Source organism: Barbus barbus (genome assembly GCF_936440315.1).
Source record: "Barbus barbus genome assembly, chromosome: 21".
Classification (NCBI taxonomy): Eukaryota; Metazoa; Chordata; class Actinopteri; order Cypriniformes; family Cyprinidae; genus Barbus; species Barbus barbus.
The window spans coordinates 9,249,002-9,321,090 of NC_136749.1; the positions used below are offsets into that span (position 1 = coordinate 9,249,002).

Here is a 72,089-nt window from a genome sequence, read left to right on the forward strand (position 1 = left end):
CCCCCGCTCAGTTAGTAGATCTTTTGATTTGATTTAATTGATTGTGATTTTTCTTTCTGTATTGTTGCGGTTCTGGGTCACTTGTCGTCATTTTGTGTTCTTCGCCCTGGTTTAAATTTTATTTCTGATTTAATAAAATTTCATTGCTCTGTATCCACGCCTCTTCGTATTTGGTCATTTGTGGGAGTGAACAAGCTTGCGTGCTTTTCTTTGCTTAGTATTTCCCCAGGTGTTTCGCCAGGGGTGGCGTAGTCGCTATTAATGATAACTCTGTAATCTGAACACTTACACCCTTTGTATGCCACATATAAATAGGCTTGTTAGCTGAGAGGAAGGGAGTTTTTGTTTCGCGTTTTGTCTTAGGTTCTGACTGCGGACTGAGCAATGTTACCTACTTTTTGGTGCAGCCAAATTAAGCACATTGTTGCTGTTTTGTTTCTTTTTGGTACAGTTTCATTTATTTTTTTGTTTCTTATGCACTGTAAATATTTTTGTTTGCTCTCCACCTGCAATAAATCACCAATATTTGATGATTGCACCAACGTTTTGTACAGGATGTCATTTCTTTTACCACTCCAACTGGTTGGCCTCCCACAGATGGATTAATGAAGCAGAGCAGGATTTAAAAGCCTGTTTCGACCTTACTGATTGGAGTGTTTTTGAAGCTGCTGCCAATGATCTGGTGAGCTCACAGAGACTGTAACATCTTATATCAGTTTCTGTGAAGATATGTGCATTCCTACCAGGACTCATCTAACTTACAACAATGACAAACAGTGGTTTCACTGCAAAACTCGGACAGCTCTGTCAGGCCAAAGAAGATGCTTACAGGAAGGGGGACAAAGTCTTGTATAAATGGGCCAAATACATCTGAAAAAGGAGATCAGTGGCAAAGAGGAATTATTCTGAAAAACTAAGGATTCAGTTCACTGTCTGCAACTCCGCGTCAGTGTGGAAAGGTCTGAAAGATATCACAAACTACAAGACACCAACACTGTGGAGAATCAAAAACTGGCAGACGACCTGAATGAGCTCTAATGCAGGTTTGAAAAAAACACCCCACACCCACTCTTAACACCTCTCCACACAACCATTAACACCTCCAGCAAACCCCCTCTCCCCCACACCTGCACTTCAGATCAGCGAAGACGTTGTGAGCCAGGTCTTCCGGACAAAGAAAAGGGAAAAAAAACCCACCAGGCCCAGATTGTGTTACACCAGTCTGTCTGAAATCCTTTGCTGACCAGCTGGCCCCCATCTTCACACTGATCTTCAACAATCACTGGAACTGTGCAAAGTCCCTTTATGCTTCAAACGCTCCTTTAACTAAATCACAAACGCATAACTAAACAAATACACACACACAAATCACCCATATGTGGCACATGGGAAGGGTAAGTGAGATTGGATGAATGAAACCGGACAGAAACGGGGAATGAGGCTGAGTTGACCATCTGAAAGAACCATCAGTCTCTAATTCAAAGCACAGTATTCAATAGCTTACAACAAACCTCTGTGTGGTGAAAGGAACGAGAGTCTCGTGAAACCTCTGTACAAAGTCTGGATGGTTCCATTCGATGGCCGAAGTTGCAATTTCTTGAAACTCTGAGGTTGTTCTTGATTCTGTTGTGGTTGAGAGAGTCCTCTCTCCTAGATAAGCACATGGCTGGGTATAAAATGGCCGCAATATGGAGATGAAGATGCAGAGACTGCCAGGAGCGGGGAGAGTATGTATGTTCGAGGGCATTTCCATGATGGTGAATTCCAGGGATGAGTAAGGAGGAACTCCAGTGGTATTAGTCTGACTCTTTGTGGTCAAGAGCCATCTCCCCAGGATAGGGAGATCGCACACGGCCCTAGATGTAGGGGCCTGCTCGGCTGTCAGGTATGCAGTAAAACTGTTTAATGCACAGGTAGTTCCAAGTCAGGTTAATCACCGTTCCATATTAATGCACTGCTTTAATTGATGCACACAAACACACACTTCACGCGCATACAGACACACAGAGACAGAGGATGTAGATCAGTTTACACTTGCAATCTTTGATCCTTGATACTGTGTTGAACTTGGGTTTGTGTTGCTCTAGAGCAATATTAAGATTGTTGAATTTTTACATTTGTTGACAAAATGAAATCATTAGTTATTACAATGTGGAACATATAAGGTATTAACCAAACCCAAACCTCAGATTTCAGAAAAAACATATCAGATATGGACATAATAATACTACAGGAAACATGGCGCAAAACTGATGAAGTCACTCTTTATCCCCCAGGATACTATGAAATATTTATATCCTCTAGAAAACATCACACGTGGAAGAGATTCAGGGGGGATCATAATCTGGCACAAACAAGAAATTGACAAATACATCTATACAATTAAAAAAGAAGAATCACATATCTGGCTCAAAGTCAACAAGCACCATACCCAAACCACTAAATGTTTTCTTATATGCTTTCTATATTCCTCCCTCTGAATCTCCATACTATAATGAGGACATCTTTGAATCTCTCCACAGTGAAATTAACCACGTCCAGGCCCAGGGAAGTGTGATTGAACTAAATGCCAGGACAGGATCTCTTCCCAATTACACCACAGATAACAGGAGTAACTATATTTTTGTTAATTATATAATTATCACATCCTATAAGAAAATCCATAAAAGAAAATGAAAAATGGTTTGACAGGCTGTAAATCCATAAGGAAAAAATTAAGACAATTATCAAATCAAAAACATAGGCAACCAAACAATGCAGATTTACGCCATCAATATTGTGAAGAACTTAAACAGTATAAAAGTACACTCAGAAAAAAAGAGAGAACGGTATATCCAAAATCAACTAAAAACTATTGAAGAATCCATAAATTCTAACAATTTCTGGGACAACGGAAATTACCTGCATAAAAGTCATTACAGGAAATTAACTGATTGATAAAATCCAGACCATAAAAAACAAAAAAGCAAGTGGACCAGATGGCATTCTCAACGAAATGCTCAAGAACACAGGGCACAAATTAAGATTGGCCCTACTAAAACTGTTCAACTTAGTTCTGAGTGTTGGTCATTTCCCTGAAACCTGGAACATAGGACTCATTACGCCCATATTGAAGAGTGGAGACAAATCAGACCCAAACAAATTAGAGGCATCTGTTTGAGCAGTAATCTGGGGAAGCTGTTCTTCAATATCATCAACACGACTTGTACACTTCCTTACAGAGTGCAATGTCCTCAGCAAAAGTCAAATTGGATTCTTACCAAATTATAGAACAACAGACCACATCTTCACCCTACACACCCTGATCAACAAATATATTAACCAAAAACAAAACCAAAATATTTGCTTGCTTTGTAGATTTCCTAAAGGCCTTTGATTCAATTTGGCATGAAGGTCTTTTTCTAGAATCAGGTATTGGGGGTAAAACATACAATATTATAAAAACAATGTATTCAAACAATCAATGCACAATTAACATCTGAAATAAACGAACCAAATTCTTCACTCAAGGGTGGGGTGTGAGGCAGGGCTGCCCACTATCACCGACCCTCTTCAATATTTACGTTAATGAATTGGCAAAAGTCCTGGAACAATCAACAGCACCTGGCCTCACACTACATGACTCCAACATAAAGTTCTTGCTGTTTGCAGATGATCTGGTTATGCTGTCTCCAACAAAAGAGGGTCTACAGAAGAACCTAGACATATTACACAAGTTATTTCAGACCTGGGCCCTGACTATTAATCCTAACAAAACTAAAGCAATAACATTCCAGAAAAGACCCAGACGTCAGAGAAAGAGACAAGTTCACCCTTGGTACGACCTAAATTGAATATGCCACAAACTACACATACCTCGGGCTGAAGATAAATGCAATTGGTAAGCTAAATTTGGCTGTGAATGAACTGAAAGAGAAAGCAAGAAGGGCCTTTTACGCCATCAAAAAAAAAATCTATCCAAATTGAAATACCAATTAGAATCTGGCTCAAAATATTCCAATCAGTCATAGAACCTATTGCATTATTTGGCTGTGAAGTGTGGGGTCCTCTCCTAAAACACGAATTTGAAAAATGGGACAAAAATCCTGCATGCTGGGTTCTGTAAGAGTATCCTCAGAGTAAAGAGGAACACAGAATTAGGCCAATACCCTCTACTAATGCACATTGAGAAAATCAAATTTTGGAAACACTTAAAAATGAGCGACCCCCAACTCTTATCATTTTAAAGCCCTTAAAAACCACGAAGTGAGCCCTGAAAAAAGTCCCCTGATTCAGATGGTCATGAAGCTGCAAACACAAACTAACATGACTAACAACATCCAGCATCAGGACACTGAAACATCCATCCAGAAAATTCAGCCCAACCGAATTATAGAAACACTAAAAGAAAATTATATAACCTATTGGAATGAAACAACAGAAAAACAAAAGTAAATTTGAATGTCTTTTGGCCCTAAATAGAGATTACACAACTGCAGAATATCTGAGTATAGTGAAAGACTGTAAATTAAGAAGACAAATGACGAGGTACAGACTGAGCAGTCATACTCTGACTACAGGAACTTGTCAACGCTGCCCCGCGACTTTTATTAATAAACTAGCCTCGGTGGTTCTTTGCCTCCACATCATGCATTTAAAATCCTTTAATGCATGGTTAGCCATTGATTATCTTTTACTTAATGCTTACAAGAATATCCTATAATATAATTAGTGGTAAATTAGCATCAAGGTACACTTGAAAATGTATGTAGTTATTGTTTATAAATCACTTTAAACCATTATCGAATGCTTCTAATAACGTCTGACTTTGATCTATAGTTGATTTTGATTATAATAGGCAGACTCTTTGAATAAACATACTTTATTGTTATAAAAATACTGTGAGCTGTGTACAAAACAAATACAAAAAATATATTGGTATAGTCATATGTAGAAAAATGTTTCACTTGATCTTTTAGAACGGTCAAAAATGTATCTATGTTCAGACAACCAATGACAACAACATCTCGGCATCCATTTTCTTTGTATGTTGTGTAAGGCTCGTTTATTGGTCCAATGGAGGTTTCCAATAAAACGAGGAAGGTCTCTCTGCGTATTGCTTGTCTTTCCTTTTAGCAACACAACAAGATTAAATGCAATATATTTCTTTCACATATAATAACTCGTTGTTTCATCTGACTCCATAAATGAAAGGTTTTAATGATATCTGTGCATCATTAAAGTGAACGAATGTTTGATTGTTCTGTTAAGCTCTGATTATACTTTACCCGCTTAGATCAGGAAACTATATCGCTTCGAGTTCCTCATCAGGTCTCCGGCACAATTTTGTCAGTTCCAATTACCCAAAACAGAGGTATTTGGCTAAATATCTGAGATTTGCCGTATTCCCACGTGCAGAATCAAAGATATGTAATACTTAGCCTCCTTGGCTGCCCCTCAGGAACTTAATTCAATCGTTTACTTTAGTAGAGTCTTCCTTTTTGACCACCATTTAAGAACATTAGTCGATCAACTTTACCTTTCTTCAAAATGGCTTTGTCCGGCCAAGCTCGTGGCTTTTCCCACGTAAACTTATCTAAAGTAACATTAAATTAGAACAGAGGTCATCGACGCATTCAGATCTAGGCTGATCAAACAGCATCTGCTGATTCTAGACAGAAACTTACTCGTCTCCTCATCCAAGCACACGTGAATTTAGGTATTGGGTATTAGTCGTCACTAATCCCTGACGCAAACTTGTGGAAATATACGAATCCGACAATCTACTTGGGGAAAACAATTCTCAGAGTCGGTCAGAATACAATCAAACGTTTACAATTTATTGATCAGGTAATGAAGCAATAATTCAAAATCCAATTCATAAGAATAAAATCATCAGTTGAACATGTCATAACAACAATTCAGAAATAGAGGAATTTGTAGAAATTATTACCTGTCAACACAACTACACACAGCATTTGTGTGGGAAGTCAGCTTACAGACTCCGCGAACTTTTCTGCACCTTTTCCTTATATACCCAGCTAATTCAATATTCTTACCAAAAGGTGGCGTTTGTCATTATAATTACAATTTGGTTCCCTGTTGAGGGATTCACGCTGTGAGATCAGAATTTGTACTTGAATGGGTTCTTGTTTTACATGCAGGAGGTATCTGAATGGGGGATCTGGGGAGGGAAACACCTTTTTAAGAGACACATGACTTTTCTCATATTTTATAACTTCTTTTAGCTTTTCATTATGGTTGGGAGAATGAGACCATTTTACCAGGCGCACAGAGACACTTTAAATGATATCAAAAACGTATAGTTACTTATTGTGCATACATAGCATTGCATAGGTTTTCAGTGTATTTTTGGTGAGGAGGAGGAGGGGGTGAAGGGGAGATAGTGTGTGAAGTGTGAGTTGCACTGTGGGCTGCATCTCCGAAGTTCCTTTTACATATGCAGGAGATAGTTCAAGTGTTAATTTTCAGGAGAGCCTTTTGTTTCGTCGAGGGGTAAATCAGACATATTGGCACCAGCCTTACAGCTGGTTGAAAGTTCTCTACTTCTGTGTTTTTACAGTCATGCTCAATACAGTCTTCTGAGCTTTTAGCACCACCACGTCGACCTTTTGGGTAACAGCAGTTGCTCTGACCACGTGATGTAATGCTCAAATCTTATTGGATGGCCTGTTTTTTTGCTTTGCGAAACTGAAAAGATTCGTCGGACTGGTTAGAAAAAAATATTTGCATGTGCGAATGTTCGTGGTCTATGTGGAAGCATCCTGTCAGTCCTCTGTCGTGTGTGTCATGTGTTCCTTCCTCTTGTATCCATATTTGGTTTGTTTCCTGTCCTTGTTAAATGTAATCATTAGTTAATTCTTGTCCAGCCGTGTTCGTCTCATTATCCCTTGTATATTAGTCCTGTCTGTTCAGTTAGATTTCGGCTGGTCTACTCGTTACCCCCGGTGTTTCCTGTCTGTAAGCCTTGTCTTGTCCTGCCATGTCTTGTCCTGATGTCGTCATTAAAGACTATAATTTGAGTTACATCCTCGTCTGCGTGTTCCTGTGTCCTCCTTGTGTGTGCACCGTGACCCATCCATAGGAATCTGTTGTTTTATTACAGCACGTCATTGCGTCCGATATTTGTTTCGCTTTATTGCGCTCCGTGTGGAAAGGCCTTTAGACTAGGTTACAGTTATATAGCTATCGGCATTCCAGCGACAAGTGCTAACAATACTCTGACCAGAGAAAGGAAGTGTGCTGCTTAAATAACAGTCTGGATTGAAATCAGGTGTGAAAGAGTGATTAGTTCCTGGGTGGGGAATCATGGGAAATTGAGTCCAGTCCAAAAGTTGCAGTGTGAGAGTACGTAGACCGGATTCGTGACAGAGCCACCCCTCAAAGAGCGGCTTCCAGATGCTCCAACACTGTCTGGTCTAGGAGGGTGGTGGAGAGGAGGCAGAACAGGGGGCAGGACCGAAGGCCAAGAGCATGCAGTGCTGGCGGACCTGGAAACTGAGGCAGGATCGGTGCAATAGGAAACCAGGACAGAGCAGAAAACCACCACAGAGGAGCAGATGGAGCAGAGAACCACCAGAGCAGAGCAGAAGGCCACCATGGCGGAGCAGACGGCCAGGTAGAAGATGCCAGAAGAGCTGAAACATAGGGCACAAACAAAGCATTCACAGCTCCAAGGACCAAGACAGGCAACACAAAGAGTTCATTAATAGTTTCCTTGGCTGTGACTGACAGGGTTGAAAGTTTATTGTTGGTCTACTTGAGACTGGACGGATAAACGGTTCAAAATCACATATTTAACAGTTAAAAATCACATAATTACATACAGTGCCCTCCATAAGTATTGGAACAGTAAAGACAAAATTGCTCTGTTGGCTGTGGAGTCAAGACATTTGCAAATATGATTAAAATATTAATATTAGACAAAACTACAGAATGTCACATTTTATTATTAGCCGTTTCAACACCTATGTTTTACCAAATAAAAAGAACAGCACTGTTAGAGTTCATCCCACTTATTGATGTGAGCATAAGTATTGGGACAGTTGAACATAAGGCAGATATAAAAGATTAAAAGCTATTATTTAGTTACAGATCCCTTGCGCACAATCACAGCAGTGAGTCTGCGACCCATAGACATCACCAGACTCTTGGTCTCATCCTACTTTTCCCAGCCTTTTATGCAGCCAATTCCAGTTGTTGCTTGTTTTGGGGAGTTTCTGCCTTTACTCTCCTCTTTAGCTGCTGAAATTCATGTTCATTTGGATTTAAATCTGGAGTTTGACTTGGGCAATCGAAGACTTTCCATTTCTTTGCCCTTATAAATTCCTTGACTGAACTGGCAGGGTGTTTGGGGTCATTGTCCTGATGCAATATGAAGCAATTCCCAATGAATCTGGTGGCATTTTCTTGAATATTGGTAGGCAAGATGTTTTGGTACCCTTCCAAATTCATTCTGCTACTGTCATCATACATTAAGGCATCAGTAAAGTTGAGAGGGCCTGCTCCAGAGGCAGCCATGCATACCCATGCCACGTCACCACCTCCACCATGCTTTACAGATGAGGCTGTAGGCTTGGGATCATTTGCAGTTCCCTTTTTTCTCCACATTTTTGCTTTCAGATTCAGATTTTCAGATCACTTAAATAAAGGTTAATATTTGTCTCATCGGTCTATAAACACAGTTCCAAAACTCTTCTGGCTCACCTTTGTGCTTTTTTACAAACTCTAATCTTGCCTTTCTATTTTTGGTATTTTTGGTGCTGGTGGCATCTTGCTGTGTAGCATCTGTAATTCTGTGTCAAAGTCTCCTGAGGACAGTAGATTGTCAGAGCATCACCCCAGCTTTCTGGAAGTTGTTGGTGATTTTACAGACACGTATTTTAGGGTTAATTTCACAGCTTTTATGACTTGTCCAAATTGCATCCAAATTGCTTGCTTTTCTCTCAAAGTCAGCTCCCTCATCTTCATCCTGTTTTGTGTGTGTCATCGTGGAATGCAAGATTCAGAATACAGAAGTAATGGATATAACTGATGACACATTCTCTGCTTTTAATATCTGAAGAATTAATGCATTAGGACACAGCTGATCACTTGGACCTGTGAGGCAACTGTTCTGAGTGGGATGAAACTCTAAAAGTGCTGAACTTCTTAGCTTGTAAGACATCTGTGTTGAATTACCCAATAATAAAATGAGACATTCTGTAGTTTTGTCTCATTTATCTTTTAATCATATTTGTAAATGTCTTGACTCCACAGCCAACAGAGCATTTTTGTTTTTACTGTTCCAATACTTTTGGAGGGCACTGTATTTTCATTCTGTATTTTCACTTGAAACTAGACAGGCATGTAGTTCAAAATCAAAAGCATTGACTGAAATGGGACAGGCAGATAGCTCCTGATAACAAAAGCCCCTTTCACACTGCACGTTGGTCCCGGAACATTGCCGGAAAATTGCCAGAGTGCCTTCTGTGTGAACGCAACCATGACCCGGGATTGATTCCGGGACCAATCCCGGGTTGGGGACCTAGTAACATTGCCGGGTTCAGTCCCGGAACGAGCGCTGTGTGAACAAAAGCCGGATAAATGCCGTAAAGGCTGATGACGTGCCTTATCATGCGACTCTTTCACCAGGTGTTTTGAAGGCAGATCAACATTCACACTACGAAAAATGTGTAAACTGGAATGAAGCAGCGATCGAAGCTCCTCACTATCCGCGCTGAAGCTGAAATCGTTCGCCAATTTAGTTTTTTTTTTCTTCTTGTTTTTCATTCGCCAGTTTAGTGAAATGGTGCGCGGCGCATTATATACGTCACATGATGACGTCACGTGTCATTCCGGAACATTTACGGGTTGTGTGTGAACGCGCGCACAGATTCCGGAAAATCACTGGCAGTGTGAATGTAGCAAATCTAACGACCCAGGAACAATTGCCGGAACACATTACCTGTGTATTTTCCGGAATCTCTGTGTGAAAGGGGCTAAAATCAGATAAGTTAACTGAAACTGGATTGGCAGACAGTTAAACATTGGTAGAGACTCAGCAAGCCGATCTAAATCAGATTCAACAGCAGAATTTAGATAGACCGTTCAAGATTGGGTGCATTAGCATTACTGACTGTGTTAATAGTTCACAATTAGATTCAAGAGCACATTGTCTCTGATGGAGTTTTGGTTCCTTGCCACTGTCGCCTCTGGCTTGCTTAGTTGGGGACAATTCATTTCCAGCGACATCGTCGACCTGATTGCTTTTTTTTTTTTTTTTTTTTTTTTTTTTTTTCATTTTACACTGACACACTATTTCCTTTTTTTTTTTTTTTTGTATATTGTGCAGTTGCTTTGACACAATCTACATTGTTAAAAGCGCTATATAAATAAAGGTGACTTGACTTGACATTTAAGACAGTTCATACTCATGCTCATTGGGTGAAACTGGACAGACTGATAGCTGAGAATTGAACTCATTGACTGAAACTGGATAAACAAACTGCTCACACTCAGACTAAATGACTGAAACTGGACAGACAGACAGTTCAGAATCAAACTCAAAGGCTAAAACTGGATATACAGATGGTTCAACTTGTGGCCTCTTTGGCAATGACAGGGTTAACCGAGTATACAGAAAGTTTATTTACGGCTTTCATGGCCGTAACGGGCACGGTTGAGTTCACGAACGGCCTTTATAGCCTCAACAGAATAATCAGGAAATTCACAAACAGCTTCCTCGGCTGTGACAGATAAGGGTGAGAGTTCAAAGTAGAGACCTGCAACCGATTGCAGCGTGGGACAAAATTTGATGGGTGAATGCGGGTGCGAGCGGTAAGGTCCTCATGTGTGCGGGTTGCGGGAGAATAAAAATATTCACGGGACTCCCACAAAATGGAAATATCTTAATTAGATTACTAAAAAACAAAAACTATTATTTATCTACGGCACAAAGGCAACAAGAACGAATAAAATAAAAGTGATTTACAGGCACAAGGTCGGAAGCTTACTCTCGCATGGTTCATGCGCTAGCCCCACAACGAGGCAAGATGACTGAAGTGCATGGCACATATGGATCGCTTAGTGCTACAGATATTAGTTCATTATTAAAGAAAGGAACGTACAAAACTACAAAGCCAAGCAAAGGAAAATCTGATATTTGGAAATGTTTTTTGATAGTATGCAACAGAGATGGAAAGCACCTTCCCTTTGCGAGCTGCGACAAATGCAGCAAAGTACTCACATACAGCAGGCACAAGTCTGAAACTTCAGGTCTGAAGCGTCATGTGTGCACAGTTTTGAAAGGCCAAACTTCCATGTCGTTTATGGAAAGTCAGTCAAAAGTGTCAAGCGCACTAAAAGACTTTTGTTTTGTTGTGCAGACCTAAGACCTTATGACACCGTCTCTGGCAGCACCTCGTTGACACAGCAGCCAAGATTGGAAAATTCGGTGTGAAGGAAATTTTGCCCCATCCAACAACATTGTTACGAAATCTGAGTGAAGGGGCACAAACAGTAAGAAGAGCTGTAGTCACTGACATGACCGATACAGTTGTGAAATACGGTTGCGCACACAGTAAAATTGTCAGTCATAATTAAGCAGTGTTACTCTGTTTACTCTTAAGGAGTTAACTTAACAACAAATAGTGAAAAATGCCCTCTAGTGTTGGTGAAAATGATCAGAGTTGAATTATTTTGTTAAAACATAAGTTAATATTCGAGGTTAATAATTGTGTTACTATTAATGCATAAGTTGTAGTTATTTTTAACTTTGGTTTAAACTCGGAAATATCGAATAAGTATTGAATAGGCAAGTCAGTATGTTGGAGAAATGTGCTTTTTCTTCTCAATGTGGTAATGATAAAGTTTAAATGATGTCAGTAATCTTAATTAGATTTTCAGCTGTATTTAGCTTTGATGTTAGAATGTAAGTATAATGAATAGCACGTTATGTTGTTGTGGAATGAAATGTCTTCTAGCATGTCCTACGACGTTAGATACATAACTCTGAATAAATTATATGATGTTATGTAAACCGTTGGAATGTTATATAAACTCTATATTTGCTACTGTTCAGCTCGCGAAAGACTAAATGTGTCCAACGGCATTAAGTTCTGTGAAGACAAATTAGTCGAACGCCGCCATTGCATCTTTACTGAAGCCACATTGATGGCAATAAGTTTTTATTACTTATGCATTTGGGGGACTATTAAACTCATAAATCTACTTAAAAACACAACATTACTTTGATCTTTATATGGTAAAAGCGTTTAAAATTTAAGTATTGTTTGAAGTAGTATTTTTATTGTTTATATACCATATTTAAGTTTTTGCTTTGCTTTTTTAATTTTTTTTTATTATTATTAAGCTGGTCTGATCGATTCTCAATGAAAAAAGAAAAACTGTCAATATTCTGACAGCTGACATTAAAGAAAAGAATAGGTCATATACTGCAAAAAATATATATATTTTTTTTAAATATCACCACCAAGGAAGATGAAAGAAAACTGTGCCGGAGGAATTGTGCCTTTGTTCCTGTACCTTCTTCAAAAATGGCTATGTAAGTATCACACTGTTTTTGTTTTTGTTTCAATGCAATGTTGACAACTTTTAAATGTTTTGATCACATGCCCATAATACAGGTGGTGTATTTTTCTGTATTTTAAAACACTTTCTCCTCCTTTTTCTGTATTTTTGTCTAAGAAGCACCAGAATCATAACTATACAGAGGCATTTCTAAAGAATGAGGAATATACACTCACCTAAAGGATTATTAGGATCACCTGTTCAATTTCTCATTAATGCAATTATCTAATCAACCAATCACATGGCAGTTGCTTCAATGCATTTAGGGGTGTGGTCCTGGTCAAGACAATCTCCTGAACTCCAAACTGAATGTCAGAATGGGAAAGAAAGGTGATTTAAGCAATTTTGAGCGTGGCATGGTTGTTGGTGCCAGACGGGCCGGTCTGAGTATTTCACAATCTGCTCAGTTACTGGGATTTTCATGCACAACCATTTCTAGGGTTTACAAAGAATGGTGTGAAAAGGGAAAAACATCCAGTATGCGGCAGTCCTGAGGGCAAAAATGCCTTGTTGATGCTAGAGGTCAGAGGAGAATGGGCCGACTGATTCAAGGTGATAGAAGAGCAACTTTGACTGAAATAACCACTCGTTACAACCGAGGTATGCAGCAAAGCATTTGTGAAGCCACAATACGCACAACCTTGAGGCGGATGGGCTACAACAGCAGAAGACCCCACCGGGTACCACTCATCTCCACTACAAATAGGAAAAAGAGGCTACAATTTGCACAAGCTCACCAAAATTGGATGGTTGAAGACTGGAAAAATGTTGCCTGGTCTGAGTCTCGATTTCTGTTGAGACATTCAGATGGTAGAGTCAGAATTTGAACATGGATCCATCATGCCTTGTTACCACTGTGCAGGCTGGTGGTGTAATGGTGTGGGGGATGTTTTCTTGGCACACTTTAGGCCCCTTAGTGCCAATTGGGCATCGTTTAAATGCCACGGCCTACCTGAGCATTGTTTCTGACCATGTCCATCCCTTTATGACCACCATGTACCCATCCTCTGATGGCTACTTCCAGCAGGATAATGCACCATGTCACAAAGCTCGAATCATTTCAAATTGGTTTCTTGAACATGACAATGAGTTCACTGTACTAAAATGGCCCCCACAGTCACCAGATATCAACCCAATAGCGCATCTTTGGGATGTGGTGGAACGGGAGCTTCGTGCCCTGGATGTGCATCCCACAAATCTTCATCAACTGCAAGATGCTATCCTATCAATATGGGCCAACATTTCTAAAGAATGCTTTCAGCACCTTGTTGAATCAATGCCACGTAGAATTAAGGCAGTTCTGAAGGCGAAAGGGGGTCAAACACAGTATTAGTATGGTGTTCCTAATAATCCTTTAGGTGAGTGTAATTTGAAGGTACAAAATGAAAAGAGAAATCTCATTGTGCCACTTTTCACAGCAGTTTTTAACTGTGACTAAGGATTAACTTCATATAGCATTGTTGATGATCTTAAAATGCTTTGTTGTTTGTGTCTTGTCAAGGCCAGAAGAGACCAGGATATCTTCTAGAAGGTTTGTTTTTAATTATTATTTTTTGAAGTTTTTTAATTTAACATATCAGTGATAGTCCTGCAATTTGCTTGTTTTTTTCAGAGTGGAACAAGCATTGAGGAGCATATTCAAGACATTGCTGGAAGTGCTCAGCCCTGTCTCCTGGCTCAGGGAAGAATTATTCAGTTCACTAGTACTTCAGTTTTGATCAGCATGCCATTCCATGCAAGTCAATTTCTTCTCTTGATGCCTTTGACAAACTGTTTAATGGGGTTAATTTACCCAAAAATGAAAACTGTCATCATTTACTCACTTTAATTTCAAACAAAACACTCATCTGTCATCGTGCTCTCGTGTATGCTTGTCAGGGATTAATATTTTCATAAAGTGGTAAAAAAAAAATATTTTTCCTTTTGCGCAAACAAAGCACTCGTGTTGCTTAATAAAACTGAAGTTAAATCACCAGAGTCTCACAGTTTAATTTAATGATGTCTTTAACACCTTTCTGGGCCTTGAAAGATGTAGTTATAGGCTGTTGATGAAAGGATACAAGTCTGCCAGATTTCATTACAAATATCTTCATTTGTGTTCAGAAAATGAACAAAAGTCTTATAGGTTTGGTATGACATGAAGGTGAGTAATTAATGAGAATTCTAATTTTTGGTGAACAAACGTCTTAAGGCACACTTTGTTTTTGGCACCACTTATAACACTATTCTACACAAGATGTACACTTTCATTCAGACCACTGTGTTCAACAAAGATGTTGGCAAAGTGAAGGTCCTTGTATTGCTGAGGTTAGAGCAAGGCTGCTTAGCTAGGTAGTGATGTATTGTCATTTCATGCAGACGTGATGTATTTTTGTGCATGTAATTGTGTATGTTTCTTGAGCATGACAGCATTGTAATAAATGTTTTAAATCTGACGTCGTTGAGCTTGTTTTCTGTTCTCTTTTTAAAACACCAAATGGGATTTAAAATGAGAGAATTTTTCACTATTATAAATGTAAATGAACTCTACATAAGTGAAATATTAACACTAATTAGAGTAAATTGTCCTGCAGAGTTAAATTGTGGTAACACTGAACATAGTTAATTTCCCCTAGTGTTAAACTCTGGTAACACTATTCAGTGTTGAGCAGTGTTATTTTTTTACTCAAAATAGAGTTCATTTAACACTGCAAAATTTACTGTGCAGTGACAACTGACATCTGGACCAAAAACTATCGAAAAACATCTTTCCTATCAGCCACAATACATTACATAGATGCAAATTACGACTTGGTGTCAAAGGTGCTTTTTGCAACACCATTCGATGCAGGCATTTCAAAAACTAGCGAAAACATTCAAGCTTTGCTATTTCAAAATCTCAGAGTATTTGGAATAGATAGTTCACAGGCAAAGAAACTTGTCTTTGTCACTGACAGAGGAGCGAACATGATAGCAGCTCTCCATGGTTTCACAAGACTGAACTGTAGCGCTCACATACTCAACATCATTCTTTCACACGCATTCTCATCCGCTGTGATGGACAAAACACCTGAAGTTGGCATTTTTTACATTTTTGAAGCCATTCAAAGACGCAACCAATGACTTGGAGTCAGACAATACAGCCTTGAGTGCGTCTCTAGTTCTGCCTTTGTAAAACTAAGAAACCACTGGGAGGCAGCCATGACTGACTGCATTCTCACTGAAATTGCATCAACTTGTGTGCAACGTCTGGACGAACTAATGTCGCCGAATAGTTTGGCACCAAATGGAATTCACCTGCTCTACAAAATAGCGACATTCCTCACTCCCAAACTGTGTCAGTTAAAGATGATTGATGATAATGAAAGACAAGCTGTGATTCATGCAAAGTTCTAGTTGATGAGTTTGGGTTTGATGAAAACAGAGGAAAACCTACCGCCACCATAAAAAAAAAGTCTGCTTTTCAAGACTTTGCTGAATGGGAGAATGCAGATGATACCATGAAACAGCGACGTGTCAATCGATTCTGAAATAGCGGGATATTTAAAGGTCAAGTTTGACGGATCAGAAGCACACGGGCCCAAAGATGTCCTCCAGTGGTGGAAAAGACAATGTCAAGAATTTCCGAGATTGAGCAAATTAACATGCCATGTACATTGTATTCCAGCTTCCAGTGCACCATCAGAGAGAGCTTTCAGTATCTGCGGTCGCATACTCGAACAGAGACGCATTAATCTGAAGCCCTCATCAGTGAATGACAGACATACTATTCCTGCATGGACACATTAAATAGGCCTACATTTGTGTTTTAGTTCATTCAGTTTATTTTTATTTATTTAGCTAAATATTGAAAATTGGCCTATTTTTATTTATGGAGAAAGGAGGATAATTTATGTTCAATGTTTGGGCATTGCTAAAGGCAAAAAAGGCTAACGCACATTAAGCAGTATTAGGCCAAATGCTTTTCTATTTGAATACGTGAGAAATCCACGTTTATTATTATTTTGTTTCATTGCTAATTTTTTTGCCTATTTCTGACTGTTCTGACTGTATTTCTATGTTCTGAAAAGCTCCTCATTCATGTCCATGTTCATCATTCCCTTGAATTAAACTCAGATAAAACGAAACATTTATTTTCTGTTTCTTTTTGATTTATATTCAAAAGGGAAGCAAGTAAAATAAATAACAGTAGCGGGAAGAAGCAGTGAAAATAAAACTACTTGTATGTTTACCTGCAGGCTTTTGTGGGCGGGAGCAGGACAAAACTTGAATATTGTGAGCGGGAGTGGGAGAAAATAACATTTTTGTGGGAACAGGCGGGAGCGGGACAGAAAAATCCGTCCCGTGCAGGTCTCTAGTTCAAAGTCAGACTCTTCGGCTGGGTCGAGACGGGACAATAGCTCATAATTTGCCTCCATGGCCAGTTCGGCACAGGATGAGAGTTCGTACATGGCCTCTGGCGAGCTCATAACAGGACAAGAGTTCATAAATGGCTTCCTCGTGCAAGGAGCTGAAGCAAGCGCCTCTTCCTCAGTTGGTTCTGCAGCATGCACCGCCACCTCTGGAGGAACCGCAGACATCGCCTCTAGAGACACAGCAGCGGGCGCCGCTATCTGGGAAGATTCTGCAGCTTCAGCCACCACCTCTGGAGATATTACATCAGACACCCCTGCCTCTAGAGTTTCAGTGGTGGTGTAAGCTCTGACCTCAAAGATCTGGGTGCAACAGACAGGACGTGACAAGACTCTGGAAGACCGGCTCTGACCTGATATGACTCTGGGATGACAGCTGTGGCCTGATGAGACTCTAGATGATCAGATGTGATCAGAATTTCACCAAGTACAACATGTTCCTGTCAACAACATTCCAATCAACCGAGGGATTTACACAAATAGCAGCACCTCAGTTTTTAAGAGGAGCCTACTGCTTGATACACAAGCACCACGATTTACTAAACAAACAGTTTAAAGGTCATTTCACACCCAGTCCGAAATGTTTGCATGTTAAAAAATAAATACGACCTCACGTTAGGCTATGTTAATCATGTTTACACACTGGCTCCGAAGTCTTGTTGTACAAACTTCATTAAAATGACAGAAACTCCTTCTTAGCTTTCTTTACCTAGTGTAATCTTGAGATTTGCTTGAGAACAAAAAAAATTGCTTTGAGAACAAAGTAGTTATTAGCAGAATCTCTGCACTGCACATCATTTGTTTCCATCAGCTAATTCATCGTAGACATTCACAGGTGAGATCTTCAGTCAATCTCCAATCACTGTGTGACCATCTGTCCTCCAGATTCCATTTGCACCCTCTACTCTTTGAGATTGTCTTGTGTAACCCTTTTGCAGATACTTCCTTTTACTGTAAAAGGAATTACTTTTTTATTTGTTTATCCTTCAACCCTGTCAATCATGCTGCATTATCAGCTTTCATGTTGGCAGAGATAGCCAGAACTAGCTACGCTCTGTCTACGGTGAGAGCAAATTTCACCAAGTACAACATGTTCCTGTCAACAACATTCCAATCAACCGAGGAATTTAGGCTCATGATCAGGGTTAGGTGCTTCTACATTCTTGTTAGGCCCAGTCCACACGGAAACACGTTTAGCTGTATACACATAAATTTGTATTGTATAGGTGATTTTCCAGATGGATCCAGAGTTTTGGGAGAGTGAAACCAATATTTTTTTAAACCGTTTTCATGTGTACAGCCAATCTGTATATTTTCTGAAACAATGATGTCATCAGCCCACGTCTCGCCCATATTCAGACACCGCTACACCACGTAACAGCAACAAAAACATGAACAAACACTGAACGATTGTCTTTTTATTAAGTGACATTAACACAGATTAATAAATGTATTGTTCCATGTTCGTTTGTATACCGTGCACAAGGTTTATGCACATAGTCCAAGTCTTCTCCCTTTTTAGTTCTCTCTGTGGCAAAATTACAGCGCCACATGCTGGTCTGGCATGTATACTGCATCGTTATGTGTTGGTTTTGTGGTTTCGTATGGGGGCAGGTATTTCTTGAGACGGGGGGGGGGGGGGGAGATTGGATAGGGAAAGCTCTGGCTTTATGTGGACATAGCCTTAATCTTTTCACACTGATTTTAAGAATAAATTGTGGGTAGGGTTAGGTTTATGGGTAGGGATTGGGTTAAATCTATATTTTTGGACAGTAATGTTGATCCAGGATCAACAAAAGTTGTTGATACAGGAATATGTCTTACTTCGCAAGTTCTCTTAATTATATTCTTAAGGAATTTTAGGAGAGACAAAAGCTGCATCCCAAATGGCACACTATACACTATGCACTGATACAATATGTACTTATGCACTCAACTACTCATGTAGTGTCCGAATTATATAAGGTTATTTTGTCATTAATAACTGGAGTCTGATAGCCCCACCCTCTTTGCAAATTTTGATAACAGTTGTGCTGCTTCATATTTTTATGGAAAATGTGATACTTTCATTTAACAAGGTTGCACTGAACAGATTTGAGTGACAGTAAAGATATGTATACCTACTAAAATATAAGTTTCAAATAAATTCTGTTCTTTAACTTTGTATTCTTTAAATAATCCTGAAAATGTTAAAGGATCACAGTTTCCACAAAAATATAATAGCCTAACAAGTTAAGCAGCAAAACAGCATATAAGAATAAGATAACTAAACGTGCCACTTCCCAGGGACACATTCTGCACAGAATTCTAAATTGCCTAAAATAACCAGATATTGATTGTTTGTGCTGCACCAATATTTATACACATAGGAAAGCCTTACTACTACTGGTGTAGCAGGGAGACCGTGCCAAATTAAACAAATTCAAGCTGTAGTGGTCACGCCTTGACAGAGGTCTTGTCCGTTGTAGACATTACTATCCGACAAGCAGGTAACGTAATTATTGCTAACATAGCGGACTCATCGAAAAATACATTGGCATCATCTGTACTGTAGAGAAAATTATCACTTCATCTGATGTTTAATTGAATAAAATAGCCTTGACAGCCTTACTTACTGGAGTTCCACAAAAATTGACTTGATGTAAAAGAGGAAGCAGGCATTTGGACCAAAGCACTGTGAGGTAAGGGAGGGGAAATCAAAGTGTTTCTAAACTTAAAACACATTTTTGCCCCATTTGTGTTTGTCTTGTTTTACTAATTACACAATTATTTAAAATATAAAACATTAAAACACTATATTCTTGCACTTCTGGTTAGATGCTAACTGCATTTCATTAGCTCTGTACTTGTACTCTGCATAAATGACAATAAAGTTGAATCTAATCTAATCTAATCTAATTATTAGTTACACTACACAGTGTGATTTTTAATCATAGTTTTAGGGGCAACCCTCAGATAGGGGGAGTCCTATCCTGTTTTAAAACCAAAATATACATTTCACAGAATATTTTCTATTTACTATATCAACCTTACTATATCAACTGCATAAAGTTACATAAACGAGAAGAAGACATTTTTGGTTTCATGGAGGTGTGTTGATTTTGAAGAATAATGGGGTGTTTGTGTCACACCTCATCTTAATTTCTACATTTCTTTGTAGCATAAACTTGAGCTCTATAATTACAACAGTAATTATAGTACAACAATAGTACAACTTTTACATCAGTTATGAAAGATGGGTAAGAAAACTAAAATCTCATATTTTACTGTTATTTAAAGGGATACTCCACCCCAAAATGCAAATTTTGTCAATCACTTACCCCCATGTCGTTCCAAATCCGTAAAAGCTTTGTTCGTTCTCGGAACACAGTTTAAGATATTTTGGATGAAAACTGGGAGGCTTGTGACTGTCCCATTGACTGCCAAGTAAATTACACTGTTAAGGCACAGAAAAGCATAAAATACATCTTCAAAATAGTCCATCTGCCATCAGTGGTTCAATCTGAATTTTATGAAGCGATGAGAATACTTTTTGTACGCAAAAAAACAAAACAAATAACATTTATTCAACAATTCGTCTCCCCTCTGTCTCTCTGTGTCAGCGTAGCACCATTTTGGAGAGCATCCGATGGATGCAAAGTGAGTACGCTATTCTCTGTCATCAGTAACGCATGAATACACTGTTTAACTTCAAATCAAAGCGTAAATAAACGTACAAAATTTATCCATGTGTTACTGATGACAGAGAATAGCGTACGCACTTTGCGTCCATCGGATGCTCTCCAAAATGGCACTACGCTGACACCGAGAGACATTCTTTATGATGGAAGTCAATCAACAGTGCCAAGACAGACTGCAACAGTGCCAAGACAGACTGCAATACTGCAAGACAGACTTTTCAGGATAGGAGATGAACTAAAATGAGCTCCCAAAACTTACTGCCAGATTCTGGAAGATAAAGTTTTATTCCGCGGCTCCACCTCATGACACTACTGCACAGACTCTGGCTCCAAACGAATCTCTACTGCGCAGACTCTGGCTCCAAATGACGTAATTTACTCACGATGGCAGCGGCCATACTGAGAGGCTTTGGCTTCACTTTTCTACAATGGAAGGAAATGGAGACGTGTCGTCCATCTTTTTTTACAGTCTTCGGCACACGCCAGCATAACATCAGAGTAAGGCAGATGTAACCTGGACACTTTTCTAACCGGCATGCATCTCGCGGTGATTACCGGTGATCGGTTCTGCGCAGATTTTGCTCATCTCAAACAAGCCTATTATAATTGCTCATAGAATATTACATCGGATATTGATGACGAATCACAACACTGCAGAGACATGAGGAAGAGTGGGGAAGTCCAAAACCTAACCTGAAATAACCTAACAAATTAATCGGGGCTAAAGCGGTTCCATAAATGACAAATTAAGTTCACACAATCTCTCTTATTTGTGCACGTTTATTTTTAAGCAGCTCTTAGGCCCCGTCCACACGAAGACGGGTTTCTCTGTATACGCATACATTTTTTACCGTATAGGCGTTTCGTCCACACGAAACCGGCGTTTTCGAAGAGTGAAACCGATCATTTTTGAAACCGGGTCCCAGGGTGGATAAATTTGAAAACGCCGGTTTCATGTTTTCGTGTGGACTGCGAATCCGTATATTTTCTGAAACGATGACGTCATCAGCCCATGTCTCGCCCCTAATCAGACGTCACATAACAGCGACAACAACAACAACAATGTCAGACTACGTGCCTGTGTTCGTGCTGCAGAACCTACTGAGCTCATTAGTTTTATTAAAGCAAAATCTTCTGCTTTGTGTGTTAGTTTATATTCAGCGCGCAAGGTTTACGCACATGGTCCAAGTCTTCTTCTCTGTTTTTTTGTGTATCTCTGTGGCAGAATTACAGCGCTACATATTGGTCTGGCATGTGTACTACATCGTTTTCAGTCGGTTTCAGTGATTCCGTGTGGACGCAGATATTTCCTGAGACGACTCCGTGTTTACGGAATTTGAGGCAAAAAAAAGATCGGATACGGAGAAACCCGTCTTCGTGTGGACGTAGCCTTAATGTCAGTCATGGTTCAAATCGATCCACCATGGCAAACAGCAAATAAGGGAGACATGCAAAATGTTCAGGACAGGGGTGCTTGCACATTTTGCATGTCTCCCTAATCAGACACACCTGATTCAACTCATCAGCTCATTAGTAGAGACTGCAAGACCTGGGCTGCATCCGAAACCGCGTACTTCTCTACTATATAGTAGGGGAAATGCAGTAGGCGAGCGAATAAGTATGTCCGAATCCTTCGGATTCATAAAAGAGTAGGCAGGAAGTACCTGGGTGACCTACTAATTCTCGCGAGATTCGGACGTGCGTCTACTTAAAGTGCGTCCGAATATGCCTACTTCTCTACTATATGGTAGGGGAAAAGCAGAAGGTGAGCGAATAAGTATGTCCGAAACCTCAGTATTCATAGAAGAGTAGTCGAGAAGTTCCCGGATGTCCTACTGCTTCAGCCCAGATTCTGAAGTGTTCATCCGATGGACACTTTTCTATCCCAGAAGCCCCCACGAGAGGATACGTCATCATCGAACCTGACGGAGATCAGCGTGCTTACAAATGTGAGTATTATCGATCAAAAACACGGTTACATGTGACATTAAAATCGCATTTCTTGAGTTACTGTATAGTAAACTGTTGATTTGCTGAAGGTGTAGATGCTAGACAGTGACGTTACAGTATATTTGTAGAGCTCCAGTAAACACACACGTCTCCAAAGTGCATTTACATAAACCTTATACATCTTAAAGACCATTAAATGTCTATTTAATAAGAGACAGGAACATATTCTACAAGAATATTCAAAGGCTCACAGTGAGCTGAAAACCTTTCAGTTACTGAAATGAATAACAAATTATTTTAAATCTTAAGGTTTAGTTTATTTTAATTATTGTCATTTCAAACGAAGCTGTTACAGCGCTTTTCTGATTCTTGATTTCTGTGCATTTGATGCAGAGCTTTTGTGCTGGAGCAGGTGACCGCGGTATTTGTGGGAAAAAAAGGATAACAAAAATATAAAGTCTGACTGCTGCAGTGAGGGACGTGATGGACAGCAGAGACAGGAGAAGGTGGACACGGTGGTCTTCGTCAGAATAAAGCTGCAGAACTGGCTCAGCTGTGTTGAGATGCAGTAGATGTGGTTCACTGCCTGTAAATACATGATTGTTAGAACAATGTTGTTTGAATAAAGCTTTTTCATGTGTTGTTGACTTGTTTATTTATTATCATGGTTACTTTTATTTACATTTTACTCATTTGTTAATGTTTCCTGTTGTCAGTAAATAAAATATAATTGTTTCATTATCATATGCATTAATTCATGACTTGACTGAAAATTGAGATGTATTCACCTTGGCTGCATTTGTCTAGTGTACAGTCATGCATAGCTATGGCATATGAAAAAGCAAATTACATTTTGCTTGTTTCACTAAAAAATATAATTAATTATTGGTCAGCATTTATCATTATTATTGTTCATAAGTGTTGGGCAACCAATGCATTCTGAAGGAATCTTAATTTCTAAGTAGTAATACTTACATTTTTCGAGTAAAGTCAACAATCCTCTCCAAAGGTAAGATCTTTGAGCAGCTGATTGACACAGAAATTACAAACATAGAGGAAAACATACTAGGTAGGGTTGTGGATTTATTGATGCTTTGAGATGTTTGTGCGCCTGTCGCTCTTATTTTATTTGTATTATTATTTATTATTACTGCAGAATATACAAGCTCAGGGAAAGATGGTAGTAGCTTTAACAATGAATTAGAGCCCTGCACGGGCCTAAAATTTTGGCCCTGGCCCGAGAAGCTCAGGCCCTAGCCCGTCCCACGTCCGACAGCTTATCAGAATTACCGGCCCGTGTCCGACCCAAGCCCGTCTTTTTTTCACCCCTTCTCCTAAAATAGTTTATACTACTGTTTTGGCTATTAAAATAGTTCAGTTGTGTGTGTAATGGCAAAATTATTATATTTGGTTTTGTTTTTTAAGTTAATTTAGAAAAACGTTTGGAGCATTTTTGTTCGTTAAATAGCCTATAAGTTTTTGTTTTTTTAAGTAACGACCAAGTGGCCAGCTGCATGAGCCGATCATAGCCTATGTTTGATCAATTTAGCCTTCTCATATCATCACAACTGGCCAAAAATAAAATAGTATATAACAATGTTTAAACGTTAAACCTGTGCTATAATAATAATGTAGGCTATATATATATATATATATAAGTTTGTGCGGAGAGTGGAAGCTAAAGCGCGCTCTGCAGGACATGGAGGCACCAGCGCAAACACTTGCATTGTTTTCAGTGGAAACTAATTAAAATAGCCTATGCTGTCATTTTTTTTTTTTATAAAGGTAAGAGTAATACATCATTCGGACCTGTAAAGGGTGTACTTGTATTTGTGTGCACAAACAAAGAAAACAAACATGATGCGCTTTCTGCCGTCTTGAACAGGAGCGCTTCACAAAAATGAACCGAAGCTGAGCGAATACATGCCTCACAGACATGATAAATATATCTATAGAAAGCTTTAAATTATCACTTAACGAAATAAAAAAAATGAAAACAAACTCTTTTATTATAATCATAATCATAATCAATAAAGATGCATTTCTCTCTAAAGGCGCGTCTAATGAGGAGACGGCGAGTCAGGACCAGCAACTTCATCCTTGCGACACGGACTCAGAAAACATTCGTTTATTAGTAAATAATTCAAACATCTCCTTACTAGCTATTTCCCGCAGACACATTCATGGTTATGTTTGCTGGGGTTTTGCAGCAAGCTTTAGTCTATTGTGTGCATTTGAACGCAGAACTATTCAGCTGCTGCTGCTGCGGGACACTAAACACCATCGAGCTGCTCTCAGTCGCAGCACAGTCTCGTGTTGTTTCCACCACCGCGGCAATTTTTTTCATCACTAATCGATGGATGTCTACAATATAAAATTAAGGAGAAACCCTCTCGTTTCTTGTTGAAACGAGAGCAACATTTAACAAGAAAAAGAGGAAAACAAAGGAGATTTAAGCCAGTTTTGCATGTGGATGAACGATTTAGTTTTTTCGTAATAAAAAATAATTTCTTTAAGGATGAAACTGTAGGGTTATATTAGTTGAGTTAAAAAAGAAAAACTTAAATCAACCCAAAATTTGTGGGTTATAGGCAACTGCAATCATAAGGGCAGCTTTTTCTTCAACAAGACCAAAAATTAGCAAATTTCATCAGCATCAGAATATTTACAGATAGATGAATTAAACCTGTCACTCATATCTTTTGATTTTGCACTTGTAATAACGTCATAGATCACATGATAACGTAAACATGGCGGATCTCATTCATACTCAACGAGATTTGGCTGTAGAGTACGTACTCTTTTAGCGCTCGTTAAGTAAGTACTTCTTGAAAATAAGTACCTACTCGTTGAGTATGCAGTTTCGGATGCAGCCCTGAATTGGATGTGTCTGACAAGGGAGACATGCAAAATGTGCAGGGCAGGGGTGCTTGCAGGCAGTGTTGCCAATTTAGCAATTTTGTAGCTAGATTTAACAACTTCCCCACCCCTTTTGAGACTTTTTTCAAAAGTTTAGGGACAAATATAGCAACTTCTTGGACAAACCTTATCTAAGTTCTCATCTTGCCCACTGATCTATATCCATCTTTATATAGACCAGTGAATTTGCCATTATGATGTCATAGTGACATAGCTACCGGTTTTGAATGTATTTAGCTACATTCAATTGAAAGCAGTTGGCAACACTGCTTGCAGGACAGGTTTGAAAACCACTGAACTAGAGTGAACCCACCAGGCCAGTTAGACTTACATCGGGTCTGGTTGGGAAAGTTTATACGGCGGCAGGTCAGGCTGGCGCATGTTTGCACACCATGGCGGTGTTACAAGCATACCAGGCTGACCTGCTCAAGGACCAGGATGACAGCGAGGAGGAGGGATCAGGCGTAGTAGCTGAATTGCGTCGGCCACAGATTTGTCCCTCCAGACCACCAAAGAAACGGCCAGAGCCATCGGCCTTTCAATGGCAGCAATGGTGGCTATGGAGCGGCATCTGTGGTTGAATCTGTCTGATATCAGAATCAGAATCAGAATCAGAATGAGCTTTATTGGCCAAGTATGTTTACACATACAAGGAATTTGTTGTAGTGACAGAAGCTCCACAGTGCAACAGAAAGACAGTAACAGGACAGGACACAGATAATAATAATAAAAAAAAAAACACGATATATAGTATATAATATAAACAACTATGTATCCAAACTATCCAAAATGGCGGCGCACACGGTTGCTGCGGCTTAGTGCTCTACCAGTCAGTGTTTTATTTGGTTACGTGTTTATGTGTTTTGTTTTATCTTGTGCACTTTCTATACTATGAATACCATCTTCAGCTGGAGTGAGCTTCTAAGAACTGGAAGTTGCTCCGGAGGCAGTGTTACAGCCGAGTTTATCCGCTCGCATAATATCCCGGTGGATATAGCAAGAACCCCCGGCTCACCATGGATTACCATCCCAGGGGTGCGGCGGCGCAGAGACAGGAAGCAGAAGCGGGGCAGCAGAGCCGGCGCGCTGGCTAGGCTAAGAAGGCAGCCATTTAAACCACCACTTCCCAGCCTATTTCTCGCGAACGCCAGATCCCTCGCGAACAAGATGGATGAACTAAGGCTACAGATTGCTGCCAAAAATGCGGTAAGAGACAGTTGTGTACTGTTAATCACGGAGTCTTGGCTTCAACCATCTATTTCGGACTCGGCTACTGGGCTAGTAGGCTACACTGTACAGCGTCAGGACAGGACAGCGGACTCTGGTAAGAGCAGAGGAGGGGGGCTCTGTGTGTACATTAATAACAGCTGGTGTACAAACACAGTGACTGTAGACAGATACTGCTCCACGGACTTGGAGTATATTACTGTTAAATGCAGGCCCATCTATCTTCCGAGGGAGTTTACAGCAGTCATAATAACCGCTGTTTATATTCCACCGGACGCTAATGCTTTCTCGGCTGTTGGACTTTTACATGGGAGTATTAGTAGACAGCAGAGCATGCATCCTGACGCTGTGCTTATAGTAGCAGGGGATTTTAATCATGCGGACCTGAAAGCAGCACTCCCTAGATTCCACCAGCATGTTAAATGTGCTACTAGAGGAGTTAACACTCTGGACAAGGTCTACTCTAACATCAAGTTGGGCTATAGGGCGAGACCACTTCCACACCTGGCCCAGTCTGACCATGTGTCCCTGCTTCTGATCCCCGCATATGCCCCCCTCTGCAAAACTGCTTCTATCAGCACAAAAGTCATCAAAACTTGGCCTGATGGTGCCTCTCAGCAGCTGCAGGACTGCTTTGACAGGACCAATTGGGAGGTGTTTGAACATAAGGACCTGGGAGTGTTCATAGACAGTGTGCTGTGCTATATAAAGACCTGTACAGACACTGTCACAGTGGACAAATGCATCCGGGTTTTTTCCAACCAGAAGCCCTGGATGACCCGGGAGGTCAAGCAGCTGCTCAGAGAGAGAAACATCGCTTTCAGGTCTGGAAATCGGGAGAAATACAGTGCTGCCCGAGCAAACCTGAAGAGAGGCATCAGAGAGGCCAAGCTGGATTATAGGAGGAGGATTGAGGACCATTTGGACAGCAACAACAGCAGGCAGGTGTGGCAGGGAGTCCAGCATCTCATTAATTTCAGGACTAATCCTGGAGCTGATGAGGGTGATGCCAGACTGGCAGAGGAGCTAAACCTCTTCTTTGCACGCTTTGAGGTGGAGCCGCCAGAGACAGCCACGCCACACCTCAAGGCCTTGAGCAACTTAACTCTCACAGTTAACGAGAGGGAAGTTAGGCATACGCTGAGGTCCGTGAACCCAAGGAAGGCTGCTGGACCGGATGGCGTCCCTGGCCGGGTACTGAAAGACTGTGCGGATCAGCTGGCTGGAATTTTTACTAAGATCTTCAACCAGTCACTGGCCCTGTCCACTGTCCCACCGTGTCTGAAATCCTCCACCATAGTCCCATTACCAAAGAAATCTCACATCTCGAGTCTGAGTGACTACCGGCCAGTTGCACTCACACCAGTGGTAATGAAATGCTTCGAAAAACTGGTGCGGAGTCACATTACATCATTCCTGCCTGCAAGCTTTGACACTTACCAGTTTGCCTACAGGGGAAACCGATCCACAGAGGACGCCGTGGCCACAGCCCTCCATGCTGCACTTTCCCATCTGGAGAAGCAGGGGAGCTACGTCCGGATGCTCTTTGTGGATTATAGCTCGGCGTTTAACACCATTCTTCCCGTCAAACTTGTGGACAAGCTTCAGGACTTAGGGCTTCCACACTCCACTTGCATGTGGATTAAAAGCTTTCTGTCTGATCGCAGTCAAAGAGTCAGAGTGGGCCGATACACCTCTACAGCCCTCAGCCTTAGCACCGGCTCTCCACAGGGCTGTGTTCTGAGCCCTCTGCTCTACACTCTTTACACCTATGACTGTACCCCCGCTCACTATAGCAACACCATTGTGAAGTTTGCAGACGACACTACGGTGGTGGGACTCATATCAGGAGGGGATGAGTCAGCTTATAGGGAAGAGGTGGAGCGGCTCTCATGGTGGTGTAAGGAGAATAATCTGCTCCTCAACACCATAAAGACCAAGGAGCTGATCATTGACTACAGGAGGAAAAAAACGGACATTACTCCACTTTTCATCAGTGGGGACTGTGTAGAGAGGGTAGCTGACTTCCGGTTTCTGGGAGTCCAGTTAGAGGAGGGCCTTACTTGGAGCACAAACACCTCTGAGCTGCTGAAAAAGGCCCAGCAGAGACTGTACTTCCTTAGGGTGCTGAGGAAGAACAACATTACTCAGAGACTACTGGTGTCCTTCTATCGGTGCTCTATAGAGAGCATCCTAACCTACTGCATTGGCGTATGGTTCACCAGCTGTACAGTGGCTCAGAGGAAAGCGCTCCAGAGGGTCATAAACATGGCACAGAAGATCGTAGGCTGCCCTCTCCCAACACTGGAAGATCTACACAGTTCACACTGTATTAAGAAAGCATAAAGTATCCTCAAAGACACATCACACCCTGGACATGATCTGTTTGAACTGTTACCATCAGGGAGACGATACAGGACAATTAGAGCCAGGACAAACAGACTAAAAAACAGTTTTTATCCAACAGCTATAACCACTCTCAATAATCAAAAACACTGTTTTCATGAGATGTGAAAAAAATAGACAGATGGTGAATGTGACTGTGTACAATTTTCTGTACCTTTTTATTTATTTATTTTTTATCTTATGAATGTATGTATGACTACAGTACTCTGACTGGCTGGTACTTTTAAATTTCGTTGTACATGCAAATGGTACAATGACAATAAACTTCTATTCTATTCTTATTCTATTCTATGTACAGGTCAAGTATGTGCAAATTAGAAATGAGAAAAATAAAAATAAAATAAGTGAGTGTGGTGAATGGATAATGTATTAGTTGTGTGTTCCACGTATATTATTGAGTGTTCATGAGATGGATTGACTGAGGGAAGAAACTGTTCCTGTATCTGGTCGTTCTGGTGCACAGAGCTCTGTAGCGTCGACCAGACAATAACAGTTCAAAGAGGTTGTGTGCTGGATGTGAGGGGTCCAGAGTGATTTTGCCAGCCCTTTTGCTCACTCTGGATAAGTACAGTTCTTGGAGAGTGGGGAGGATTGTACCAATGATTCGCTCAGCAGTCCGGACTACCCTCTGTAGTCTTCTGAGGTCAGATTTGGTAGCTGAGCTGAACCAGACAGTTATTGAGGTGCAGAGGATGGATTCGATGATGGCGGAGTAGAACTGTTTCAGCAGCTCCTGTGGCAGGTTGAACTTCCTCAGCTGGCGCATAAAGTACAACCTCTGCTGGGCCTTCCTGACAATGGAGTCAATGTGAATATCCCACTTCAGGTCCTGAGAGATGGTGGTGCCCAGGAATCTGAATGACTCCACTGTTGTTACAGTGCTGTTCATGATAGTGAGTGGGGGGAGAGCAAGGGGGTTTCTCCTGAAGTCCACAATCATCTCCACAGTTTTGAGCGTGTTAAGCTCCAGGTTGTTGAGACTGCACCAGACAGCCAGGTCCTTAACCTCCTGTCTGTAAGCGGACTCGTCACCGTCCTGGATGAGGCCGATCAGTGTGGTGTCGTCTGCAAACTTCAGGAGCTTGACAGAGGGGTCTTTAGATGTGCAGTCGTTGGTGTAGAGGGAGAAGAGCAGTGGGGAGAGTACGCAGCCCTGAGGAGCTCCAGTGCTGATGGTTCGAGTGCTGGATGTGAATATGCAAGATAAGGACAGATTCTTCCTCCTGGATGCCCCGCTCTCGCCCTCTGGTCTCTTGGCGGAGCAGTCAATACTGTTGTCGAGAAGTTTCAGGAGGTGAGGAAGCAAATGGCGGCGTTCCAACGATTCCTCCCTAGACATTCCCAGGTCCATGGGGCTGCTGAGCGGGAGGAAAGGATAACACCTCAGTATATGGTGCCCAATCCTCCTCAGCGCCCTCGCGGGGCTTTACTGATACCCCTGCCACCCTCGGTGCTTCAGGGCTCAGTGAGCTCCGATGAGCAAATTTCCCAGCTACCGCCCGGCAACGGTATGGAACGGGAGAGCTCATCTCCTCAAGTGAGGGCACTAGAGCAGTCAGGTCGGTTGTTCCCTGCCAGTCATCCACTTCAGGGCACCGAGCTAGCTCCTTTAGTGACACCAGAGGCCAGTCTCGAGAGGCTGGTTCCCTTAGTAGACTTTCTGATAGCATGGAAGCTTCTGCCAAATGTCTCAAAATGGGTCCTGCAGACTGTAGTAAGAGGCTACAGAATCCAGTTTGTTTCTCGTCTGCCTCGGTTCAAGAGGGTCATTCCCACTCTAGTGGGCCCCGAGCAGGCTCTGGTAATGGAAGTAAACACAAGAAGTAAACACTCTTGAGGAAGGAGGCCATCGAGGTGGTCCCTCCTCGCTACAGAGAGTCCGGGTTCTACAGCCGTTACTTCATTCCGAAGAAAGATGGGGGGTTACGTCCGCTCTTAGATCTGCGTTTTTTAAACCTCGTGATCAAACGCCTTCGGTTCACAATGCTCATGATCAGGGGGCAGACATCCTGTCGAGACAGGAGCTTAGGCCCGGGGGATGGAGGCTCCACCCCAAGGTGGTGGAGCTCCTCTGGAGGGAGTTCGGCCAGGTGGAACTGGATCTTTTTGCATCGCAGGAAACAACACACTGTCCGCTCTGGTTCTCCCTCATGCATCCAGCTCCGCTTGGGCTGGATGTCATGGTGCAGATGTGGCGTTGGCTTCGTCTGTATGCTTTTCCCCCAATTGTTCTGCTCCCGGGAGTTCTGGAGAGAGTGCGCTGGGACGGGGTCTGTCTTCTGCTAGTAGCCTCGTTCTGGCCGGCCCAAGTATGGTTCTCGGACCTGGTGTCCCTACTTGACGGCTCTCCTCTGGAGATTCCGATCAGGAGGGACCTCCTCTCTCAGGCGGGAGGCACCATTCTTCACCCCCGCCCAGAGTTGTGGAAGCTGTGGTCGTGGCTCCTGAGGGGGCACAGCTCCTAGCATCTGGTCTCTTTACTGAGGTTGTTGAGACCATACTCCAGTCCAGAGCTCCAGCCACACAGAAGCAGACTAGCCAATGGCAGTTGAGTATCAGTTGCACTGGGAGCGGAACTCGGACATCTTTAGGTTTCAGCTGTAACATCTGCTTATGATCCTTGATAGTCGTTGGGACTTCATGTCTTGAGAGACCCCTTTTAGCCTTTTAACATTTGCATATAATTCACAGACCTGGCCCCATATTCTATGTTTATATGGGTGCTAAATTGCCAATGGTTGTCCCCCCACTGTCAAAAAGATGCTAAACAGATCAACTAACTGTTCTTTCCATCGGATTTTAAACACATTCTAAAGAGAAATAAATGACCCTCGGTACCAGGCCTGGCTGACCAGTGGATTATCCCCACGATTACAAGATACATAACACACACACATAGAGACATTTTATTTATTTAGACCATAATTAATCAGTTACAAATGTATCTGTTATATGCGTGTGTTGTTTGTATGTTTCCTTATTATATTAGCCTAGTTACCACTCGTTATTCATATTAGTAAGCTCTAAACACTCATATTCAGGTGTATGAATGTATCTCTGGTTTAATATCTTTTAGATATCTCTTTCTTGATATCAAAATGATCTCCTCTTTATTCCTCAAACAATGATGTACACTATGTGATCGTAAAATGCATCATACTATTTTTACTGTACTGTGGGAAAATTTACACCGATTCTCCAGACCCAGTCATAAAACATGCAAATGAGGTGTCAAGTGGGACAAAGAAACACTTTCCTGCTGAAACTATGTGCCTTGTTATTGATCAAACTAACCAAAATGAGTGTTACAGGGAAACCAGATAAATCTTCTCCCACACCCAAAAGGCGAAGTCTTTTTTTTTTACTTTCGGTGCCCTTGGAAACCTCACAACTCCCCTTTCAGGGGGAGTCCGAGCTTCTGGCAGCTTTAAGTCCAGTAACTTTGCCGATTCACTTCAGACCAATCAACCCATTGCTGGAATGACAAAGATTTCACTCCCAAAGGAATTCATCAAGAATCTACGCATTACAGGTACATCTCAAAAAATTTGAATATCATGAAAAAGGTCAATATTTTTTGTCACTTTCATTTCAGAAAGTGAAACCCATATGTTATATAGATTCATTACACAGTAAAATATTCCATTATTTCTTGAAATTTTGATGATTATGGCTTACAGATAATGAAAACCCAAAATTTAGTGTCTCTGAAAATTTGAATATTACATAAGATCAATAAAAAAAGGATATTTTAAACAGAAATGTCAGGCTTCTTAAAAGTATGTTCATTTCTATGCACTCAATACTTGGTTGGGCCTCCTTTTGCATGAATTATTGCATCAATGCGGCGTGGCATGGTTATTACATTTAACGCAGTAAATTCAAGGATGGTATCGTTGAAGATGATGTTTTTACGATCAACGTCCAACTAGGAAAATCTCCAGATCTTCCCAAAAAAGTGACATTACGACCTTGCGTTATCAGCACATTCCAGGAACGCACCTTGTTGCTCTCTAACAGACAAAGAGATGCCACGCCGTGCTCAAGTATCTAAAAAAGGACAAAATTATACTAGTTTCAGGGTTTCCGTTGTCCGGTAATTGCCGGACATTGGCCGGAAAAAAAATGAAATGTCCGACAAAATTAAATCTCTCCGGTCAAATTGTCCGATTAAAATTGCCTAATAATCCCGCCCCCCTAACACAATCTGAATTTGAGAATAAGCCTAAAATGTATAAAGCAAAAATACACCGACCTTTGGCTATGTTATGAAGGAACAGGCTCTACCGTTTGAAAGTTATTAAACAACATCGCATGCTGCATTTCAAATAAAGCGCACGCCTAAAACGGCTGTAATATAGACCTAAACAACGAACAAATGAGTGAGATGTCTATTTATAATAAGCGCAGCATTCTTTTGTAGGACTATAATTCTAATATCGTTCTCACCTATTATATTATCTTATAGCTCTTCAAGAATATGCAGAACCAGCGATCAGAAGGATTATTTGCCATTTTACAAGCATTGAGTCTGCGGACACCGCTCCTCTTATTGATGCCATAAGCCTGCGACATGATGCCCTCCCTGTCATGACAGCGCTCCGTGGCTATGGAGGATTGCATTTCTCCACAGCCTACGAAGTCCTCATATGTGATTTCAACAAAATGTATCCAGAGTGGACCAAGCTCGCCAAGATAGCCTGTGTAATCCCTGTCTTGAGTGTTCCTGCAGAGAGGGGGTTTTCGCTGCAGAATCGGATCAAGATGAAGCAGCGAAGTCGCCTTGCGGAGAACAAGGTTACGCGGCTTATGCGCATTGCAAGTTGTGGAGAGACTCTGGGAAGTTTTGATTTTAAGTCGGCAGCTGCACAATTCAGCACTGCAAAACAGCGTAAAAAGTAGCCTAAAATGACAATGTTATAGGCCTAGTCATTTGTTTGTTCCAGTTAATTTGACAAGCCAATTTAAATGTTACCAGTTAAATGAGACATATTGAGAGTGTATAATTAAGTTCGCTTGAGTAAAAACAATAGGCTACTATTCAGATATTTTATGTGGGGAAGGGGGATTGGTTTGTTAAACTATGAATGTGAAACCATAGTAAAAACAATTGGCATTGATTGACGCCAATCGGACGTTCATGTTTTTTTCTGTCTATTTGAAAGTTAGGCTAATAAACATATGTTGCATTCTATACAGCCTGATTATGTCATTTTTTAAGTTACATAGCCTGCCTCCAGTTTTCCTCAACTTCTTCTTTCCAACAATCTAGTGGTCGCTGATGTTCTTAGGCTCAGCTGCGTGTGGATCGCGAGCTGTGTGTGTGTGGATTGGGCAAGGCTAAACGGGCGGAATGCAAGTCTCAAAATTAAATGAATCAAATAGAATGGACTCAGAAGAGATGTGAATGAATGCACGTGCATCGCCTGTTCCACAAATTCACATTTTAAACGCTGCATGCACAAATTATGATAGTTTAATACAAACTATAACATTTGTATTAAACAATAAGTCTATATTTGTACAAAATGCTGCACATTGATGTAATTCTAAACTCTGCAGACACTGGCTGAAAAGCATTTGTTTCAGTGTAGTGATGCACATTTGCGAATTTTTCAAATCGTGTACACGTTAATGAATTGCACTGGGCTTTGTTCATTGGTAGTTGTGTGTGTGGGCGTCGTGAAATGCTGCAAACTGTGAAAATGAAGTCTCAAAATCCAAATGAACCAAACAAGATTAATGCAAACAAGATGTCAATACATGCACGTGTGTCACCTGATCCACAAATGCAAGGATTCCTTTTTGCATGAGCAATTTATGATATATTAATGCAGATCACAACATTTTTATACACAAACATATCTGTATTTGTTAAAATCGCTGCACAATCATTGAATCCTGAATTCCACAGACTCAAATTGAAAGACATTTGTTCGTGTTTAGTAAGATACATGCATAACATTTATGCAGTACATGGATAATTGTGCATGCATCTATTAATCATTTTGAGTCTAATATCATCCCATATTTTCACATCTCATAACATTGCTGCTCCTCACTTGCTATGCTGTGTTTGGTTGTCATGCCATCATGTGACTCAGCAGCTCCAAGCACAAGCGGATACTTTTGGCTACAGATCGAACGGTAGAACTCCGAGCTACAAAAGAAATGAAAAGGGGAGGAAGGAAATCCTTCACATAGTGCATACTGTATATAACTGTATACCAAAATTGTCCTTTTTATACAATTTCACTGTAAGGTGTATACTGAGTTTGGCCTTTTAATATTATTTCTTAATGCATTAAGCCACTTTAAATGTTTTCATTATAATGTTTTTTTTTTTTTTCTGGGAGTAAAATGCTTAACTTAATTTAGCATGTTTGCATATATTCTGGGCTCAGCTGGTTGCCATATATTATATTTTATTAACAATCTGTATACTGAATTTAGTCTTTATTTATTTATTTGGTCTGTATCACTGTCTTCCTCCATTGCATCATATTAAATGTTTTTATATTGCAATGAGAGAAAATGAAATTCAGCGTGTTGCATTCATGTTCTGGGTTAATTTGCTTACCTGTACATACATAGTAGGCCTATATATTTTTATAAACTATACTGAATTTGGCCTTTACATATCACAGTTTTTTTATTGCAATAATAACAAACAAATATTACAGTATGTATAAAACAAACAGAAAATACAGTACGCACATAACATACTAAAAATCCTTAATAAATGAGTTATGGCTTAATAGTTATTTTTCATATCACTGTCTTCATTCAATAAGCCACTTAAGTTAACTTTTCTTTATAATGGTTTTCTATGGGAGGAAAATGTATAATGTGAAAACTTTGAGCGTTGCTTTCGTATTCTGGGCACATCTGCTAACTTGTATATCTAGGTTGCAACATTAATAAGGTGTATACTGAGTTTTGTCTTTTAATATTGCGTTCTTAATTTATTAAGCCATGTTAATTATTTTTATAACTCTTTTCTATGGGAGGAAAATACTTAACATGAAACTGTGCATTGCTTTCATGTTCTGGGCTCCTCTGTCTGCAAAGTCAGTTTAGAAAGGCAAATAATATCCACGTACCTTTTACCTGTTAACCACCTGCATTTTTGAAATCAACTTACTCGACTTTTTGCTCACTTCACGTAAGTCAGAGCTGAAAATTGTGGCTTTCATTAAGTCCTTAAGATACTAACAAACAAAAAACTAGCTAAATAAACAGTTGAATAATTCATTCTCAAATCTTATTTTTATATTGACACAGTTGTAGTTATTTCAAACCTTGAAAATAATGTCACACCTGGTAGAATACAAGAAGTTCAACAGCAACAAAAAATTGTTCCTTGTAGTCACTTCCTTGATGCAAAAGCAGGAGACAAGTAAATACATTCACAAGCTGTATAACTGGTTTTGTTTTAGTGAAAGTATTAATATACTAAATAGGAGGTTGTGTATAGACCTCAAAACTTCACACACAAACCTTGAATCTCATGTCACAGGCAGGGGAATTTCTGCAATTGTTTATGACAATTAGATTTTGAATGCCCCACCCCTATTTTGTCATACAACTTTACATTGCATATTGTGTCTTCAAACCTACCCTCATGTACAAATACATAGATTTTACAGGGCAAAAAAAAAAAAACAATTTTCCTTCTGGGTTATAATGTTTTGTGATCAGGTAATGCATGACAAAACTACTATAATTTGAAGCAGAATGTCCTGTTTTGTTATATAAGCTCAAAATATTGTGAACAGTATGTGAGTTGAGTATTACTGAGAAAATAACATGTACACACATACTGACTAAGAATTATTTTCAACATGTTTAATGTGTTTCAATATTTTTTCAACAAATTTTATTTTGTTAAATTTTTTAATAAACATATATATATATATACATATATATATATATATATATATATATATATATATATATATATATATATATATATACATATATATATATATATATATATATATATATATATATATATATATATATATATACATATATATATACATATACATATATATATATACATATACATATATATATATATATATATACATATATATATATATATATATACATATATATATACATATATATATATATATATATATATACATATATATACATATATATATATATATATATATATATAATTTTTTTATTTTTTTTTTTATTTATTTTTTTATTTTAGCTTTTTCAACAAATGCTTCAAATAAAATAGGGTGGAGCTGGGGGGAGTGGTAAATAATGCTTTGTATAAAAAGTACGATTAAGAAAAAATCTATTCATTTTAATATTTTGATAAAAACAGAGTTTTGATCAACACATCTGATCAGCTTAGACTTGTCATAATTCTTTTTAGTTTTTAATCACCTGTTAAGTTTTGTAATGCTCAGTTGATCAAAAAATAAATAAATAAAAAATAAGAGCACAAAATATTTTACCTGAAAAGGTTTAATGGAAAAATATCCTTTTATATTATATAATACTAGTTCTGATAATTATCTGATATAAGTATTCATTATTTATTCCCGAAATGTGTCATGTGATTTATGATACAAACAAAAAGGAAATTCCTTCTTAAAATATTTTCCTTCCAGAAATACTCAAGCTTTAAAAAAAAAAAAATGTTCCAAAACCTTCCTCATATAAATGACTGAAAAGAAGAGGCTGGACCAGCGAGAGAGTATAAATGAAGGCTTAGTTTAACCATCCTACTCAAGGAACACCCTCTCAGGCTCAACTAGGTAATGCCATCATATAACAATTAACAATATAATACTCTATATCATGAATACATACATACATACATCATGAATACAATCTTAAATGTTTTAATAATTACCTATACATGTATTTATTTATTTATTTGTGAATACAGATAATTAGATATGTTTATTTTTAAAAACAAAATATAATTCAGCATTATTTGATGTATTAAAAATAGCAATCTACAATTTGCTATCTAGATTCTCAGAGAGCAGTGGACAGATAACAATCGAAAATGCTGCATCATTTTCTGGTACTCTCTGCCCTTTGTGCCATGAGCATGACCATGCGTGAGTATTACTGAAGTGTTCAGCTCAATACAAATATGGCGCAATAAATAAATCAACACTGACTAACTGATTATGCATCAAGTGCTTACTGTTTTTGTTTTTGTACCAAACTGTTAGAATTAGGCATTAAAAGTAGCATATCAATGAATTTTTGAGCTGTATAACTGAAACGGTCAAAATCAAGGTTCCAATTGGAACCAAAAAACAGCTGATCACTTACAGCTGATAATCTATTACCTTTTCAGCCCTACCTGATTTTTACTCATACTCCCCTGCTGCTGGGGATGGCAGTGGAACTGAATTTTCCACTGCACACGAGGGTCGCATCACTGGAGTCAGAGTTTATGAATATCCCTACTACGGATACTACTACAACAACTACATCAATGGGTAGGTTTCCCCAAACCCCACTAGATAGTCACACACTGGATAACATTTTCTTATCAAGTCAAAAAGAACCTGATCTGTCGTAATTATTATACTGTTTACCTCACATAAAACCATTTTGCTACAAATTATACACTTCATATTAATTGTCTAGTTGTATGATATTTAGCTCTGAATTAACAGTAATGGTATATACTGTATCTTTTTAGGATCCAGTTGAGATATAACAGTAACTGGACAGAATTGGTTTGCACAAACGCTTATGGCAATGAAAAGGAGATGACACTCTTCAACAACGAACATTTTGTTCAGATATCTGGAAAGTATTATTCTGGTTACATCAGCGAGCTTATGTTTGTCACTAACGAGGGGCGCTCTTTTAAAGTGGGGCAGCCTTATGGAATTTCATTTAACTTCTACCCAACCCACGATGGAAGTGAACTACGCTTCATTAGCGGTCGTCAGAATGGATTTGCCCTCACCTCCATTGGGGCTCATTGGGCTGTCTACTACAATTCCACTTCATAATGTCAGAAATATATCACAGGCTGCACATTATATGTGTATGTGAGGAAAAGATCAGTTAACAAGTAGCATATTAGTGTTTTTCCTGCGGGATGAAATTTGGGGACTTTTTTGTGCTGTCAGCATTATTAAAATGATTTCTGGTTAATAATTTACTGATTAATTAATTAAACACTGAGAAGACTGGAATTAAATTGTTTTATTCCTAATGATGCTTCAAGGGCTTCTCCTTTAACACAATAATTACTAAAGGCTCTTTTTGCAATGATTTTATCCTGAATGTTTCTTCTTTTTTTTTTTTTTTTTTTCTGGCACTTTTATTACACAGAGGCTGGGCTAACCATTAAACTATTAAAGTGTTGAAGTTGATTTTAATTAAAATAACAGATAAACATTTTTATGTCATATGAAGATCACAATAAAACTGCATTATTAAAACATTTACCATGCCTTTATCATTTATTTTTGCCATTTTTATATATATGTAACAAGAGTGACAACTTAAAAGATATGAGCGACAGGTTTAATATATCTATCTGTAAATATTTTGATGTTGATGAAATTTATTGTGATTGTAGTATACATTTTGGGTTGATTTAAATTTTTATATTTTTAACTCTATTAATATGACCCATAGTTTAATCCTTAAAGATATTATTTTTTAATGAAGAAAACCCCAAATCATTATCTCTTGAATATGTTATTAATTTCTTTATTTTATGTGCAAAATTGTTCATTCACGCGTAAAACTGGTTTACATCTCCTTTGTTTTCCTTTTTTCTGGTTGAATTTTTCTCTCGTTTCATCCCTAAGGCTTATAAATAACAAAAATAACAGCAACAACAAATGCAATTTTTTATGCATTATGATTATATGAATATCATGATTATTCAAAGATATTTAATCCCTTTTTTCTGTGTATATAATCTCATACTATGATGTACACAAACCCATTATAGCTATATTTTCAGTTTTTTGTCATTATTATTGTTCATTGTTAAAGATACTACCTTTTTTCCCTAAACTTGTATGTAATTATAAGTTCTGCAGTAATAATAAAAAGAAAATAAGAGTGACAGGTGCACAAACACCTCATAGCATCAGTAACTCGATACTATTTACTTTTACGTTTTCCTCCATGTTTGCAATTTTTCAATATCTGCACAAAGGAGACGTAAATCAGCTGCTCGAAGATCTCGAAGACTGATGATTTTATACTTTAAAGGCATTTACCATGCCTTTATCATTTATTTTTGCCATTTTTATATATATGTAACAAGAGTGACAACTTAAAAGATATGAGCGACAGGTTTAATATATCTATCTGTAAATATTTTGATGTTGATGAAATTTATTGTGATTGTAGTATACATTTTGGGTTGATTTAAATTTTTATATTTTTAACTCTATTAATATGACCCATAGTTTAATCCTTAAAGATATTATTTTTTAATGAAGAAAACCCCAAATCATTATCTCTTGAATATGTTATTAATTTCTTTATTTTATGTGCAAAATTGTTCATTCACGCGTAAAACTGGTTTACATCTCCTTTGTTTTCCTTTTTTCTGGTTGAATTTTTCTCTCGTTTCATCCCTAAGGCTTATAAATAACAAAAATAACAGCAACAACAAATGCAATTTTTTATGCATTATGATTATATGAATATCATGATTATTCAAATATATTTAATCCCTTTTTTCTGTGTATATAATCTCATACTATGATGTACACAAACCCATTATAGCTATATTTTCAGTTTTTTGTCATTATTATTGTTCATTGTTAAAGATACTACCTTTTTTCCCTAAACTTGTATGTAATTATAAGTTCTGCAGTAATAATAAAAAGAAAATAAGAGTGACAGGTGCACAAACACCTCATAGCATCAGTAACTCGATACTATTTACTTTTACGTTTTCCTCCATGTTTGCAATTTTTCAATATCTGCACAAAGGAGACGTAAATCAGCTGCTCGAAGATCTCGAAGACTGATGATTTTATACTCGAAAAATGTAAGTATTACTACTTAGAAATTAAGATTACTTCATAATGCATTGCTAGCCCACCCCAACACTTATGAACAATAATAATAATAAATGCTGAACAATAATTAACTATATTAAAACAAAATATATTTGTTTTTTCATATGCCATAGCTATGCATGACTACACACTAGACCAGAGGAGGGAAAACTACGGCCCGCTGAACACCGGCCCACGAGAGAGTTTTTAAAAATACTACATTTGAATAGGGATGGGTATCGTTAACATTTTATCGATACTGATACCTATACTGCTTATCAATACCGGTACTTATCGATACTGTTATCGATTCTATTTGGTGCAAAAAGATATGTGAAAAGTTGTTGAAAATTTCAAGGTTCCCTTCCAGGAACTTCGAGCTGCGTCAAAACGCATATGGGAACGCCATCAGCGTAACCGACGCTCTGAATATTGCCTACAACCAGTCTAATGGATGGGCGAGGCGTCACGGGCGGGGTGACGTCACGACCAGGAAGTATATAAGCACGTGCGGCGGAGCCGGCGTCAGCTTTCTGTCATTCAGCAAGCGCTCTGTGTGTTGTCAGTCTGATTTCTGTCTTGTGAGTCTTATTTAGTGTTGTCTGTCCTAAAAAAGATGCCTAAAGTAAAGGCCAAGACAGTGGGCGATCCCAGATCGCGTTTCAGGTTGTGTGTTAGTCCTTGCCCTCGTTACATCACGGGTGGGGACACACACAATCTATGCGTGGTCTGCCTGGGTGCGGAGCATGTGGCGTCGGCTCTCGAGGGAGCCGATTGCCCGCACTGCGCACACTCTCGCTGTGCACACTCCGCACCCGGAGGGCTCTCTTCGAGGAGGGAGCCTTCGTGAGCTCCCCACGTGGTGCTGGTCCCGCTGCTGCCGAGGCAGAGCGGCGGCTGCATTCGTGGGGCTCACAGGCTGATCTGGCTGGCGGGAGTGAGACGGGCATGTCCCTATCTCCTCCCGTATCCGCCAGATCTGGTGTCCCGTCTCTCGGGGAAGCGGTTCCTTCCCCCCGAGATGAGAACTCAGCGCTTCGTCTCTCTTCGAGGAGGTTGACGTGACGAGCGTTGACGAGGTTTCGCCGCCTCTCTCGCCCCAATATGAGGAGTTGCTAGAGGTGGTGACTCGGGCAGTGGCCAAGCTCGACATCAGTTGGCCCCCCGAGAAAGCAACTGTGCCGCAGTCCAGCTTGCTGGACGAGCGCTTTCTGTGCTCGCGGCCGCCACTTCTACGTAGGAGCCTTCCGTTTTTCCCCGATCTCCACACCGAGGTGTCGAGATCGTGGGTTAAACCATATTCATCCTGCCCTTTCGTTCTCTCTTCTGATTACTACGGTAATGAGCGGCAATTGGATGGGCGTGGATACAGGGCGATGCCCCGGATCGAACAGATGCTCGCGAGCAATCTGTCTCCTTCCGCGGCGTTGTCCTTGAAGGCTCCCACTCTGCCCACTAAGCCTCTGTGCACCACATCATCATTAGTGGGCAGGGGGTATGCGGCAGCAGGGTAGGCTGGTGCGTGTCTGCACACTATGGCAGTGTTGCAGGCGTACCAGGCTGGACTGCTGAAGGAGTTAGATGAGTTCGGGGATATCAGAGCTGATGATATTCTAGAGCTCAGGAGGACCGCCGATTTGGCTCTCCGCGCCACCAAGGAGTCGGCCCGTGCTATCGGCCGCTCCATGTCAGCTTTGGTGGCAGCAGAGAGGCATTTGTGGCTGACCCTGTCCGATATCAAAGAGAAGGACAGGGTGTGCCTCATGGACGCCCCGCTTCAGCCTTCTGGCCTGTTCGGCGACGCTGTGAGCACCGTCGTCGACAGGTTTCAGGAGGCTCGTAAGCAAGCGGAGGCGTTCCGGCGGTTCCTCCCCCGTCGCTCTCTAACTCTGGAGGCTGCTGGGCGGGAGCAGCCTCCTCCGCATACCAGCTCCTCACACAGGGCTGCGCAGAAAGAGAGCGTCGGCTGGTGGAGCCGAGGGTAGCGGCGCTCCGCGCCGGGGACTTCGAGGCCGAAGGCAGACCTGAGGGATGTCTTGTCGGCCAAGAGGTCCTCGGCGAAGAAGTCCTGATGGGCGAGCCCCAGGACTTCGGAGGGAGGCCCCTACTGGGGTGGAGCGGCTTACACCACGGCACGCGGTGACCGTCTCCCCTCGGTGCCCTCCGGGGATTTGTCTGTCAACCCTGCAGTTCCAGGGCACAGCAGGTCCCAACGAGTATTACTCTCAGGTTCTTCCGCCTGTGATTTCAGCGGGCCTGAGAAACTCGCCTCAGCCGCCAGATCACGCGTCTCCTGTCGGTGCGCCGCAGAGAGGCAGCGGTCTGGCCGCTTCTCTGACACCAGAGGTCAGTCTCGAGAGACTGATTCCCTTAGTAGATCATTTGGCAGCCTGGCAGTGACTGCCGAATGTGTCTCTTTGGGTCCTGCGGACGGTAGAGAATGGTTATCGCATCCAGTTCAATGCGCCACCTCCACCGTTCAACGGGGTTTGTGTGACTACGGTCCCAGGCTCTTGTCTTGGAACAGGAAGTCGATACTTTGCTGAGGAAGGAAGCCATCGAGTTGGTTCCTCCTCACAAAGCCCACACCGGCTTCTACAGCCGGTACTTCATTGTTCCAAAGAGGGATGGGGGGCTGAGGCCCATACTGGACTTGCGTCTCTTGAACCGCTCAGTCAGACAGCTGAAGTTCAAGATGCTGACGGTCAAACAGATCGTGTCTCAAATTAGGTCCGAGGACTGGTTTGTCACGATTAGGGATGGGTACCGAAACTCGGTATTAAATCGGTCTCGGGGCTAAATTATGAAAGACCGGAGTATCGATAAGCTCTGACGTTATTCGGTACTTCTGTCGGTATTGGAGAAATTAAGAAAACACACATTTATTGTTGCTCTCTATCTCTCTATCTCGCTCTCTCTCTCTCTATATATATATAATGTCGCCAGCTGTTTTTATGTGCAATAATATTCAAACATTTGTCTGATGCATTTTTGCTATTCGCAATTCAGAAGCCAGATCGCGCTCACGCGGAGGAGCTTCAGCACACGCAACATGAAAGTCCTGTTTAATTATGATAGAAGAGAGAACTAACTATTCAAACATCTGCTCACACTTTAGGCCTGTGGCTGTTATATTAAGCTAAGTATTTATTTATTTATTTTTTCGATTTTGGCTTCCAAGGATTATAGCCGCATTTCTTCTAGCACAACTCCCTTCCCTTCATAGCGCGGATTCTTTCCTCCGAACCAAAACTTAACATCTGAATCAGCTCAATCGGTGATTGTTATAAAATGCCGTCTTTACTGTTGCTACATTGCAGGACATATTTGATAGTAAAACGTTGAGAGTACAATCTGAACAAGTGATTCTGATACCCAGGCTGAAATGTGTGTGCGCGCGTGTGCCTGCGCGGCGGCGTGCTCCAAAACGGACAAACAAAGTACACTTTGAGCTTCGGGCGCGTCGAAATAACACACAAAAATATGCCAGAAAATACACACAAAATGTGTCAAAATGGCCGGTTACGAGAGTCTTCACTTTTATGTTTTAAGTGGACGAGAACAGCTGGGAGAAAATCCGATGCGTGTCAGTATATTGTCTTAAAGTGTCAGACTGGAGCTTGAGCCATCAATGTTAATCAAAGAACAAAATGCAAAGAGAAAATCACCCGCAACTCTTAATCTGAACAACGCTATAGCTTTAAGCATGAATCTATCAGTACATACAGTGAAAACTATGCAGTGCTCATTTACATCTGATTACTTTTAGATTTATTTTTTAGTTATTACTTACCTGAACATTAATATTAGTAGACCTTCATGGAAAAAATGAAAGCACTGTTTATTTCATTTCGTTTGTGTGTTTGTTTTATTGTATTTGTCAGTTTGTTTTACTTTGTTTCTTTGTTCATATTCTTACAGTATCTTATTTTATGTATATAAAACCCTAAAAATACCTGCACACTGGTGCATTTACAAATTGACGAAGTGCAGGCATTTTTAGTGTTTTATATACATAAGATAAGATACTGTAAGAATATGAACAAAGAAACAAAGTAAAACAAAAAGTACCGATAAGAATACCGTTAAAGTACCGGATCGATAAGCAGTATCGGTAAGAGTAATAATACCGTTAAAACCTTAACGATACCCATCCCTAGTCACGATAGACCTCAAAGACGTCTATTTCCATGTATCCATCCTTCCCTCTCACAGGAATTTCCTGAGGTTCGCTTTCTCACAGGCCAGGGGCACCTTTGTGCACCCCTGCCCGGAGCGGTGGAAGCTGTGCGTGTGGCCCCTGAGGGGGCACAACTCATAGCTTCCGGTCTGTCAACCGAGGTTGTCGAGACCAACCTCCAATCCAGAGCTCCCTCCACGAGGAAACTGTACGCCTTGAAGTGGAAACTCTTCACTTCTTGGTGCGGGGACCGCCAGCTCGACCCAGTCAACTGCCCAATTCGCACAGTTCTGGAGTTCCTGCAGGCCCCAACTAAGCAAGCCAGAGGCGATAGCAGCAAGGAACCAAAACTCCATCGGTGACAGAATGGAGAAAAAACCTTGGGAGAAACCAGGCTCAAACCAGGCTCAGTCGGGGGGCCAATTCTCCTCTGGCCAAACAACCAGCAGTTCAGTTCCAAACTGCAGCAAGTCAGATTGAATGGGCTCAGCTGGTTCCAGTGGTCTTTTCCTATGGCTGTCTAAGTGGCGGGGTCCTCAATGGGGATCTGTCTCTGGCGTTCATCCAGGTGTTTGGCCTCTGCCTACGATCAGGGACACATACGTCATCTCCCGGCGCTGATCCTCCATCTCAGGTGTTCGGTCATCTCAGATCATGTAATGGTTAGATCCAGACTGAAGTTCTGTAATTCCTGGCTACCACGGGATGTTAATCCCGTGGCAGGAACGTAGAGACAAGCAGAGACATGATTAGCGTAGCTGCTGTTCCATCTAAGCAAAAATAAATTGTTCAACCCAAGCTAAAGAATAATAATAATGTACATTTGATCAGATATAACTGCAGTACAAGATTATAAAATGCATTATGTGTATGCTTGGCTAAAGAGATGTGTCTTTAATCTAGATTTAAATAGAAAGAGTGTGTATGAACCCCGAATGCTATCAGGAAGGCTATTCCAGAGTTTGGGAGCCAAATGTGAAAAAGCTCTACCTCCTTTAGTGGACTTTGCTATCCTAGGTACTACCAAAAGTCCAGAGTTTTGCGACCTTAGAGAGCGGGTTGGATTATAGCGTGGTACGTAGCAGCTATCTCTTCGTACCACGCCCTTATCGGTGGCCAGTCAGTGGGTAGACACCCTCTGGTTACACGTTTCCTCCGCGGTGCACTGAGGCTGAGGCCGCCTGTACGATCCCGTGTCCCCACGTGGGACCTGGCTGTGGTACTGGAGGCTCTGTGCAGAGCACCTTTTGAGCCTATCGAGGAGATAACGGATAGACTCCTCACCATCAAGACCGTCTTCTTGTTGGCCATCACTTCTCTGAGGAGGGTGAGTGACCTTCAGGCCCTGTCTGTGACCCCTTCGTGCATTGACTTTGCGCCCGGTTCGGCGAAAGTCTTTCTCTACCCCCGTGCGGGGTACGTACCGAAGGTTCCGACGGTCGTACCACAGCCGGTCGTACTCCAGGCCTTCTGTCCTCCTCCCTTCAGGGAGCCAGACCAGGAAAGGCACAACTGTATGTGTCCGGTGCGAGCACTGGGCGCATACATCCACAGAGCTGCCCTGTGGAGAAAGACGGACCAACTGCTTGTGTGCTTTGGTCCGCCTAAGAGGGGTCTTCCGGCTTCGAAGCCCACTCTTAGTAGGTGGATTGTGGATGCCATCAATCTGGCGTATGAGGCCTCTGAGCGTCCCCCACTGATGGGAGTCAGAGCGCACTCAACGCGAGGTGTGGCGGCCTCCAAGGCCTTCTGGAAAGGTGTCTCCATGCAAGACATCTGCAACTCTGCTGGGTGGTCCACGCCCCTGACATTTGTCAGTTTCTATAACCTGGACATCCGAGCCACTCCTGGCTCCTCCGTCCTCTCAGCCTGACACCAGGCAGGGACTTGTCAGTCTGGCGGCGTTGGTACTGCGTTCCCATATGCGTTTTGACGCAGCTCGAAGTTCCTGGAAGGGAACGTACCAGGTTACGTATGTAACCCAGGTTCCCTGAAGGGAACGAGAGCTGCGTCTCGTAGCCACACTTCCGACATCCCTGCCAGCGCTTGCTTCATGACTTGAAGCTGACGCCGGCTCCGCCGCACGTGCTTATATACTTCCTGGTTGTGACGTCACCCCACCCGTGACGCCTCGCCCATCCATTAGACTGGTTGTAGACAATATTCAGAGCATCGGTTACGCTGATGGCGTTCCCATATGCGTTTTGACGCAGCTCTCGTTCCCTTCAGGGAACCTGGGTTACATACGTAACCTGGTACGTTTTTTATTACTGCTGACCTTTAGCAACTGTTTTAAAGTTCTTCAGTCAGGAGCAGTGAGTTACTTTTGCTCTGTGTTTTATTTTATTAACATTAAAGGATATAAACATAATAAAACATAATAAAAACCTATTATGCAAAAATCACTTTTATAAGGTGTTTCAGCACAGTTGTGTGGCCGCAGTGTGTGAAAACAACCAGCCTATTATGTTAAAATGCACCAACTAATTTTTTATAAAACCAATAAATCATGAACAGTCTCTCCAAATGAGCTGTTCACATCACCGAGGGGAAAAAGTCCCACCCATTTGTGATGCTCTCTGTCCTATTAGCACAGCACTGAGTGAGAAGCTGCAGTCATTACTGGAGATATACAATATCAGTGCCAAAGAGACTTTACAAGTGCTGTGTTTTGGGATGCACTAATGAACATAGGACTCGCCATAATCTCCCCCATCTGAACCGAGGACAATGTGGTTAAATTTCATTTTCGAAGGAAATATCCCGGAACATTTCCCGGTAATATCCCCTAAATGTTTAGGGATCAATACCAATGCTTTGAATGTCAGCTCCAGACAAAGTAAGTATTACACTTTTGTTTTCAAAATTGCCTTTCTGAAAGAGCTTCTTGGCACTCAGTAAGACTAATTGCAAAAGCTATCATTGCCTCTGCCTGTTTTCACTGATGCTGCCTTCAAGTGCTACCAGAGTGATCATAAATAGGAATGTGGTAGTTAACTCTTTCCCCGCCAGCATTTTAAAAAAAAGTTGTCAGCCATCGCCAGCATTTTTGATGATTTTCACCTAAATTTGACGGCCCTCAGAATATTTTCTGCTATGAATATATGAACATATTATATATCAAAATAAAGCACCGAACCTCTGATTTTAATAATAATTAAAAAAACTATTTTATTCTATCTTCATGTGTTCGTGTTTTATCACCACTTGAATGCACGTAGGTTTCATCAGAAATACAAAATTTTGGACAAACAAATGAGAAAAATGCATTTTTATCAAAATAGTGCATTTTCAAGCAAAATACATTCAAATGTCATATTCTTTCACCTGTAAATAATTATAAAAATAACTGAAATTGCATTAAATAAACAGAACAAACAGACAGACAGACAGACACACACACACACGTTTATACACACAAACACACATATAGGCTACATACATACATATACATACATATACTGTACATGCACGCACGCACAAACACACATATAGGCTACATACATGCATATACATACATATACTGTACATGCACGCACGCACGCACACACACACACACATATACATATATATCCCGCACACATACTGTACACACATATTCAGATTGATGGGTTATTGGTCCATCCACGACACAACTAGAGATGTTTCTGTGTCTGTAAAGGCATCTCTCTCGCTGACTACTTCCCGATCAGATTCAAAATGCTCAAAACATGATCTACATATATGATCTACATTTTCTCTAATCCTTCCATTCATGCCGATCATCTTCTATTCGGACCCGCAAGACCCAGAGGTCCCGTAACTCATTCAGGACATGCGCTAGAGCTTTCCTTACCGTAATATACCTAGAACACGGATTGCCGTAAAAACTTGTCAATGGCGGGGAAGCGTCTCTTAATTGACGAGAGTTAAAAGTTGCATATGAAAGCAATGTGAGTCGATAGCTTGAAGTTGTCGAGCTCATGATCAGAAGTGGGACTTATAAAGTTTGTGATAGTATGAGACCAGCTATGTTGTTATTTTTATCCCGCCATACTCCCCGTCTGTGTAATTCATAAACACAAATTTATTATGCACAGTATAATCAGATCACTGACTTTGAAACAGAGTTTTATGTTTTCTGTAAAGATAACAGGCTTGTACTAATAGTGGAATGTTTATTTGCAAAGGAGAGCTTGAACTCTCTAAGCTCCGCCCTTTCTCCGGAAGCAACAGCTCATTTGCGTTTAAAGCAACATACTCAAATTCAGCACGTTTTGGCTCATACCCTAAAAGTAGCAATTAAAAAAAATATATATATATATCTGTGGGGTATTTTGAGCTAAAACTTCACACATATGCTCTGGGGACATCAAAGACTTATTTTACATCTTGTAAAAAAGGGCATAATAGGTCCCCTTTAAAGGAATTGTTCACCCATAAATGAAAATTGTGTCAGCATTTACTCACTGTCAAGTTGTTTTAAACCTGAATGAGTCTCTTTCTTCTGTTAAACAAAAGTTATTTTGAAGAAAGTCAAAATGGTGCCCAGTGACTTCCATTTTTTTTTTCCTACCATCAAAGTCAGTGGGGACCAGCAACTGTTTGGCTATCCACATTCTTCAAAATATCTTCTTTTGTGTTCAGCACAAGGATAAAAATCAATACAGGTTTGGTACATCATGACAGTGAGTAAATAATGACAGAACTTAAATTTTTGGGTGAACAATCGGCAGCATGTTTAGTACTGTCCCTTTAAGACCTCAACGCGTCTTTTTCTCTCTCAACTGTTTACTTTCACTTTAGACATAAATAACTGTGTTTATATTGCAACACCTCCTTTTTTTAAAGATGTTACGCTGAGGGTGTTCAACAGAAAATTTACTTGCAATGAATAATAAAACCACTTCATCAAACAAATAATATTTTTTGTGTTTTTGTTTTTTTATTCCTAAGTGCACATATATACAACATATTTTACTGTTTAAACATGAATTCGTTTAACTCGTTTAACAAACATTTTAGAAGTAAATAAAAATTAATTGTTTCAAAAAGATGATGCGGATCATTTAGGTGACTGACATTGCGTTCCTTCAGTTTGATTTGCATAAAATAAAATGATTTAAGCAAAGAAGCTGTTTTATAGATAAAAAAAAAAAAAAACTTACACAAACCTATATTTTTCCAAAGAAATGCAAGTTGGCAGCACTGAGAACTACTCTTTCCTGAAGAGGATGCAAAATATTTGTGCTCATTACAACCGGGTTGTTGAGACTGTCCTGTTCCAGCAGCTGGGTTACACAAACACTACCCAAACACTAAATAAATATGTTTAAATAAATGTTTAAATAAAATAACCATGATTTTTTTAGAGTACATGTGCATAGCCTACTATAAAAGCAACTGATGCAAGCTGGTAATCATTTAAGTTGGTCCACCAATGTGATTGCGCGAATGCTCCGTTACTGCTTAACACTGGCCAGATCTGTCACCCCGCTTTATTCCGGGACCTCGCAATTTACAAATTAAGCACTGATTCAGCCCCATATACCAAGTTCAAGACAGGTCCACAAAGCCAAGTTCAAGGGTCCAGTATAATTATAATATGTCCGCTTTAACGCATCCTCTGTGAAGGCAGAGAAAATTCGCTGTGAAATGGTCTGAATGGCGCAATACGGCTGTGTGCATTGAGATTATTAATGACTTTATTTTCATTAAATACAGTTCCTAATACAACATATTTTACAGATTAAACAAGTATACAATATTTCATTCAAACTGGTTTAAACTGGTTTAATATGCATTTTAGAAGTAAAATCAAATATTTAATCGTCGCGAAAAGACCAATGCGGATTCAGAAAAACAAACGCAATTAATTAGCTATTTTTTTAAGCGACTGACTTCACATATATATATATAAAGCCCATGCTGATGAAAATACTTCATCAAAATACAGACTTCAATTTTGGATTAAGTTAGAGCAATTCGTGGAGTATGAGGCTGAATCAGCATTTCTCCGCAATCTGCAAAGATGCATTAAATCAGACAAAGTGGTTTAATAAAGTATATTTTGATCTCGAGAAGTAAGAATATTTTAACACATTGGTGACAGGGGCATCCAGTGGAGAAAGTACAGACATGCAGACATACAATTTAACGTAATAGAATAGCTACCTGTATATGGTAATAACAATATAGATAAAATAGAATTATGAATGTGCAAATGTTTTAGGAAGTTATGTACAAAATATAGAGAAAATAGAAAGAATTATGAATGTGCTATTTTACAGATGAAAAGTTTTGAGAAGCTATGTACAGACGTACATTCCTGAGATGTTATGTATTGTTCAGGTGGAATATAGCCTGTGGGAAAAAGCTGTTTTTATGCCATTCAGTGGTGATTTATCTGTCGAAATGCAAGAAAAGAAACAATGTTTTCGTATTAAAGGCCAAAATAGATCTCAATTAGGCTAATTCATGCGCATACATACTCTTGTTTTCTTCTTTGTAAGATGGCAGAACCTACGCAACCGGAAACTGTAACGCATGAGCTCGCAAAAAGTTTCTCGTGCACACGCGAAAAGCTTCTCATGTGCATGCGATGGTTTCTCGTTCGCACTTTATAGTTTCTTGTGAGCATGCGATAGTTTCTCCTGCACACGCCAAAGTCTTTTTTTTTTTTTTTTTTTTTTTTTTGCAAATGTCCTCCATCTTTATGACTCCTTAAAGATCATATTAAAAACTTGGAGACTTTTTAATTTGTGTTCATTTATTTCTCCTACTTTTCAAATGCCTTATAATGTGTAGATTTTATTCTATTTTGTTCAGATTTTCAATCTTTTAAATATGGAAATCCAGTATAAAATGGTAATTATTACATATAATGATAATCATGATGATGTCAATAAACTTCTCAAGGAGTGACATGAATAAACAAAAGCATAAACTAATTTACTCAAGTATGAGACACATGACTTAAAATAAAGAAAAATCTCAGTGAAGGTGAAGTAAACAAATAAAGTCTTATCCTCCATTAACTGACTGAAGTGTTTTATAGAGAAGCCACAAAAATGTAATGTAAATAAATTGTATAGACAGTTTGAATCAGGGTATATTTTTAATTGATATGAAATATTTGACATCAACCTATTTGAATAGGAATTCACAAAAAGGCTTATTGTTGTAAAAGGCAATGAAAATGTGATATTGTCACATGTCGGTTTTCCTTTCAGTTCTGTTTTGACCTTATTTGGTAGTTCCTGTTCTTATTTAGTTAATTAGTAATCATCATTTAGTCTTGTCACCTGTGTTTAATTAATTACCTTGTTTCCTCGTTTGTTCCTCTCCCTTTATAAGTCCTCAGTTCTGCCTGTATTGTTGTCCGATCTTAAGTTAACTAAATGTCTACGTGTGTTGAAGCTATTTGATTAAAGATTCCGCTTTTGTTTATTTCTTAGTCGTGCGCCTTATTTCTCCACAACCACAGACCGTTACAGAAGATCGGACCGCATACAGCGTTAGACGAGATCAACGCTCAGGATGCTAGAGCTTGTGCCCGTCGTTTGCGGGGGTTCACGCCGCCGTTCGCGGCTCGCCCCTGCCCGTGCTGCGTGGGATGTCGGGCTGCCTGTAGCGGCTTACCCAGGCCACCCGTTTTGGGGAGAACGGGTCGCCATTCGCCGCACACCCTTACCCACCGCCCAAGTGAAATTCGCTCCGCCTGAAACGGCGAGGAGGATTCCGCCGCAAGGGGCGATGAACGTTGCGCCGTCAGCAACGAAGAGGATCCCGCCGTACACGGCGATGAATGTTCCGCCCGCGGCGAGGAGGATTCCACCGCGAGGGGTGATGAACGTTGCGCCGTCCGCGGAGAAAAGGGATTCCGCCGCCAATAACGGTTCCCCCGAACCACCGAGGGGGGAAAAACAGGTGCCGGTGGGGATTTTAATTGAGTTTGAGGGCATGTCATTCCCTCCAGTGCCTGCTCCTCGCCAGTACCATCCAGTGCCTGCTCCTCGCCAGTGCCATCCAGTGCCTGCTCCTCGCCAGTGCCATCCAGTACCTGCTCCTCGCAAGCGCCCTCCAGTGCCAGCTCCTCGCCAGTGCCTTCCTGTGCCTGCTCCTCGTCTGAGCCCACCAATTCCGGCACCTCGCAAGTGCCCACCTGAGTTCCCACTGGTCCCGTCCAGCCCACCTGAGTTCCCGCTGGTCCCGTCCAGCCCACCTGAGTTCCCGCTGGTCCCGTCCAGCCCTCCTGAGTTCCCGCTGGTCCCGTCCAGCCCACCTGAGTTCCCGCTGGTCCCGTCCAGCCCACCTGAGTTCCCGCTGGTCCCGTCCAGCCCCGCGCATCCCGTGAGCCCTCTAATGTCCGCGCTGCAAGAGCGCCCTCTAATGCTAATGTCCGCGCTACAAGAGCGCCCCTTAGAATCCGCGCTGCCAGAGCGCCCCCAAGTGTCCGCGCTGCAAGAGCGCCCTCCTGCATCTCCGCTGGTCCCGTCCAGCTCTCCTTCGTCTCCGCTGGTACTATCCAGCTTCGTGCCTCCCGTGCACTCTCAAGTGTCCGCGCTGCAAGAGCGCCCTCAAATGTCTGCGCTGCAAGAGCGCCCTCCTGCGTCTCCGCTGGTCCCGTCCAGCTCTCCTTCGTCTCCGCTGGTTCTATCTAGCTTCGCGCCTCCCGTGCGCCCTCAAGTGTCCGCGCTGCAAGAGCGCCCTCAAGTGTCCGCGCTGCAAGAGCGCCCTCAAGTGTCCGCGCTGCAAGAGCGCCCTCAAGAGTCCGCTCTGCAAGAGCGCCCTCCTGCATCTACGCTGGTCCCGTCCAGCTCTCCTTCGTCTCCGCTGGTTCCGTCCAGCTCCGCGCCTCCCGTGCGCCCTCAAGTGCCCGCTCCTCCGGAACGCCCTCAAGTGCCCGTTCCTCCAGAGCGCCCCCAAGAGCCCTCTCCTCCAATATGGCCGCCTGAGGGGAACTTTCCCAAAGAAATTTTGGGGGGGGGCCATATAGCCTCAGTTTGTGTGGCCAGGCCAAAGGCCAAGGCCACAAAGGACCCAGATCCATCATGGCCTCCCGAAGACCCCGATCCGCCATGGCCGTCCGAGGATCCCGATCCGCCGAGGCCGCCCGAGGACCCCGATCCGCCATGGCCTCCCGAGGACCCCGACCCGCCATGGCCGCCCGAGGATCCAGATCCGCCATGGTCTCCCGAATCTCCAGTCCCGCCATGGTCTCCCGAATCTCCAGTCCCGCCATGGTCTCCCGAGGACCCTGATCCGCCATGGTCTCCCGAATCTCCAGTCCCGCCATGGTCTCCCGAATCTCCAGTCCCGCCATGGTCTCCCGAATCTCCAGTCCCGCCATGGCCTCCCGAATCTCCAGTCCCGCCATGGCCTCCCAAGGCCCCTGATCCGCCCTGGAGGCTTCCCTGTTCTCCTCCCTGTCCTGATCCTATGCCAGCCTCCAGGACGCCCGCCCCCCCTCCCCGATGTTACTGTTACGGTGCGGGACGCACCTACCGGGAGGGGGGCGATATCTGTCACATGTCGGTTTACCTTTCAGTTCTGTTTTGACCTTATTTGGTAGTTCCTGTTCTTATTTAGTTAATTAGTAATCATAATTTAGTCTTGTCACCTGTGTTTAATTAATTACCTTGTTTCCTCGTTTGTTCCTCTCCCTTTATAAGTCCTCAGTTCTGCCTGTATTGTTGTCCGATCTTAAGTTAACTAAATGTCTACGTGTGTTGAAGCTATTTGATTAAAGATTCCGCTTTTGTTTATTTCTTAGTCGTGCGCCTTATTTCTCCACAACCACAGACCGTTACAGACATACTGTATAATTCAAATTACAGGTGATTAGAATGCAAATACCAGGAATAAGTTTATTGTTGATCGCAACAATTGTTGAGAGTTCAACAAATTGAGCAGATGTTAGAACCACTTAGATACAAAAATAGTGGTTTAAATTCTTGTTTTCAACAGTAACAGTAACAGGCACACAGTTCAAGTGTTTTGAATTATGTTTTGATAATAAAAGTATCCTTTAAATTTGAAAAGTAAAAACTTGTGGTAGCTGTGATTCTGATGCCAAACATGCCATAGTTCTAAAACATTCCATGTGAGGAGTGTCATAGAAAACTGAAACAAGACATATTGTTCAAATAATAATAAAAGTCTGACGAGCAGAAAAGTGTATGAGCAGGTTTAGTAAACACACTAGTCTCTTCAACTATCAATCACATACCCGTCTACAAGTAATTGAAATATCAGATCTTTATTCATATGTTTCTTTATTTTGTGAATTATATATATATATATATATATTTTTTTTTTTTTTTTTTTTTTTTTTTTTATTGTTTTAGATGGGCAGTTGATTAGAATGCAAATATCACTAATACGTTTATTGTTGATCTAATTAATCTGTTTTCATTAAAGGAGTTCAACGAAATCTGAGCAGCTATTAGAACCACTAAGATACAAAAATAGTTGTTCAAATTCTTGTTTTCAACGGTAACTTGTGGCAGCTGGGATTCTGATACCAAACATGCAATAGTTCTAAAACATTCCATGTGAGGAGTGTCATAGAAAACTATAACACAAAGACATATTGTTCAAATAATAATAAAAGTCTGACGAGCAAAAAAAAAAGTGTACAAGCAGGTTTAGTCAACGCTCGAGGCTCTTCAACGATCAACCACATACCCATCTACAGGTAATTGAAATATCAGAACTTTATTCATATATTTCTTTCTTTTTTTGTGAATTCTGTGATATATATATATATAGTTATAGATGAGCACGTGTCTATATGCAGTAATCAGTCGACAGCAGTATGTTAGATTAGCTAATTAATTCATTGGTTGCCGTTTAGTCATTGTCTTCATATGATCATCAAAAAGTGGTTTATTGTTCACAAATTGCCACTGTTAAACTGTTACATGCTTTGCTCTGCAGCAAAAAGTGTTTGTATCAGTGACAAAATAAAATTCACAAATCCAGAATACCTCTAATTTAATATAACAATCAAATACATAATTTATGATTTCCTTAGATTCCTGGAGTGTGCGGGACAGCAATTTATTTCAAAATGTTGCAGTTTCTTCTGATTTTCTCTGCAGTTTTTGCCATGGGCATGGCAGCGCGTGAGTATTACCACACATCTGTGATACAATTGTTCAGCTCAAATAAGTAAATAATTTAATATATGAAAATTAAATAAATTAATAGATAAAATGGCAACTCAGGCATATTTACAATAAGACAAAAGTCAGGGTCCAAGATAAACAGATACATTGTGAACAAATGACAGCTTACTCATTAAGTTTACGTAACTTCAGCTCTGCCGTTCATTTTCTTGAATAATCCTTTAAGTCATAGGTGATGCACATGCGAGACAGTTTTAAAAGCTAATGTTCCTTCTTTCAGCTTTACCTGATCTTTTCTCTTACTCACCTGCTGTTGGGGACGGCAGTGGGACTGAATTTTCCACTGCCAGTGAGGGTCGTATCACTGGGATCAGAGTCTGGGAATACAGTAACTGGGGCGACTATATCTCTGGGTAAGTATCCTCAAGCACCACTGGACATTCTGATTTCTGATTTTTCTGATTTCTGATTCTGACATTCCGAGTCATCCATATTTTCAAATAACCAAAAATTTAACAATTATGGCTTTGAAAAATGTTGTTAGAAATATATGTTTAAAAACCTTGTCAAGTAGATATCAGAAGAAGTGGAGTGACAAAGAATTTATTGTCATTAATTGATACTAAAAATTATTTCTCTCAGGGAAGCATTTGTGATTGAATTCATATAATAGAATTTTAGATTGTCATTCTTTATGGCATATGCACTAGCTTAACATTATTGACATATTTGTTTAGATTCCAGCTGAGGTACGAGAGTAACTGGACAGCAGCAGTTGGTGTAAATAGTGGCAATCTGATGGAAATGACACTCTATGACAAAGAAGCAATTGTTCAGATCTCTGGAAAGTATTACTCTGGTTACATCTATGAGCTTGTGTTTGTCACTAATCAGGGGCGCTTTTTTAAAGTGGGACAGTCTAGTGGGGCCTCATTTAACTTCTATCCAACCCAGAAAGGAAATGAGCTGCGTTTTCTCAGTGGACGACAGAATGGAATTGGCATCACCTCTATTGGGGCTCACTGGGCCGCAATACGTATTGGGAAACCCTGAAATTATTCTTTTTATCATATATGTAATTTAATGTGACCTTACTAATCTACAGAGAAAAAATAATCTTGTACTTGAATATCTTTAATCATTCAATTATATTGTTTTACCCGTATTATGTTCAGGGAGTGTTCTTGTGTCTATGGCAGTTTGTCTCATTCAGTAAATTGTTAAAATAAAAAGTGTATTATTAAATGCATGAATAAACAATATTAATATGTAAATCCCTTAAATATATGATACATGGATAAAATAATAAACATGCACAGGCTAAATAACCAATAGTCAAGTGTGAACTTGTGCAAAAACTAATTTAGCTTGTTATGAGGAAATTGTCGAAAATGTTTAAAAAACTGACAATGTCAGGTAGTACAGACAGTATCTAGCATTGCCTGTATATTTTATAACATATAACAATATATTTCATTAGGCGATACAATGCCAATATATATCAGGGTAACAAATGACACTAAAAAAATAAAAAATAAATAAATAACATAAAATGCAACACAAAACAATCTAATGCACATTAGTCATAACAGAAAGACACGAAAAAACTAAATTATTTAAATGATTCCAATTTGTGATGTGTCATGCAGGGATTTCTTGGAAAGTCCTTTTACTGTAAATTACTGTTGCTTTTACTGTTTTAATTAGTGCTTTAATTAGTTTTACTGTAGCATTTTCGATTTTTGTTTTCCTTTAAAATTCACATTCACATTTTAACAGTGTTGAGCAAAAAGGTTAAATTAGGAACAGATTACCAAAAACAGAAGACATGGATTAAATATGGTGCATCACTGAAGCCATTACCCTTACGCCATATCAATGTATATTGAAAATATACAGAATAATATATTTTGTATTCAATTAAATTGAATAGGCTAATACATAAGCAATTGCTGCTTTTCATATTTTGAAAAGTATACTACAATATAATTTGTTAGTTCCAGTACTAATTGCTGATTGGTAAATAGCTGTTTTTTTTTTTCTCCACTGGGCAACCACCTTAGACATGTGTTGTTACTATTGGAAGAATTAAAAAGACTAACCGTTTAAGTGATTCTCACCTGAGAGACAAAGGGCCCTCCCCTAAAGCTGCTAATGGGCCATCAGTGTAACTGTGACTGAGGCAGGCAAGACAGAGAGTGTGAGGAGACTGAAAAAATGGGTTTTTAAAATTATTTGTATTTTATTTACAACACAGTATAATCAAAACATACTTAATGAAGGTCAAAGACACATTATTGTGCACACTGATCTAACCACAGAGATGTGAACAGACTTTGAGTCGTTCCTGCAACAGATTCTGTTCAACAACATTTACTTATTTCCATGGATTCAAGAAGAAAAAAACATAATCAGTAGTCAAGGATCTTGTTTTACCATAGAATATCAGTGTAGTTGACCGTCTGATGTTGGTACAGCGCTCTCAGAGGAAAACATCTTGAAGAAAGTCATCAGGATTCATCTGTGGTTCAGGTACCTGATTCAATAAAATACAAACAACCAAAAAAAAAAAAAAACATTTGTGAGCATAGACTCATGCATGCTTTGTACTATCGTACACACAAAAAGACATTTTATATCTGAGAAACTAATTATTATTGTTTAGTACGTTATTAAATCTATTTTTGAACAGAGTAGGCTATTAATAATAAACATGTTCTAAACATACTTAGACTCGTAGCATTCATCATGTTACAATGTAAGTTACTCTCATATTACTTTTATTGTTTTATATAGAACATGAAAAAAACCGAGTTCGTATCGCCGGCGATACAGCCGACCCCAAAGTGTTAATGTATAATTTAATCTATTCGTCAGCATGACATGAAGACATGAAATGAACTGTTTGTTAACTATTTTAATGAAGCAAGAGTGACCCCTGCTGGCGTTATATATGCATCATTCACCTTTAATGAGGTCACACCCCTCCCCTCTCTTCTCAAATGGAGAGATTGGCAGACATTCTGAGAGATAAGCAGATGTATGTGTGTGAATACATATCATGTATTTTGTTTAAAAATATATATTTTGTAATAAAATATCTTCAAATATTGTAATATAAATATATATGCACTGAGAATATATTATCAATAATATATGTTTATATATTATATTAAAAAATATATTAAACCTCAAAACATATGTGTTTCAGTAAACGCTTTTTTTCTTATACACTGTCTTACAAAAAAAAAAAACGGTGCCATCTGGATGTAGCCATGTATTCCAACATGGTTGTTTGAGAAATGAAAGGCTACACACTGTATAAGTTAGAATTAAAAGAATTGATACCAAACATACAACATGCCATAAACATATTAATCACTGCAAAATTATTAAATCCTAAAATTGTAAGTATTCGCTTATTTAAATCCCAAACGGCAACTCTTTTTTTTTTTTCTTTCAGGCAGTATATTTTCATATATGTGACCCTGGACCACAAAAACAGTCATAAGTGTCAATTTTTCGAAATTGAGATTTATACATCATCTGAAAGCTGAATAAATAAGCTTTCCATTGATGTATTGTTTCTTATGATAGGACAATATTTGGCCGAGATGCAGCTATTTGAAAATCTGGAATCTAAGGGTGCAAAAAAATCTAAATACTGAGAAAATTGCCTTTAAAGTTGTCCAAATTAAGTTCTTAGCAAAGCATATTACTAATCAAAAATGAAGTTTTGATATATTTACGGTAAGATATTCACTAAATATCTGCATGGAACATGATCTTTACTTAATATACTAATGATTTTTGGCATAAAAGAAAAATGGATAATTTTGACTCATACAATGTATTTTTGGCTATTGCTACAAATATACCCCAGCGACTTAAGATTGGATTTGTGGTCCAGGGTAACATATGTAATGTGTAACTGTGCAAACATTAAAGTGAAATTAAACGTTACACTTACATTTATTCATTGAGCAGATGTTTTTTTTTTTTCAAATGTGGAATACCATAAATTGTACTTCATATAGAAGCAAAAACTCGAGAAGTGCTAGTGATACATTGACATCGTTCAGAAAAGTAAACAGATCATTAATATTATGTCAGATTGTATGTTAATATTGTATGTCCATGCATATTTGCAGTGTATTGAAAAATATAATCATTAGTTTCCCATATATTGTAATTGTTACGTGCAGGTTCTGTTTTGTTTTGAGTTTGTTCTGTTAGCCTTTTCCCCTGTGACCTAGTTTTCGTTAGCCTCCTAATTATCATTCTGTTCACATGTGTTTGATTAACTCGTTCACCCATTCATTTGCTCCCCTACTTAAACCTTCAGTTCTCCATTAACCTTTGTCTGTTCTACTTGTTCATACTTTGTTTTTGTATGATGTCTACCCCGCATTTTGTTTATTAAAGCTCTATTCTAGCTTTACGTTGAGCCTTCTGCCTCCACGGATGTAACAGTAATGTATTATTTAATATATATAATTTCCAGCATATTCTGATATAGATATTTGTTTTCATAAGGGTATAATTATACACAGTTTAAAGGTTCTGTGCATATTCCTCCTGCGCATGGGGGTTACTTTACTGGTTTCATGCAGTGTCTAGGAATACATGTACATGTGTACATTGTTGGGTAAATTAAGATACACACCCCTGCACAGTAAATACTAATCCACACGGAACATTGTTTTTGAAAGGGTATGTGAAATGTAGTTTTAGAAAATGGTGTTGGGGAAAAATAGTATTTGAATAGTTATGACTGGAAACACTGGCATCTAACAGTAGCTTAGAAAAAAAAAAGTTAATCTTAAAAAATAAAGCAAATACATTAATCCAAATAGGAGTTATTGAATGAACGTCTGAAACAATGGTGTCTCATTTTAGAGCAGTCACTGCAATTTATGAAAGAAACCAATTAAATCTATATGTGGGTGTGTGTGAATACAATTCAGATGTAACCCTCTTTTTAATTCTTAACATTTTCACAAGTAATTAATTTAATTAATTTTTTTTTTTTTCTCAGTAACAGATTACATTTATTTTGTAATTAAATTATGTAATTCCGTTACATGTAACTGGTTACACTCCAACACTGGGCATCACCTCCACTGGAGCACACAGGACTGTTCTACCCAGTGCCTCAGTTGAGGGCACTCTTGTTCCAGATTAGCCTTGAGGTTAATCAGGTTTAAAAAGGTTTCTATAACATAAGGAAGTGTGTGTGTGTTTGGTAATTGTACTCACTATGTTTGGAGAACTCAAGTATAGCAAATTTTGACCTTGTAGGATTTTTTTTTTTTTTATGGTCCCCATGAAGAAATGAGCTTATACAACATACTAAATAATATTTTTTGAAAATGTAAAATAGCAGAAAATTGTATAGGGGTGAGGGCAATTGGATAGAAAATGTTTGTACAGCATAAAAACCAATATGTCATCTGAATAGAGATACCCTGCATAGTTTTATTTTGCTCATTGGAGTGAATGGGTCCAGTTGCTGGGTTTTTTTTTATTAGCCACAACACACTCTAGCCACGGTGGAGTTGATGAATGACTGTGTGTGTTACGGGGCTGACGAGACGTGAGACGTGCGGATCCATGTGCAAAGCTTTATTATGAAACATGGTCAAGACAGGCAGGGTCGAATAACCAGCAAACAGGTATGTTGAGGGCAAGACAGAAGAGTGGTCAGTAAACAGGCGTGGTCGACGATCAGCGTACAATATCCAGACAGGGCAAGGCAGAGAGAATAATCCAGGAACACGGGCAGGAAACAAGACACAGGCAGACTAACTCAGAAAACAGGGAAACGCTTTGTAAGGTAGACAGGCTAACAATACTCGGCGGTGAGCAAGAGCAAGTCCCAGGCTTAAGTAGAGTGGTGGTGATTGTGAAGTGGTGATCAGGTGTGGGTGTGATAATTGAGAACAGCTGTGCGTGATTAGGGAGTGCAATGGATGGTGGGAAATGGAGTCCAATGTGCTTGTGAGTGAAAATAGTCACTGTGGTGAACGGGTGACCTCTGGTGGTGAGTAAACTGAAGTGCATGGCCAGGATTCGTAACATAGCCCCCCCCCCAAGGAGCGGCTTCTAGACGCTCCGATACAATCAAGGAGGGCGGTGGAGCGGAGGCGGAACAGGGGGAGGGATGGAGGGCCAGATCCCTGCGGAAGTGCAGAGGCCGGGGATCGAGGCAGAGCCGGCAGGAAACCAGGGCGGAGCAGGCGGCACGGGAGCCCACCAGGGCGGAGCAGGCGAAACAGGAGCCCACCAGGGCGGAGCAGGCGAAACAGGAGCCCACCAGGGCGGAGCAGGCGAAACAGGAGCCCACCAGGGCGGAGCAGGCGAAACAGGAGCCCACCAGGGCGGAACAGGCGAGACCAGAGCCCACCAGGGCGGAACAGGCGAGACCAGAGCCCACCAGACCGGAGCAGAGGACCGCCACGGCGGAGCAGATGACCACCAGACCCGAGCATAAGACCACCACGGCGGGGCAGACGACCACCAGACCCGAGCAGAAGACCACCATGGCGGGGCAGAGGACCACCACAGGGAGGCAGACAGGGCAGGAACCCATGACAGAGACTGGGATCTGGGGAGAACAAGGACAGACAACACAGAGAGAGCAGGGACAGACAACACCGAGAGAGTCCTTGTTGCAGGGCAGGACGGGACCAGAGTGCACCTGGGCGAAGCAGGAGACCCCCAGAACCAGACAGCTGACCACCACCGCTGAACAGACAAAGCCGCTGGAGCCCACCAGTGTGGCGTAGACAGGGCAGAGGATCTCCACGGTAGAGCAGGCTGTTCAAGAAGCCATGGCAGGATCAGGGATCTGGGGAGAGCAGAGACAGACACCACAGGGAGAACAGAGACAGACAACACAGAGAGAGTCCCCATGGTCCCAGGGGCGGTGACCGAGCAGGTCGAGAGTTCATGGACGGTCTCTATGGCTGTAGCAGGACAGGGCGAGAGCTCACAGACGGCCTCTTTAGCCGTGACATGACAGGGCGAGAGCTCACAGACGGCCTCTTTAGCCGTGACAGGACAGGGCGTGAGCTCACAGACGGCCTCTTTGGCCGTGACAGAACAGGGCGTGAGCTCACAGACGGCCTCTTTGGCCGTGACAGGACAGACAGTGAGTTCAGGGGCGGCCTTCATGACCGTGACAGGGCAGACAGTGAGTTCAGGAACGGCCTCCATGGCCGTGACAGGGCAGACAGTGAGTTCAGAAACTGTCTCCATGGCCGTGACAGGGCAGACAGTGAGTTCAGGAACGGTCTCCATGGCCGTGACAAGGCAGACAGTGAGTTCAGGAACGGCCTCCATGGCCGTGACAGGGCAGACAGTGAGTTCAGAAACTGTCTCCATGGCCGTGACAGGGCAGACAGTGAGTTCAGGAACGGTCTCCATGGCCGTGACAGGGCAGACAGTGAGTTCAAGAACGGCCTCCGTGGCCGTGACAGGGCAGACCGTAAGTTCAGGAACGGCCTCCATGGCCATGACAGGGCAGACCGTAAGTTCAGGAACAGCCTCCATGGCCATGACAGGGCAGACCATGAGGTCAGGAACGGCCTCCGTGGCCGTGACAAGGCAGACCGTGAGTTCAGGAACAGCCTCCGTGGCTGCCAGGGTTGAGGACCTGGGAATGCCAGCTGCTCGCACCGATATCAGTAGTGGGTCCCTTATGCTGGAAACCAGACAGGGACCTCGAAGGACTGACCTTAAATCTCTGGGTGTGACAGACTCTGGCAATCCGGCGGAGACGTGAGCAGACTCTGGCTTGGCAGGCATGACGTGAGCAGACTCTGGCTTGGCAGGCATGACGTGAGCAGACTCTGGCTTGGCAGGCATGACGTGAGCAGACTCTGGCTTGGCAGGCATGACGTGAGCAGACTCTGGCTTGGCAGGCATGACGTGAGCAGACTCTGGCTTGGCAGGCATGACGTGAGCAGACTCTGGCTTGGCAGGCATGACGTGAGCAGACTCTGGCTTGGCAGGCATGACGTGAGCAGACTCTGGCTTGGCAGGCATGACGTGAGCAGACTCTGGCTTGGCAGGCATGACGTGACGGGGTGTTGTTGTGTCCGCCATTTTGCGATCAGGTTCTGGTGTTGCTGCCATTTTGTGAGCGTAGTCAGGTGCCGTCACCATTTCAGTCAAAAACACGGTGTCGCGCTCCTCCTCTGTGACACCCACAGTGAATGGTGAGCCAACACACAACAAAGCATAGTCCATAAAGTGACAGAGGGATGAACGCGGACCCTCGCGTCTAAGATTAGATTTGAGAGGTGGGTTTATGCCATCGCAGAAAATGTCCATCAAAACAATGTCCGGTAACTCTGAATACTGAGAAATGGCTAAAAACGCTTGAATATGATTCTCCAGAGATCGTGGACCTTGTTTAAGGGCAAATAACATTTTAGTTGTGTCCATACCTGGCCAATGTCCATTTGAGAAGCTGCTGGATCCTTGTCTGGCCGAGTATTCTGTTACGGGGCTGACGAGACGTGAGACGTGCGGATCCATGTGCAAAGCTTTATTATGAAACATGGTCAAGACAGGCAGGGTCGAATAACCAGCAAACAGGTATGTTGAGGGCAAGACAGAAGAGTGGTCAGTAAACAGGCGTGGTCGACGATCAGCGTACAATATCCAGACAGGGCAAGGCAGAGAGAATAATCCAGGAACACGGGCAGGAAACAAGACACAGGCAGACTAACTCAGAAAACAGGGAAACGCTTTGTAAGGTAGACAGGCTAACAATACTCGGCGGTGAGCAAGAGCAAGTCCCAGGCTTAAGTAGAGTGGTGGTGATTGTGAAGTGGTGATCAGGTGTGGGTGTGATAATTGAGAACAGCTGTGCGTGATTAGGGAGTGCAATGGATGGTGGGAAATGGAGTCCAATGTGCTTGTGAGTGAAAATAGTCACTGTGGTGAACGGGTGACCTCTGGTGGTGAGTAAACTGAAGTGCATGGCCAGGATTCGTAACAGTGTGGGCCCACAAATGTTTTTTTTTTTACATTATTGATGTTTGTCTTTTCTTTTTTTTTTTTTCTTTTTTCTTTTTTTTTTCTTGTTACTGTCATACTGACTCCTACTGACAGCTGTATATAGCCTGTGGGATCCTTTTTCCATGCCAAAGTGATAGATCAGGATCAAAACGAGCTTTATTGGCCAGGTATGTTTACATGTACAAGGAATTTGTTATAGTGACAGAAGCTCCACAGTGCAACAGAAAGAGAGCGACAGGACAAATAATAAAAAGAATGTATACAAATAGGCAATGTGCAAAATAGCATTGCTTGGAATGTGCAAAATGGATTGCTTGAGGGAAGAACGGTAACAGTTCAAAGAAGGAGTGTGCTGTATGTGAGGGGTCCAAAGTGATTTTGCCAGCCCTTTTGCTTACTCTGGATAAGTACAGTTCTTGGAGAGTGGGGAGGGTTGTACCAATGATTCGCTCAGCAGTCCGGACTACCCTCCGTAGTCTTCTGAGGTCAGATTTGGTAGCTGAGCAGAACCAGACAGTTATTGAAATGCAGAGGACGGAAACGATGGCGGAGTAGAACTGTTTCAGCAGCTCCTGTGGCAGGTTGAACCTCCTCAGCTGGCAAAGGAAGTACAACCTCTGCTGGGCCTTCTTCACAATAGACTCAATGTGATTGTAGCACTTCAGGTCCTGAGACATTGTGGTGCCCAGGAATCTGAATGACTCCACTGCAGTCACAGTGCTGTTCATGATGGCGAGTGGGGGTAGAACAGGGGGGTTTATCTCCTGAAGTCCACGATCATCTCCACAGTTTTGAACGTGTTAACCTCCTGTCTGTTTTTTTTTTTTTTTTTTTTTTAAGACTCTTTATTTAACAAAAAGATGAATCGCATCAAATCACAATCAAATTTCACACATTTTAAACCATTTTATAAAAAAGTGCAAAATGAAGTTCATTTTCAATAACAGAACACAAAGCTCATCTATGACACCATATTCTTTCAAAAATATTTAAGTAGTCCATAGCTTTATAAAAACGAAAATCAATTAAAAGCCTTGATTTGATCATCGCTACAAACACCTTTTCAACATTATGATAAATTCTTTGCTGAATTTGATCTCTTCTGCTAATATAAATGGTCATTTTGGCTTTACCCAAAATAAAATTAAGCAATTGACACTCATTCTTTCTTTTTTGAACATATTTAAAACCCAAAATAAAAGTCTGCACAGAAAACGTTTAATTGAAACAATTAAAAAGATTTTGCAAACCATCAAATAAAGGTTTAAGTCTTAAGCAATACAAAAATGTATGAAAAACGGTCTCTCTCTGAAAATAAAAAGGACATTCATTGCTAACATCTGGATTCAAAACAGAAATAAAAGCATTAACAGCAATAATGCCATGCAGAATTTGCTATTGTAGATCTCCAGCTCTTTTAATTAACGGTGGCTTGTACAGTGCTCTCCACTCTGGTCTAACATTATTACTCATCTTAAAAACAGTATGGTGTATCAATTCTTTCATGTAGTCCCTTTTTGTTAAAAACTTTTACACAAGATTTATACAATTTTTTTATTTTATTTGTTCCCATTACTTTCATACAAATCCATAAGTCACCTTTTCAGATTCCAAAAAAAAAATCCTGTACAATCACCTAAATCTGGTGAAAGAAGCATATTTGGAAACTGGTCCTTTTCATTAGGGATAAATTCCCCTTCACTGTAACCTTGAAGCATTTTTAATTCTTCTATTATAAAAGCAGATTGTAATTTCTGTAATACTTGTGTAACAATTAGAATGGATTTCACTCATAAAAGAACAGCTACATCCTCAGCTTTTCCAAAACTTGGCACAGCCACTTTAACTAAACATCCAATTGTTATAATCTTGGATTTAATGAATGCTGCAGTCATTGTCCCACATGCACCCAAAATGTCCAAATGTGAACCATAGAGCAGGGGTTCCTTCAACATCCAGAATAAAGATGACATAGAACTAGTTCTTTTCACCTGAAAGAGGTCCCATACTTTTAAAAAGATTCCTGTAAAACTCCGGCATCCTGGATGTGTTGACCTTTTTTGGGATCCAACAAGAACAAAAACTTATCCAAACATAGTCCTTTAACAGTCTTCATACTGGCCAATGGCAATTTATAGTCACCACACGACAAGGATACAACTCGACAGTTTTTTACGTCTCTCACGTCACCTTTTTTTGGCAAAAGGGTGGGGAGAGAGAGAGAGAGAGAGCGAGCTTGTGCGCAAGAGAGTGTAATGGCAGGATTTACACATCAGCTAACCACAACCTGTTAAGAACCATCAGAGAATCACATTACCTTAATTAAAAGGGGTCGAAGCCTAGAAGCGCATCTAAATAGTTAACAAGCAGTTACTTACATTGGTTTTGTTGGTGCTGAGTAAAGTGTCCTGGTGCATGTATACAGGTACATCTAAAAAAAAATTAATATCATGAAAAAGTTAAACTTTTATATATTTTAGATTCATTACATGTAAAGTAAAACATTTTTAAATTTTTATTTTTTTGCTTTGTTTTAATCTTGATGATTACAGTTTACAGCTCATGAAAGTCAAAAATCAGTATCTCAAAATATTAGAATATTTACATTTGAGTTTCAATAAATGACCATCCTACAGAATAAATTCCGGGTATCTCTTGTTCTTTGAAAACACAAAAATTGGGAAAGACTGCTGACTTGGCAATGATCCAGAAGACGAACATTGACACACTCCACAAAGAGGGTAAGTCACAGAGGGTCATTCCTGAAAGGTGTTTACAGAGTGCTGTATCAAAGCATATTAAATGCAAAGTTGACTGGAAGGAAGAATTTGGGTAGGAAAAGGTGCACAAACTACAGGGATGACCGCAAGATTGAGAATACTGTTGGTAACACTTTATTTTGATAGTCCACTTTAGACATTCTACTAACAGTAAGTAACTTTGCAACTACATGGCGCTTTTGAAATGGCTGGAGGATTAACCAGCTGACATTCACGACTAACAATTGGGTTGCATTTCCTTTTACCTGGGTATCTTGGGTCACCCGATACAACCTATCTCTGATAAGGGAAAAATAGGGATAGGAGAGTGGCTGGTCAGGCTGGAGGAGCTGTCCGTCGATGGAGCGGACCTGGTTATACGCGTTTTTGAGCGACTCATCACGCGACTGCTAAAGAGGAAAGTCATCCAGCTCAGGGGGCTTAACCTGTTAACCTTTGCCAGAGCGACGGCGCACTGAAGCGTTTTTTTCCCCACTAGTTTAATGTTTATGAATGGATTTAGCGTGAAAGAATATCATTAATCTTGACAAACTATATGTCATTCTGAAGGTCTAAGCCTCAAGCATCGATGATAGAGCACTGTTTTTCGATGAAAAGCTTATAACGAATGTATTTCTTACATTTATGTAAGCAGTACAGATCAAAACACACGTAATGAACAACAGAGTACATACCAGTAGTGTCGTAATAACAAGCCACACACGCATCCACTGCTAAAAGTTCCAGATTGAATGCAAAGGTGAGGGTCCACTGAATAACATCCCATAGAGCATTTTTAGTCCAAAGAAACAATAACGTTGTAATATCGATGTTTATTCCTATAGACGACGGCACGCTGAACTCCTTGAATTTAAAATTATTTTTTTGGGGGGGCATACAGTCACGGCCTGTGTGGCCAGGCCAAGCTCCGCCATGGCCGTCCAAGCACCCTGATCCGCCATGGCCATCCAAGATCCCTGATCCGCCATGTCCTCCCGAGTCTCCAGTCCCGCCATGGCCTCCCAAGTCTCCAGTCCCGCCATGGCCTCTCGAGTCTCCAGTCCCGCCATGGCTTCCCGAGTCTCCTGTCTCGCCATGGCCTCCCGAGTCTCCTGTCCCGCCATGGCCTCCCGAGTCTTCTGTCTCGCTATGGCCTCCCGAGTCTCCTGATCCGCCCTGGAGGCTTCCCTTGTCTCCTCCCTGTCCTGGCCCAGCTCCAGCCTCCAGGGCATATGCCCCCCCCTCCCCGATGTGACTGTTATGGTGCGGGACGCACCTTCCGGGAGAGGGGCGATATCTGTCACGGTTTGGTTTCTGTTTAGTTTCCCTTTTGCCCTTTTTTGGTATTTCCTGTTCTAGTTTCCAGTCATCAGTTAATCATTCATTCTCATCACCTGTGTTAAGTTAATTATCTTGTTTCCTTGTTTGGTTTATCCCTTTAAAAGTCCTGAGTTCTCCCCTATGTTTTGTCAGATCTTGATAATGTTGTTGTTTCATGGTATATGTGTGTTTAAAATGATTCCTGTTTCTTTATTTTCTTCATCGTGCACTCTTCCTTTGTCCTAACCCTCACGTACCGTAACAGTTTACACAAGACTAGATAATGATCGAAGATATAATCTCTTTGCTGCAGAATTTCAACACCACTAACATCAATTCCATGTGACGGTATTAAATCTAGAGTATGATTTCCACAATGAGTAGGTCCTGAAACATGTAGTCGAACCCCAATAGAGTTCAGAATGTCTATGAATGCTGATCCTAATGCATCTTTTTCATTATCGACATGGATATTAAAATCACCAACAATTAAGACTTTATCTGCAGCCAGTACTAACTCAGCAGATTCTTTAATAAAGTCTGTATGGTGCCCTGGCGACCTGTATACAGTAGCCAGTACAAACATCATAGGGGATTTATCAATAACACGTGTTTCTCTAGATAATGTTATACGCAGCACCATAACTTCAAACGAGTTATACTTAAAACCTGCCCTCTGAGAAATACTGAAAATATTGCTATAAATTGTAGCAATACCTCCCCCTTTACCTTTTGGACGTGGCTCTCATTTTTATAGCAGTAATCTTGGGGGGTAGACTCGTTTAAAATAACGTATTCATCTGGTTTTAGCCACGTATCTGTCAAACAGAGCAAATCTAGGTTATGATCATTGATCAAATCTTTAACAAAAAGTGCTTTTGTAGAAAGGGACCTGATATTCAGTAAGCCAAGTTTTATCAATTGTTTCTCTGTATTGTAAACATTTTTTATATGTTGAACATCAATTAAATTGTTACTCTTAATTTGGTTTGGACGTTTTCTGTATTTTCTAGTTCGGGGAACAGACACAGTCTCTATAGTGTGATATCTAGGTGAAGGAGTCTCTATGTGCTGAGAATTAACTGACTTCTGTGACGTGAGGCGGCTAGCAGATGGTCGGTTTAACCAGTCTGTCTGCTTCCTGACCTGGGCCCCAGTTAGTCAAATACGTACTCTAAGACTATGTGCCATATTTATAGAGAGAAGAGCGGCACCACCCCAGGAGGGATGAACACCATCTCTTTTCAACAGGTCTGCCCCAAAAACTTGTACAATTGTCTATAAAGTCTATGTTATTCTGCGGGTACCACTTAGACATCCAGCCATTGAGTGACAGCAGTCTGCTATGAATCTCGTCACCCCGGTAAGCGGGGAGCAGGCCAGAGCATATTACAGTGTCTGACATTCTATTTGCAAGTTCACACACCTCTTTAACATTATTTTTAGTGATCTCCGACTGGCGAAGTCGAACATCATTAGCGCCGATGTGGATAACAATCTTACTGAATTTACGTTTAGCATTAGCCAGCACTTTTAAATTCACCAAGATGACAGGCGCTCTGGCTCCCGGTAAACATTGGACTATGGTGGCTGGTGTCTCTATTTTCACATTCTGTACAACAGAATCAACAATTACTAGAGCACTTTCATCAGGTTTCTCAGTGAGTGCAACACTGAGTGGGGAGAACCTGTTTGATGTTTTGATCGGAACGGAAGAGCGGTGTTTTGACCCACGACTAGGCCGCCTTACAGTTGCCCTGCTACATGGGCTCTAATGCCGGAACCGAACAATGTACAGGACTCCCTGAGCTAGTCGCATCCAAGGATGTATCTACAGCCCTCACATTCTTACTATCCTCAACTAAAGTTTGGATGTGTGTCTCTAGTTCTAAAACCTTCTCTGTCAGCCTAACTATTTCCCTGCATTTATCACATGTGAATCCCTTGTCACCGACAGAGATAGATAAACTGTACATGTGGCAAGCAGTGCAAACAACAATAGCAGGACAAGAAGCCATTACTCACCGTGATTGATGAATGATACCAACTTAACTTACCACTTACCACTGTTGTTTGATGAACTCATGAAAAACGGAGCAAAAGAGAAATGAAAACAGAGCGAGAAAAAGAAAACAATAATAGGCGCGAATAGAAATGCGAGTGGAACCGTGGAGTAACAAGCTAACCGACTAACGAATGCTAATGCGCTGCACTTGCGGTTTTAAAACCGAACGATCAAATTAGTTAAATTAGTTTGATAGATAATACCAGAAATATGGTGGGAATTTAGTTTTATATGATCACTTTAAACAACAGAGAGTGAAAGTAAGTTAAACATTCAATAAAAAAGCGGAGCTACAATCGCAAACCTCTCAGCAGCACAACAGACAGGAACAGACTGAGGCAATCGATCAGTCAGGCCAAAGAAACACTAGGGCTGTATATAAAGTATATAGGAGGCTAACAAGCTTCCATTCAGAGTTTGCGCTGTTTTGTTATCGACAAAGAGAATAG

General features: G+C 40.8%; 2 protein-coding genes across 3 annotated transcripts; both read left to right on the plus strand.

Annotated features, from left to right (window-relative positions):
- Window positions 1-19,422: 19,422 nt before the first annotated feature.
- Window positions 19,423-40,201, plus strand: LOC306887882 (zymogen granule membrane protein 16-like). 2 transcript variants are annotated; one of them, XM_079445891.1, is made up of 5 exons: window positions 19,423-19,642; window positions 37,780-37,926; window positions 38,149-38,238; window positions 38,484-38,628; window positions 38,835-40,201. In XM_079445891.1, exons 3-5 carry the CDS (start codon window positions 38,184-38,186, stop codon window positions 39,151-39,153), a joined length of 519 nt encoding a protein of 172 aa, XP_079302017.1. In that variant the 5' UTR covers window positions 19,423-19,642; window positions 37,780-37,926; window positions 38,149-38,183; the 3' UTR covers window positions 39,154-40,201. The 2 variants fall into 2 exon arrangements, with proteins under 2 accessions (XP_079302017.1, XP_079302018.1); XM_079445892.1 differs by lacking the exon at window positions 37,780-37,926 and having other exon boundaries at window positions 38,835-39,593.
- Window positions 40,202-55,930: 15,729 nt separating this feature from the next.
- Window positions 55,931-59,009, plus strand: LOC306887954 (zymogen granule membrane protein 16-like). The gene is made up of 4 exons (XM_079446014.1): window positions 55,931-56,033; window positions 56,373-56,463; window positions 56,747-56,879; window positions 57,204-59,009. The coding sequence occupies exons 2-4, from the start codon at window positions 56,409-56,411 to the stop codon at window positions 57,517-57,519; spliced, it is 504 nt and encodes a 167-aa protein (XP_079302140.1). The 5' UTR covers window positions 55,931-56,033; window positions 56,373-56,408; the 3' UTR covers window positions 57,520-59,009.
- The last annotated feature ends 13,080 nt before the right edge of the window (window positions 59,010-72,089 follow it).

Excerpts from the sequence above, each read along its gene's own strand:
- LOC306887882 (XM_079445891.1), top strand. The coding sequence starts at position 38,184 with ATGCTGCATCATTTTCTGGTACTCTCTGCCCTTTGTGCCATGAGCATG. Across the intron at positions 38,239-38,483 it reads TGCCATGAGCATGACCATGC|CCCTACCTGATTTTTACTCA; the intron begins GTGAGTATTACT and ends TTACCTTTTCAG. Across the intron at positions 38,629-38,834 it reads TACAACAACTACATCAATGG|GATCCAGTTGAGATATAACA; the intron begins GTAGGTTTCCCC and ends GTATCTTTTTAG.
- LOC306887954 (XM_079446014.1), top strand. The coding sequence starts at position 56,409 with ATGTTGCAGTTTCTTCTGATTTTCTCTGCAGTTTTTGCCATGGGCATG. Across the intron at positions 56,464-56,746 it reads TGCCATGGGCATGGCAGCGC|CTTTACCTGATCTTTTCTCT; the intron begins GTGAGTATTACC and ends TCCTTCTTTCAG. Across the intron at positions 56,880-57,203 it reads TGGGGCGACTATATCTCTGG|ATTCCAGCTGAGGTACGAGA; the intron begins GTAAGTATCCTC and ends ATATTTGTTTAG.